This window comes from Cervus elaphus, chromosome 3 (genome assembly GCF_910594005.1).
Source record: "Cervus elaphus chromosome 3, mCerEla1.1, whole genome shotgun sequence".
Lineage (NCBI taxonomy): Eukaryota > Metazoa > Chordata > Mammalia > Artiodactyla > Cervidae > Cervus > Cervus elaphus.
In genome coordinates, this window is record NC_057817.1 from 36,430,780 (window position 1) to 36,502,868 (window position 72,089).

At 37.9% G+C, this 72,089-nt stretch overlaps 1 long non-coding RNA gene across 1 annotated transcript; it reads left to right on the plus strand.

Annotated features, from left to right (window-relative positions):
• The first annotated feature begins 1,774 nt into the window (after positions 1-1,774).
• Positions 1,775-31,201, plus strand: LOC122678139. Its single transcript, XR_006336006.1, has 3 exons — positions 1,775-1,816; positions 5,509-5,511; positions 31,062-31,201. It is a non-coding gene; the product is annotated as an uncharacterized LOC122678139 (long non-coding RNA).
• The last annotated feature ends 40,888 nt before the right edge of the window (positions 31,202-72,089 follow it).

Genomic DNA, 72,089 nt, shown 5'->3' on the forward strand with positions numbered 1-72,089 from the left:
ATTACTTCTGACACATCAATGGGAAATGAGGATTCAGGACAAAAGAGGCAGTAGTGATGTGAGAGCAAGATCCATTTATTCATTCAGGCTTACAACAATGGGCAGTTCAAAACAGTGACTGAATGAAAGTGAAGTGACTCAACATTTATTGAGAAAGCTTACTGAACATTCATCAAACACACAGGATCAAGAAAAGAGTTCTCAAAGAGATATAAACAGAATCCTCATGACAGATTCTGTGATCACCATTCTCAAACTTTTGGTCTCAGATCCCTTTTACACTCTTAAAAATTATTAAGAACCCTAAACAGCTTATGTGGTTATATCACTCTATAGCCAAAAATAAAACATTTTTTAATTTATCAGTAGTAAATATTTTCTTATGCAGAATAACTACATTGCCCCCAAAATTACAGCTGACCCCTAACAATGAGGATTTGAACTGCACAGGTCTGTTTGTGTACCAATATTTTTCAACAGTAAATACTATAGTACTACACAGTCTATGGTTGGTTGGTTGAATGCATGAATGCAGATGAATTATAGATACGGAGTGACTATAAATTATATGAAGGATTAACCTCCACGTTTTTCAAAGGCCAGCTGTAGTTATGAGAGTACAATTGTTTGACATGTTTTAACATGTTCTAAAGTTCTGGCTTAATAAACTGGAATTATCTTATCCGAGTCTTTATTAAATCTATTGTGATCTGTGATTTTCACTGCAGAATATGCAGGAAATCTAGTATCAGACAGATGGAAAAGGGAGCAGTATTTTAGTGGCTTTTTTAGATCATTGTGAATATCCTTCTTTTATACTACCTCAAACTTCAAAAAGTGCTGGTTTCTTAAAGATTAACTGTCATAGAGAATCTGAAACCATGTTCATGAGCTTTTTTGTAATCTGTTACGGTAGTCTGTCTATACCTTGAATGTATTTTTTATGCATCTGTTTTGTTATATCATAATTTATTGCTTGGAATATATTGGTTAATTCTTTTATGTAGATCTTCCAAATGTATGGTGGAAAGCCCCAGTGTATACTCGAGAAAATGAGCTTCTAAAGGGGGATAATTTACCAGCATTTTTGCAAAAATTAGGTGATTTCATAGACTCTGAAAATGCCTCAGAGAGCACCACAGGCTTACACTCTTGGAGAATAGCTGCTCGATAGCCTTTTTTTTTTTTTTTTCCCCTCTACAGAGTTTAAACTCATTTGTTGCCCTTTTTGCTCTTTCACATACCTCACTATAATCACTTTGACCTTTTGATTCACCATGTATGCTTTTTCTCATTTCAGAATATTTGCTAACTTCTACTCAGCCTTTGCTAAAGTTTAGTTCAGATGATACTTTGCCTAAGAATATTATTCTCACTTTTCTTAATCAGAGGTGGGTGCTCTGTCCTATAGGTATTAATCAAAACAATGATTTGTTAAGTTTATGAACATTTTAAATAGAATAAAATCCCTTTGGGGCAAGAATCATGACCGTCTGGATTAGTATGTGCCTCAGTGTGTGTCCCTGATAGTTCAGTTGGTAAAGAAGCCGCCTGCAATGCAGGAGACTCTGGTTTGATTCCTGGGTCAGGAAGATCTGCTGGAGAAGGGATAGGCTACCCACTCCAGTATTCTTGGGCTTCCCTTGTGGCTCAACTGGTAAAGAATCTGCCCGCAATGCGGGAGACCTGGGTTCGATCCTGGGTTGGGAAGATCCCCTGGAGAAGGGAAAGGTTACCCACTGCAGTATTCTGGCCTGGAGAATTCCATGGGTTGCAAAGAGTCAGACACGACTGAGCAACTTTCACTTTCACTTTAGTATGTGTTAGTCAGTTGTGTCTGACTCTTTGTAACCCCATGGACTGTAGCCCACCAGGCTCCTCTGTCCATGGGATTCTCCAGGGAAGAATACTGGAGTGGGTAGTCATTCCCTTCTCCAGGGGATCTTCATGACCCGGGGATCAAACCCAGGTCTCCTGAACTGCAGGCGGATTCTTTACCATCTGAGCCACCAAGGAAGCTCAGTATGTGACTTATGTTTTTACTACATCTATTTTTTTTCATTTCAAATAATAAACAAGTAATAATACTTTGGGAGTAGAGATAAACAGATGGTTTTCTGCTGCATTGAATTCTACTTCCTTTGGTCTAGTACTAGACAAGTATGTTATGTGGGATTTTCTCTTTGTAGGCAAAAGTAATCCCTCTGTTAAATCTTTCCATTCTTCAAGGCACAGGTCAGGTTACATATCCTCTAATAAAACCAAGAAAAGTGTTCCTAATCAGTTCCATCTAACAATGATTGCTCATTCCTTTGAACATATGTAACCCTGAATACTCACTGGAAGGACTGATGCTGAAGCTCCAATACTTTGGCTACCTGATGCGAAGAGCCAACTCATTGGAAAAGACTCTGATGATGGGAAAGATTGAGGGTAGAAGGAGAACAGAGTGACAGAGGATGAGATAGTTGGACTGCATCACCAATGCAATGGACATGAACTGGTGAGGGACAGGAAGGTCTGGCATGCTGCTGTCCATGGGGTTACAGTCAGCCACGACTTGGTGACTGAGCAACAAAACAATCCTTAAAGTATTTTCATACTGTTCATTTGGCAACTTACCATGTATTCCTTACCTTAGAGCAATGGTTAATTTGGGTCCATATTTTCCCCACAACTAGTGAGCTTCTTGAAAGTAGTAAGTAACATGTTCTCTGTATCTTGGGAGCATCTCTGTACACATTTGGAACTTCCTAGTACACTTCACATTTTTTGACACACAGCAGATGATTAGTAATTGATTTTGACTGATTGACTAATTTGTCATTGGGAACCTTAGACTTTGTCTGTAAAGCACCATTCCAGAGTAATATATCATTAATTTTGAATGTGTAGTATAGTCTTATTTTACATTTTATCTGAAGAACCTGCACACTTCAAGGCAATAGTTGTCCACATAAGAAGATAAACATATCCTAGTTTAAACTTTTCTTGAGTATACATTCATTAAATTGGATAGGTCTTTGTCCTAATTAATTTGTGGGTTTTTTTTTTTTTGAGACATCTGATTGTGTAATTGACAGTTGCAATTGACAGAAATTCAAAAAGTCTTAAGTAAAAGGGAAATCTTTTGGTTCATACAAATATTAAGTCCATGGGTGGAGATGTTTGCATTTAAGCCTGATTAAATCCAGAAGCTCAAATAATAATAGAAGCTTATCTATCTCTTGGATCTATCTAAACATCTACTTGTTTTTCATCTCTTTTCATTCTGATCTCATTCTCTCATACCTTAGTCAAGATCTCAAGGAAGTTCAGGTCTCTTTGCTTGCAGCCTACAATCCACAAGAAATAAACACACACTCTCTTTAGCTTCTCCAGTTGCAGTCTCAGTGGAAGCACTCTGATTGGTTCAGCTTAGATCATGTGACCATCCCTTTTAGATCAATCAGTATAGATGAAATTTTGGAGGGCCAAGGTTGGATAACCCCCAGTCTTATGCACTTCACTACCTTCATTCTCAGTCTAGCCATAACCAGATGAGATGGGGATGATACAGAAGCCTAACAGAAATTAAAATGCTAGACAAAAAAAGATTATAAATATAAACTATATCAGCGTTCAAGATTTCTTTGAAATAAAATAAATTTGTATTTAGTCAAAGCAAGATGTATTTAAAGTTGGATATAAAGAAAACATTTTATGTTTGGGTTATTAGATAGGGAAAATATTGTATACTTGGACAGAAAATAACTTCCTCTTTAAAAAATAATGAGATTATAATTTGGAAGAGAAGATACACTTATTTTATCAACACATTAGCTGAGGCTTGAAGGCATATCATTTACCATTTCAGAATTTCAGTTCCAATAAAGTTAAGAAATTTAATACTACTCTTTTATGGTTCTAGGGAGAAAATTAGATAATGTGTCAAAGTACCTAAAATGAACGTGACACGTAGCAGTTACTAAATACATGTTAGATTATTATTAGATCCATTATTCTCTACAATATTATTATTTTATTCTCCTTTTTTCCTTTCTCTCTACTGCAGAATGTGAGGCATAAACTGGCCAGTTTGGGGATATTAAAGGTCCAAATATACTTGTCCCCACCTGTCCTCTTCACTCCCACTCTAAATCATTGCTTTTTAACCTAGGTTGCACCTTAAAATTCCTGATGCCCAGGTGCACCATAGATAGATTAAAGTCACAATCCAGGATGGGTCTCAAGAGCAGTACTTTTGTAATTTCCTGGAGATTCCAAAATATTGCCAAGGCTGAGAATCATTTTCTCTCAATTCTTCAATTCTTTTGGTATATTACACACTTATTAATGGTACACTATGCTGTTAACATTTACCAAGTTTTGAGTTATTTCTGCATTAAGCATGTCTTTAATTTTCTATATGCTGATGCTCTGACATTCTGATGCTTTGACATGTGGGGCCTTGCTGAGCCTGGAGCGAGTGCCTCTCCCAGGTTTAGCCAACTCCTACTGATGGTAAAGAACTCACTCACAAGAGTACTTTTCACACACAAACCAACCGATCTAGGGTTCACAGCCCAATCACTTCCTTCACACTTGGGTCACCACTCACCTGCTCTAATTAATCCTGGGCCAAGTGCCAGACAACTAGTGATGGCTCCTGTGTCTTAATTATTCTAAGATGGTTCAAACTAGCTAATTTAAGCCTACCTGTTCCTTCCTGTAGGAACCACAATGAAGTCTTTCACCCAGTTTCCTCTCTCCCCACCTCCTCACTGATTCTTCCTGTGTGGCCCCCCATGACCTTGCCTGCCTCCTCTGAAACAAACTATCTTTTCAGTGGCAATCATCTCCTAATGATTGGTCTTACTAGCCTCAAATTTCTGCTAATAGATCATTGTTCCCTGGACAACACTGGGATTAAGCACAGATCCTAAAATCGATATATAACTTTACTCTTCGTATCTGAGGTTCCACATTTACAGTTTCAACCGACCACAGATTTTGTAGTATTGTAGCATTTACTATTGAAAAAAATTGCCTATAGTGGATCATCACAGTTCAGATTCATGTTGTTCAAGGGTCAACTGTACTATCTCTAAAAACAGTTTTTCTCAACCACATTGTGAGCACTTTAAGGGAAGAGATTACCTTTCACATTTTCCTAGTATCCTCATAGTACTTCATTTAGTGTGGTCAGTGTTAGCTTTTCAATAAATACTCACTACTTGATTCCATTTAGGACCTTTGTGTTAAATTGAAAATAATTTTCTGGAAAAAACCAAATATTTACTTAAATAATGTGAATTGCAATCTACTGTAGTTCTTCAGGAAAACTGGTGTAAGACCACATAAAAGATTAAGATTAGAGGCATTCTAATTAGCTCTGTATATTTCTTTCCTTTATATCTCTCATTCATGTCTTTAAAAAGCCAAATGAGGTTCATGATTTGATGTTTTAATAACCTTTTAAAAACAGGGTCTCACCTGCTTTGAAAACCATATACATGAAGTCAAGAGCAGGTTAAAACCTGGTCACCTCATTAATACCTTTGTGGGGGTCAAAGGCAGGTTAGGATTCGGTCATCTCATTACTACTTATTTAGGCATCTCCAATGTAGTAGCCAGGCAAGGTATTAATGAGGTGACTGAGTTCTAACCCACTTCGGATGCAAGTAATGGCACAGTATTTCAGGTAGATGACAACATATTGTGAAAAATTCCCATTAGATATAAGTAATGCAACCCAACCAGAGAAATAGTGTAGTTGCAAGATTGTTAAGAATAATATTAATACCTTCTTACCATGCTTACCACATTTCATACTTAAATGTGTTTTGCTGTATTATGGGCTTCCCAAGTGGCGCAGATGGTAAAGAATCCACCTGCCAATGCAGGAGACACAGGAGACCCGGATTCGATCCCTGAGTTGGGAAGAGCCCCTGAAATAGGAAATGACAACCCACTCCAGTACTCTTGCCTGGAAAATTTCATGGACAGAGGAGTCTGGCGAGGACTACAGTCCATGGGGTCGCAGAGTCAGACATGACTGAGCATGCAGTGGCTTGCTGCATTATGTCATTTCATGACACAATAGCTCTGTATGAAAGGCCCTATTATTATCATTTGACAGGTGAGGACACTGAAACTCAGAGAGGTTAAGTAACTTATCCAAGGTCACACAGCAAATAATTAGCAGAAATGGTCTGCCTTCCTTTAGTGTCATCACTCTCCATTTGCCCTTCCCTAGCCCTGATGTACTATTTTTGAAGACTCTCTGGGTGATTTTTCTGAACAGCTGGTTGTGAGAAGTACTGAACTTTGGCAGTGCTTTATAAACTGAGGGTCATGACATGTGTGTAACAAAGTCAACTTGGTGGTCTGCAGCAACTGTGCCAAAATTAAACAGAATAAAATAGAGATTATCAGAGCCTATTATATGCAGTAAGGATAAATATTTTTCATGAAGCTTTTGCTTTAGTTTTACATATGTATATACAGGATCTGGATGAACATGAATTTCTTGCTTTGATTATGGGTTCAAAACCATTTAAGAAAACACTAGTCTGGGGCTTTGAATTGGCAGTAGAAGCTGAAGAAGAGCAAAATGCACTGGTCTTGAAGGAGAGGTCTGTATTGTTAGAAGTATCTCCCCAACCATTGTCTCCTTGGGAATCTTTGATGAGGGTTGAGGAGTCAGTTAAGAGCTGCAGGAATGGGACAGGCTTCTGTAGCAGAAAAGGCCTTTAAGAAAAGAATACCTCACTCATTTGTCCTTTAAATGTAGAAGGCCTCATGGTTTTTGTGGTTACATTTCTCAGCTTGTTAGGCTGGAAGTTTTTCAGCTAACATGGCTCATGTAGAGACATGTGACTTTGATTCTTACATGATAAACCTGTGGGAGTCTGCATAGAGCAGACTTGCTATGAGTTACACTCTAATCCTCTCGTGGCAACAGACAAGATGCTTCCTTATTTTTGCAGCTGCCACAGACTCTGGTTTGGACCAAACCACTATCAGCTGCAGAAATGACACAACTAAGATTTTTAATACTAATAAAACGAATATGGTTCAAGAAGTTGGGCAAAGTAAGTTATACCAAATGTTACAGTTTGTTTTCTCTGAATAATATTTCTTGGTACGTTGGGAAGTTGGCCTCACTTTGAGCTTTCCTTTGAGAAGTTTCTTTGAATTATTCACATTTGAAAGGAACAAAACTGAACTTGTAGAACCTGATATACAAGCCCATACTGTCAAACTTGATGTCGAACAAGGTCACTGTAACTTTAAAACAAAACAATTGTCAAATGCCTTTTATTTACTGCTTCTTAGAAGAAAGGAGAAAATTAAAAGAACTTAAAATGGTTTGTATAAAATGGATAAGCAACAAGGATTTACTGTTTAGTGCAGTATCAATATCCTTGAATAAACTATAATGGGAAATAATCTGAAAAATATATATGTATAATTGAATCACTTTGCTATACACTTAAAATTAACACAGTGTTGTAAATCAACTATACTTCAATTGAAAAAGGAAAATAAAACTCCACCAACAAGCTTTAAAAGAAGAATTAAATGTGACATTGGGTGTATATGCTCAGTCTCTTCAATCATGTCCAACTCTTTTGCAATCCCACAAACTGTAGCCCACCAGGCTCCTTTGTTTATGGGACTGACTTTCCAGGCATGAATACTGGAGTGGGTTACTAAGCCCTCCTCAGTGTAGGGCACATATTGCTATTGGTGTTTTCCTGGAGACTCTACTGAAATTCCTATAAGCATGTTGCCCAATACTTTCTCATCTTGCTAAATAGTATCTTCTCTTCTAGGTTGGTACATGAGCTCAAGACTGCCTACACATGTCCATTCTGATTTACTAATTCTATTAGTACTAGTGACCAGAACACCTTTTGTCTCCCCAGCAATGCTCCTCCAGTGCTACCCATTAAATTGAGGTTTTCAAGTGGAGCCATGGCAGCAAAATATAACATCTTATTCTCATATTTTAAAAATTGTTATTAAAATCTGGACATTTGGTGACGGATTGCAGTGCTCAAAATTAGCCTAATAACTTCCCAGAATGATTCCTTATCTTATCCTAGATTACATTATACAATCACTGACGGTTTTCTTTCTCAAAGAGAAAAATTGGCAATGACATCAAGGTACAGACTGGGACAGGAAATCACTTGGGTGTTACTGAAGGCAGTATCCCTTTGAAGGGGAGTTCTCATAGTTCTGGGTATGAGGAATGCCCCAGTGGAATGCATGTGGTTGCCAGAAAGAAAAGCAATATGAGGACTGTACTCCCCATCAGTGGTTCAGTTCAGTTCAGTTGCTCAGTCGTGTCTGACTCTTTGCAACCCCATAGACTGCAGCATGCCAGGCTTCCCTGTCCATCACCAACTCTGGGAGCTTACTCAAATTCATGTCCATTGAGTTAGTGATGCCATCAAACCATCTCACCCTCTGTCATCCCCTTCTCCTCCTGCTCTCAATCTTTCCAAACATCAGAATCTTTTCCGATGAGTCAGTTCTTTGGCCAAAATAGTGGAGTTTCAGCTTCTAAATATTCAGAACTGATTTCCTTTAGGATTGACTGGTTTGATTTTCTTGCAGTCCAAGGAGCTCTCAAGAGTCTTCTCCAATACCACAGTTCAAAAACTACCATAAGTGATAGCTGCTAGAAATTTGAGCCAAAAGAAATGAGTGCTTAAAGCTGCATCTTGGAAGCTCATTGTGGAGCACTTTTTACCAATTTACAAGAAAATGGAATCATCCCTCACAGCAATGGACAAGTACTATCTGTCAGGATGCCTAAGAGAATTAAACAGCATATGGCAGTCAGGAGCAATGAAATGGTGGTTTTATCAGTATAGTGTTCTCTTGTGAGTAAAATCAAGTGAGCCTTTTGTAGTAGTTTCTAGAGTTTCTAAACAGTTAAAAAGTGGGTACAATGCTGGACTTTCTGCTAATGTGGCATTTAAGGACCAAAGAAACTAAAAAATAAAAGGATTGTGATTGTACTTGTAATTAATTTTATGAAGCTATTTATATTGGATATGTGTGTGTATTTAACCTTAGTTACCATTCAGAAACATACAAATAAACTTTATTTATATGACTCATAATTACACTTGGAGAAATAAAGAATGATAGTCTCAAAAGTGTCTTTCTATATCACATTTGTGAGAAAGGTGAAAAAGTCTTATGGATAAATGTGGATTTTTAAAAATATTGGAGTCTTACTGTCCATGAGAATTGCTGAATCATCACTCATCTACTTAAGAAAAGTTTTGTCAGAGCAGAGAACATGCAGGGGAGCCTGCAGTTTGCTGGAAATCTCATTTCCATGAGACGGAAGGAAGATGAAGAGCTCACAGTAGTCAATATGTTTGACATTTCTAGAAACTTCATCATCAGAGAAGAAGCAGTTAATGTATGAAAATTATTCATAAAAAGAAAAGCACTTAGATTTTTCTCAGGGTAAAAAACATTGCCAGATGCAACAGTAAATGGTCTGTAGATGAAAGACCTGAGCAGGGAGGGAGGTGAAGGAGAGAATTGGGAACAGGGGATCAAAGAAGAGTTTTAAGACCACAACTCAGGAAACTGGGAGCCTGGAGGAGGGGTCTGAGACATCACCACTGATGCTCACAGCATTCTCTCCTAGGAAGGGAACTCGGTGGTAATGTCAACTGAACAAAACATTATCATAATCGCTAACTGCTGCCTTCAAAAACCCAAAGCAAACAGATGTTCATATCTGAAAGTGAAGCAACCGTCTTGTGTCTTATTCCCATTTTCACTCTCCTATTAATTCTGTCCCAGTAGAGTACCCTAGGTTGCATCTTTTTCCCTTTCAGCACTTTGAATATATCATGCCACTCCCTTCTGGCCTACAAAGTTTGTGCAGAAAAATCAGCTATTATCCTTGCAGTCGTTTCCTTGGATAAGACTCTTTGTTCTACTCTTGCTGCCTTTAGAATTTCCTCTGAACTTTATCATTTTGGTGAGGGTATGTTTTGTTTCACCTTATTTGGGACCCTCTGTCCTTCCTATACTTAGAAATATGTTTCCTTCTTCAGGTTTGGGAAGTTTTCGGCCATAATTTTATCAAATACAGTTTCAACCCTCTTTTCTCTCTATTCTTCTCCTGAAACTCCTGTAATGTGAATGTTGATAGGCTTAATTTCCCACAGATCCCCGAAACTGTTCTCATTTTATAAATTTCTTTTCTTTTTTCCAGATCCAATTGGGCAACTTTCATATTTTATCTTCCAGATCACTTATAAATTCTGTATCACCTCAGTTCACTTCAGTTCAGACGCTCAGTCATATCCAGCTCTTTGCAACCCCACAGACTGCAGCATGCCAGGCCTCCCTGTCCATCACCAACTCCCAGAGTTTGCCAAAACTTATGTCCATTGAGTCAGTGATGCCATCCAACCACCTCATCCTCTGTTGTCCCCTTCTCCCACCTTCAATCTTTCCCAGCATCAGGGTCTTTTCCAATGAGTCAGTTCTTCCCATCCGGTGGCCAAAGTATTGGAGTTTCAGCTTCAACATCATTCCTTCCAACGACCACTCAGGACTGATCTCCTTTAGGATGGAATGGTTGGATCTCTTTGCAATCCAAGGGACTCAAAAGTCTTCTCCAACACCACAGTTCAAAAGCATCAATTCTTCGGCACTCAGCTTTCTTTATAGTCCAACTCTCACATCCACACATGACTACTGGAAAAACCATAGCTTTGACTAAATGGACCTTTGTTTGCAAAGTAATGTCTCTGCTTTTTAATTTCTGTCTAGGTTGGTCATAACTTTCCTTCCAAGGAGTAAGTGTCTTTTAATTTCATTGCTGCAATCACCATCTGAAGTGATTTTGGAGCCCCCCAAAATAAAGTCTGTCACTGTTTCCACTGTTTCTCCATCTATTTGCCATGTAGTGATGGGACCAGATGCCATGATCTTAGTTTTCAGAATGTTGAGTTTTAAGCCAACTTTTTCACTCTCCTCTTTCACTTTCATCAAGAGGCTCTTTAGTTCTCCTTCTCTCTCTGCCATAAGACTGGTGTCCTCTGCATATCTCAGGTTATTGATATTTCTCCCAGCAATCTTGATTCCAGCTTGTGCTTTAACCAGCCCAGCATTTCTCATGATGTTCTCTGCATATAAGTTAAATAAGCAGGGTGACAATATACAGCCTTGACATACTCCTTTTCCTATTTGGAACCAGTCTGTTGTTCCATGTCTAGTTCTAATTGTTGCTTCCTGACCTCCACACAGATTTCTCAAGAGGCAGGTCAGATGGCCTGATATCCACATCTCTTGAAGGATTTTCCACAGTTTTTGTTGATCCACACAGTCAAAGGCTTTGGCATAGTCAATAAAGCAGAAATAGATGTTTTTCTGGAACTCTCTTGCTTTTTTGATGATCCAGCAGATGTTGGCAATTTGATCTCTGGCTCGTCTGCCTTTCTAAAACCAGCTTGAACATGTGGTAGTTCATGGTTCATGAATTGTTGAAGTTTGACTTGGAGAATTTTGAGCATTACTTTATTAGCATGTGAGATGAGTGCAATTGTGCGGTAGTTCAAGCATTCTTTGGCATTGCCTTTCTTAGGGATTGGAATGAAAACTGACCTTTTCCAATCCTGTGGCCACTGCTGAGTTTTCCAAATTTGCTGGCATATTGAGTGCAGTACTTTCACATCATCATCTTTTAGGATTTGAAATAGCTCAACCGGTATTTCATCACCTCCACTAGCTTTGTTCGTAGTGATGCTTCCTAAGGCCCACTTGACTTCACATTCCAGGATGTCTGGCTCTTGGTGAGTGATCACACCACTGTGATTATCTGGGTCGTGAAGATCTTTTCTGTACAGTTCTTCTGTGTAGTCTTGCCACCTCTTCTTAATGTCTTCTGCTTATGTTAGGTTCATTTCATTTCTGTCCTTTATTGAGTACCACCTAGTCTGCTATTAAGTCTTTTATAGTGTTTTTCATTTCAGTTTTTGTATTCTTCAGTTCTGACCTTATCTTTTATATATATATGTATATATTTTCTAGTTCCTTGTTAAAATTCTCCCTGTATTTATTTATTGTTTCCTTTAATTCACTTAGCATTTTTATTACATTTTGAATTCTTCCTCTGGTAGTTTACTTTTGTTTTGTTAGTTGTTTTTTCCAGAGGTTTTCTTGTTCTTTCAGTTGAGACAAATTCTTGTCTTCTCATTTTGCTTAACTTTCTGTTCTTTTTGAAATTAGATGATACAATTTCCTATGGTAGTGTTGAAGATTTGTCCTTATGTGGGAGCATCCTTACACTGGGCACATCTCCACCTCCATGGAGATGTGCCCAGTGGCTTTAGTGGCAGAGCTGGATTTGACATGAACACGAGCCATATTTTTCCTCAGACTCTTCTGCCATCTATCACCTTGGTAGGAGGTTGGCCTGGAGAAGCATGGGTTAGGGCTGAAGTGAGGTTTTAGCTTGAACTTGTCCTCTCCTCAGTGGCCATCACTACCCTACCGGGGCAGGATGGACCTCAAGTGATCGAACCAGCAGCCATGCGGTTCAGGTATGAGCTGGGTCTATTCCCTTTAAGAGTGTGTCCCCTCACCCCTTTCCCTCTTGCCACCCATAGGTTTGTTCTGTACATTTGAATCTCTGTTTCTGCTTTGCAAATGAGTTCATCTCCACCAGTTTTCTAGACTCTGTATATAAGCAATTCTGCATATAACAAAAGCAATACAATATTTGTCTTTCTCTTTCTGACTTACTTCATTCTGTATGACAGTTTCTAGGCCTATTCATGTCTCTGCAAATTACATTGTAGAAATTAGGATTGTACTGTTTTGAACAAAAATCATTTTCCTTCTGCTTTTCCAATCCATCTAGGACTTCTAGTACAGTATTGGATGAAAAGGATAAGAGTCAACTTCCTTTATCTGTTCCTTATTATAGAAAGAAACCATTAAGTACAATGCTGTGGATTTATGTTAGATGGCTTTTATCAATTTTAGGAAGTTCCTTGTATTTCTCTTTCCTAAGATTTTGTATCATGAATGAGTGCTGAATTTTGTCAAAAGGTTTTTATGTGTTTACTTAGAAGATAATATTTTTTCTTCTTTAGTTTGTTAAAATATTAAATTGCATTGATTGTTCTTCTGCTTATAAAACTATCCCTAGGATGAACCCTACTTAGTAGTATTAAAACTAGTTTCTGGATTCTATTTGCCACATTTCCTTAAGAATTCTGCAGTTAAGTTCACGGAGTGTATTGGCTTGTAGCTTTCTTGGCTGTAGTATCTTTGAATGGCATTGGTATCTGTAGTTTGGCCTTGTAGACGGAGAAGGGAAGTGTTCCTTTCCCTTATAGTTTCTCTCAGGATAATTTGAAGAAAATAAATTCTTCTAGTACTATAGATTTAGAAATCAACAACATAAGGTGAGATTGGAATTCTGTGTTTTATAATGTTTTACAATATACATACTGTAATGTTTTATATGTACTACTATATAGAAAAGAAATAACTAATAAGAACCTACTGTATAGCACAGGGAACTCTTCTCACTGCTCTGTGGGGACCTAGATGGGAAGGAAATCTAAAAAGGAGGGAATATATGAAAGCATATAACTGATTCACCTTGCTATACAACGGAGACTAGCACAACATTGTAAAGCAACTATACGCCAATAAAAGTTTTAAAAACCGCATATGTTCCATAATGTAAAATTACAAATGAACATTCAAACCAATAAAAGATGTTATCGAGATATGTTTGTTATTGTGAATTCTACAGAGGAGAATTATAAGTCAGACAGCCTAAAAGAGAAGCTATCTTGTGTAAACAATTTAATATTTTGAAAGCAAAGCTTATGCTAGAACTACAAATAATAGTAATGGGGAAGGTGTAGACAGGAAAGTGGAGATATGTTGGGTTTCTCATCTTACATAGGGTAGAATTAACCTTTTCATTTCTGGCTCTCAAACATTAAAAATAGGAGTAAAATGTTTGTAAAGTACTTAAATTTTATTAATGGTAGAATGTTTGTATAGTACTTAAATTTTATTAATGGTAGAACTAAAAGCAGCTTATATAACTACCAAGTTTCTGCTGAATTTGAGAAGAAATATAAATGGTCCATATCTTGTATGGTCCCTATGTTGTGTGTGTGCACACTTTTTATGTATGAGTGTGCATGCATCCACACATATTTACCAATGAGAAAAATAAATAAATAAAATTCAAGATGAGAACTACAATTAGAATTTTAGACAAAATAAATTTTGTGAAAGTGATAGTCACTCAGTCATATCTAACGCTTTTTGGCCCTACAGCTGGAGCCCACCAGTCTCTTCTGTCCATGGAATTCTCCAGGCAAGAATACTGGAGTGGGTTGCCTTTTCCTTCACCAGGGGCTCTTTCCAACCCAGGGATTGAACCCAGGTCTCCCGCATTGCAGGCGGAGTCTTTACCATATGAGCCACCAGGCATGTTCATTTTTACAAAAAACAGCTATATGCTTCCTAAAAAGATAAAGTCAAAATGTCAGAGGATGTTAAGCAATAATCAGAACAACAATGGATGCTCAAGAATTATCAAGCAAGGACAAACAAACAAAAAAGATGTCAAAGTTAAAATGGAAGGTAAAAATCTTAAGCAGGACTAGAGAGGCATCAATAAAATGTATACACACAAATGAAGAAAGAACAGTAACATATATTAATATTAATAGAACAAATAAACTAATTTCCAGATAAAGCCAAAAAAGCCTTAGAAAAAAATTAACCAAACACACTGATTTGAGTGACATTATACACCCACTTCTGCTTTCAACAAGTTAAACCGGCTTAAAAATTAATAAGTATAGAGATCTTAAGTTATATAGTTAGTGAAGTTAAACAAGGTGCTTATAAATAAATATGTATATAAAACACATAATATCACAAATCATAGACTAAAACTTACTTAAATATATTAAATTTTTCATTTAAGAATACTGTCATAAACCTCCATGTACCCAACATTCATCTTCAATTACAATTAACTCCTATTCTTTATCATTCCATCTCACTCTGGTTTATTTTAAAGGAAATTCAAGGCATCACACCATTCAGTGGCTACCTTTCACTTTTTATTTCTGATACATAATTTCAATAATGTTATTATGTTAAAAATGAACAATTGTTACTAAATATAATCAATATACTTTTAGTGATCAAATTTTTCCAACTGTCTCATAAACCAAAAAATTATTTGTTAAAAGTAGGATGATTGCAAATCAAAAACAAAGTAACAGCTATAATCAGAATATCAACTGTACACTCAAGTACACAAGAAAAATTCTAGAATGAAATACATCAAAATACTAACAATATTTTTCTGTGTGGTAGAATTGAAACTTTTAAAATTATCTCTTTACACCATCTAATAATTATCTAAATTTCTTAGCAAATATTAAAAAGACCATTGCAGCTATCCATTATCGTGATTAAATTAATGATGTGTTTGTTAAACAAGACCAGTTTAACCTGGTTAAGAATGGTTATCAAATTATTAGCTGTTGGCTGTCTTTTTTTAGTACAATTAACTGATAAAGAATTTGTCTATGTGTGAAATTAAAAAAGATAGTGGTATCATTAATAAAAAAAAAATTCTTTTTCAAAATTATTTTGTTCCTACGTGGAATTTTAAAGGATGGTCCCCATTAGCCATCATGCTCATTAAACTTCAAAAAAGTAATTCTCCTTAACCAAGTGCATTGCATTTTCAGATTTATTGCCAAGTTGAGTCCAGAAACAGTAAAGTGGTGGTAGTAAAAAGTATGCATATTTGTATTACTATGCTATTTATATCCAAGAAACTCATTTCAGGAAAGAGTCTAGGTATTCAGTGGTGTGTTTGAACCATAGGTCTGTTTCATGTTTTGTCCCTGCTAAACTGATGTTCCTGCATGAAGCTAACTGCACTTAAACTCATGTTTATTATTCTGTCTCTGGCCTCTGGCTGAGGCTTCTTAAGACAGTGTTACAAGATCTTCTGTATGGACTTTCTAGAGATTGCTCTTGTTTCTCTGGTATTAAGAGGCAAAGTCATTCGCTAGATAGCAAAATGCAAATATGTGCAGGCTGTCCCTTTCACCCTCTTCCTCCTTGTGCACACATACCACACACACACAGGCAGGCACACACACACATGGACATATACCACGCACACCCTTTCTTTGTTCTCTAAGGATCTATGATAACTCCAAGGATCTATTGACCTCAAAACTTAGGCTGAGGAGAAATACTCCAGCGATGAAAACAGAGACAAACCTTGCATATTCCAACCCTCTTTACCATTACCTAATTTTCCTGCAGTTCTACTCTGTTGTTGGTAATCTAATGTGCTATCTTCCCAGGTGTTTACAAATTTAAATTTTGGATTTGAATTCTCATTGCAAAAAAGACATATTTAACAAAACTTCAGTTCTAGAATTCAAGGTTTAGTTACAAACAAGTCAGGGAAGAAGGGTGGGTTGGCATCAGTATGTTTAGAGCCAGTGGGAGGGGAAATTTCCATAGTTCCCCCTAAATCATGCAAAATTAGTAGTAAGTAGGAGATTCTTCTAGGCCTGGGTAGGACAACATATTAGATGGCTAATACTCTGGAGCATTGCTCTCTGCCTCCAACACATGCACTTACCCAAAGGCACATACCAAGTATACAATAGAGGTTTTGAACAAAGGCGACTTTCCATAGCTGGTCTAAAGCAGTTGCTTGAAGTGAAGTGAAGTTGCTCAGTTGTGTCCGACTCTTTGCGACCCCATGGACTGTAGCCTACCAGGCTCCTCTGTCCATGGGATTTTCCAGACAATAGTACTGGAGTGAGTTGCTATTTAATCCCAGTCACCCTCTGGCACAATAACACCATTAATGTAACTTCTTTGAGTTGTAACAGTTCAGCCCTAATGGGGGAAATAGCAGTCACCTTTCAGATCCAGTTAAAATATTTGTATTTAGTTTAAAAGATTAGTTGGCAGTTGTCTAGAATGAAGGGAGCACAGAACATATATTTCGGAAGAGAAGGAGGGAGCTTGGGAAATTGCATGTTACCGGAAGGGGTATTGCAAGGAAAAGCCCTGCCCAACCTGGACAGCATGAAGGTGGTGGCTTTCTTGAGAGACTGTTGTCTAATTATTTCAGTGTTTTTCTTAACTCCTGGCAAATTCAATTCAGTGTTGTGTTTCTCTTCAAAAATGTTTAAATTTTAGTCCAGCTGTTCTAGTCCTATTCTGCTGCCTTACTTTTGGTTTTTCAATTATGTTCCCCTAACATAGTTTATGTTATGAAGATTTTTAAGCCTCAGAAAATAGTTTGAACATGGAAAAGTATAAATGTCTTGGGTTGTACAACTGTAAATATTTCCATGTAATAAATGAGATGCTTTTGTGTTTTGAGTTCAAGTTAGAGGTAAGTTGTATAATAAGATACAGTAAAATGAATGTATTAATACAACACCCTCATTTATACAACTGAGCTCTAATGTCTGATGTATATAGAAATACAATTAGATCTTAGCTGAGAAAAACCTTTATGCTGGCTTGTTTCTGAAATATGATTTTCTACACTCTGTGTACCTTGAATCTGACACTCAAATAAATTCCCAAAATAGAAGTGTGGTGAGAGAAGAAAGTTAACTCCCCTGGAACCATTACCTCAACTTTTCTTTGACTTCTGCTTCATATATGCTCACCAAAGACAAAAACCTGCAACAGACCTTTGAAACAACAATAAGGATTTCTAGTTTAATATCACAAGTCAGAAATGCTGGTTCAAGTCTCCAATTTCCAGTGCTAACTCTTTCCCTTGACTTCTAGTTGAAACGTCCATGAATGTACAGTTTAAAGACCAAAACTGGTGTCACCCCTAAGAAGTAAAGAGGAAAGAACATGTCAAAAATCCAGGGTAAAAAGACAGTAATTGCATTGGTTTTGAAGCCCATGAATATTCCCGTCTTCATGATCCTAAATAGGAAAGACAGCCTCAAAGCAGCATGACTCTTTGAGATATCAGCTGTCTATATCTGGCTCTGAAAATATGGGCAGAGCCCAGCTCACACAGACTTTAGTCCAAGTCATTTAAAAAATTTGGTCTTTATCTAAAGCACAGCGAGAATCTATTGGAGAGTTTTAAACAGGAGAGAGGTTTATACTTTTAAATAGTCAAAAGGGCTACAGTTCAGAGAATCATTTGTGAAACAGCAGGAATGTATTCAAGATTGGGAAAGATGGTAGCGCTGGAGACAGGGACAAATAGAGGGTTTTAGGAGGTAATCCAGGAGGAGGTATTGACAAAATGGGGAAGCCTTGAAGACTGATTTGACTGTAAGTGCGTGGCAGAACCAGAGACGTAGAAGATGAAAATAAAAAACACATGCTTAGCTGTAAGAAATTTATTTAATTTAATCCAGCATCTCTTGCTACTTAAAAACAACAAAAATAGGGGCAAAAAAGTCTATGAAACAAGGAATAGAAGGAAGCTTCCTGCTAGAGATAGACAGGATCAGTCAAAAATGATAGACAAATTCATATAATGCAGTTTCATAAAACATAGTTTTATACAATATAGTTTCAATTCTAAAGTGTTTACTATTTCAGGATTTAATGTTTCTGAAATCAAGTGTGCCCTACAATTACAACTTTAACCAGTTAGTAGCCATCAACCAGACGACTATGTCACATGCCAGCTATACTGTATAGAATTGCCCAGTCTCTCACTTCTCTCTTTTTTTTTTTTTCCATTTATTTTTATTAGTTGGAGGGTAATTACTTTACAATATTGTAGTGGTTTTTGTCATACATTGATATGAATCAGCCATGGATTTACATGTATTCCCCATCCCGATCCCCCCTCCCACCTCCCTCTCTACCCGATCCCTCTGGGTCTTCCCAGTGCACAAGGCCCGAGCACTTGTCTAAAAATCTCACTTCTCTCTTATGTTCTTTTCTATTAATATCTTAGAGAGATAAAATCCTCCTTCTAAATTCAAATGTTCCTCTGTTACTCTTCCAAAACCATCTTATTTCCATGTATTTTTATTCTTCTGTTTAATAATCAGACAGACATATATTCAAATTCCACATTTCCTCCTTATTAGTTATGTCACTTTGATGAGATAATTTAACCTATCAGAATTTTAGTTTTATCATCTTAAAATGAGGATGAGTGAACACTTATATTCCAGCATTATTTTGGTTTAAGAGGGATGCATTTGTGAAACATCTTACTTATAACTGATGAATTATAAATAGTCAATAAGTTATTATATTATTTCATTGAAGTGTTCCTCTTTCAAGATATGCTACAAGGAAGGGAACAACATTAAATAATACTAAAATCAGCTTAATATGCACCAAGCTCTACTCATCACATCTTCACCTCCACATTTTTTTCATGACACCTTTATTTCCTCATTATATCCCAATTCATGTGGCAGATGTTCCATCATTCTTTGATTTCACTCATCTAGCTAGGATTCTAACATATTCTCCATTGCTCAGTCTTACTGTCTCTATTTCCAAAATTTGGTTATATTTGTCTCTGTCTTTCCATTTTCGTTTATTTCCATTCACATTGCCATCAACTCTTAACCATCTGCAACCTTAAATTACTATAGTAGCCACCTAGAATGTGTCACCCACTTCTGTCCTCTCATTATCCCCTACCAGCATCTGTCCTTCTGCCTGTGGACATGTTGCTGTGTACTGTCTCAAAAAAAATTTGGAAGTTTCCCAATAAATATTCAAACTCACCATTTAAGCTCTTCCACATCCTGTTTACATTCAAATCTTACAATCTGATGTCCCATTATTCCTCTACAAGATCTTCATAGCTCAACAACCTTAGACCACCTGCTGCTTTACAAACACTCTGAATTTTCTTTTGTTTGAAAATTCACATTTTCCTTCTGCCTGTACATCTAATTAAAATCAATGATTGAAACCCTCTTTTTTACTTAAGGTTTAGCTAAAATGCTTATTTTTTCCAGTATACTTTTCCCTTAATTCAGCCCATTTGGCCAACTCTAAAGAAGTCTGACTTCTCTGAAATGCCAAAGTGCTTTAGACCACACATGTACTCCTTATCATATAAGGATTTGCAGGAGTTATTATGAAACCTGTAAGAATCCTGGGAAGCGAATCATTTTGTGCTTTTTCAAAAAAGATACATTCTAGGCATGTTTTTACAATATTTGGAGAAGAGCATGAATGTTGTGTGGTGAAGGAACAGAAGTTCACCATCTTCATTTAAACTGTTCTCTCTAAAAATTCAACCTTGGTACCCAAATCTTATTTCAAAGCAAAAGCAAAATCCAATACACTTGTTTTAAAATTAACTTTAATAGTAATCTATTATTTAAATAAGTTCCTTAAGAATATTCCTTACCCTACATTCAAACTGTCTTATCTAGGGTTTCTTCTACCACTTGTAAGGATTTCTGGCATACACATTGTCTTTATTTTATTTTATGTATTATGCCCCAATGAAGTTTTAGTACTCTACGTAGACTTATATCCCAGGCAAATTAGCTACCTATCTTATTTATGCTTATTTTGATCTCTGGGGAACTTTGGGTATTGAAACAATCATTGTAAAAAAGATCTCAACTCTTTGAAGCAAAATAAATTATGTCATAAATAACTGCATGGTTTTAGTTCATACTAACTCAGTCAACACCTATTTTTTTGGAAGAAAGGTAAGTTCAATGGGCATTTGCAGAAAATATTTGATGACAGCAAGTGATGGAGGGGAAAGCAAATTTAACTCTGAGTACCAATTTATTGCCTCCCTAAACAATTTTAGTCCAATCGGACACATCTTCCTCCCCTTACTGATGGTTGCCATTTCAAATTTTATTACTTTATTTTGACATTTACATTCCTGGACATAAACTGTTAGTAATGCCAACATTACACGTACTGATAAACTACTCTGAAGGATTTTTAACATGCACACATGCATTATGTTTATTTTACTTGGTATACTGCCGTATTTGTAGTGCAATACAAAGATGAAAACAGTTCAGATTAATGACTCTTTCATCTCCCATTTTGACAGACACTTTTTCAAAGCACTAGTATTACCCACTTAGAAAGTGGATTGATGCCAATGCTCAGAGCATTACTTCTTCCTTCAGCACACCAGATGGGACTAAAAATTCAAAATATTTTCCACAACAGCTGTATCTTTGACAACAAAATTAATACCACCCAAAATATCACTGCTATGTGAAGATAATAATGATCAGACTCTTCAGTCTAATATAACTAGCCTCATCCTAGGGTTATAGTAAGAAACAAATATTAACGAAAACAAAAATAAATCTGATCAACTCTTGCTAGCTGTCAGTCACGTGTTATGTCTGGTATCAAAAACCAGAAGTGTAACCCTTAGTACATTTATCATGGGACAGCTGCTCCTCTCAGAATGTGAATTACACCTTCCCCTGGAGCAAGCATTAATCCACTGATACATTTTCACCACTAAACTTTCTCAGAGAACATCATATTTTTATTTTAACCTCTGTCTTTATTTGTTTGAGGAAATAAATCTCTTAATGAGGATTTGCCTAGAAGTTAATTTTGAAATTCTCTAAGTTGAAATAATATTTTCTTTTTTATTATAAGATTTAAAAGATTTTGTGAAGAATATGAGGACTTGAAGCCTGGTTTACAATAGGGTTTGAAATATGTAACTTAAATCCAAAAGTCTGATGAACTTATACATCTGATTTGTGCATCCCCACAAAAATATTAAACAGGTTATGAGTGAGAAAGTCAGAGAATCTGAAGACAGAGATGATAATGAATTTTAGATAATTGAAGTGTTAATAAACACCTGTAAGAAGATGGAATAATAGTAGCAAGGATTTATTTTTTTCATTTAAGTGGGTAAAATAGCACACTTACATCATATAAATTATATAAATTTATATACTTTACACAATTATATAAACTATATAAAGTATTTTATATGATTGTTAGAAAATAAAGAATGTAAAATCCTAAGCTTTCAAAGTAATGTTAGGTGGATGCTTTTATTAGGTTGGTGCAAAAGTAATTGTGGTTTTGCACTGTTGAACTTTGCTTTTTGATAATGGAATGCATTCTTAAATAAATGTGGTTATGTTATACATCATTTTAATGTGCATTTCTTGCTTTATATATTTTTTTCTCATGACATTACTTGCTGTTTGTGTGTGTGTCAGTCGTTCAGTTGTGTCAGACTCTGTGACCACATGGACTGTAACCCACCAGGCTCCTCAGGGATTCTCCAGGCAAGAGTACTGGAGTGGGTTGCCATTTCCTTCTCCAGGAGCTCTTCCTGATCCAGGGATTGAACCCACATTTCCTGTATTGCAGGCAGATTCTTTACTGTCTGAGCCACCAAGGAAGTCCCCTCAGTTTTCAGATATTATAAAAATTCAGTTGTTGGGGAGGAAACTGAGGCACACTGACTCCCCACCCCAGGCCTCTATTTGCCAGTCTAAAGTCTAGTGTACACCCTCCTGCTCTCCACCCCCAGCAGAATGAGCTACATTCAGGCAGCCTTTTGCCAGGGGGTGGGTCTCAGGAGCCCATCTGGTGGCCTATGTCGGGGGAGGCTGGTCAGGGTCCAGCTTATTTTGTATTTATTTCAGACTAGGGAAATGATGTTATATAAAAAGCAAATTCAAGGAATTTTCTTATTCGAGTTCAAAATGGATCGTAAAGCAGTGGAGACACTTCACAACACCAACAACACCTTTGGCCCAGGAACTGCTAACAGTGTACAGTGCAATGGAGGTTCAAGAAGTTTTGAAAAGGAAACAAGAGCCTTGAAGATGAGGAACACAGTGGTCAGCTATCAGTTCAGTTCAGTTCAGTCACTCAGTCGTGTCCGACTCTTCGTGACCCTACGGACCACAGCACATCAGGCCTCCCTGTCCATCACCAACTCTCGGAGTCTACTCAAACTCATCTCCATTCAGTCGGTGATGCCATCCAACCATCTCATCCTCTGTTGTCCCCTTCTCTTCCCATCTTCAATCTTTCTCAGCATCAGGGTCTTTTCAAATGAGTCAGCTCTTCGCATTAGGTATCCAAAGTATTGGAGTCTCAGCTTCAACATCAGTCCTTCCAATGAACACTCAGGACTGATCTCCTTTAGGATGGACTGGTTGGATCTCCTTGCAGTCCAAGGGACTCTCAAGAGTCTTCTCCAACACCACAGTTCAAAAGCATGAGTTCTTCAGTGGTCAGCCATCAGAAATTGACAATGACCAATTGAGAGGATCATCAAAGCTGATTCTCTTACAACCACAGGAGAAATTGAAGAACTCAGCATCAACCATTCTACAGTCATTTAGGGTCTGAAGCAAATTGGAAGGGTGAAAAACTCAATACTTTGGTGCCTCATGAGCTGACCTAAAACAAAACAAAAAAAAATCATCATTTTTAAGTGCTGTTCTCTTATTCTATGCAACAACAATGAACCATTTCTCAATCAGATTGTGAAGTGTGATTAAAAGTAGATTTTATACAACTGGCAATGACCAGCTCAGTGGTTGAACTGAGTAGAAGCTCCAAAGCACTTCCCAAAGCCAAATCTGCACCCAAAAAAAAAGGACATGGTCACTATTTGCTGGTCTGCGGTCGGTCTGATCCACTACAGCTTTTCTGAATCCTGGAGAAGCCATTACACGCGAGAAGGATGCTCAGGATATCCATGAGATGCACCATAAACTGCAGTGCCTGCAGACAACATTGGCCAACAAAAAGGGCTCAATTCTTCTCCATGACAACACCCCACCACAAGTTATACAACTAATGCTTCAAAAGTTGAAGGAATTGGGCAATGAGGTTTTGTCTCATCCATCATATTCACCTGACCTCTCGCCAACCAACTACCACTTCTTTAAGCATCTCGACAACTTTTTGCAGACAAAATGCTTCCACAACCAGCAGGATATTCAGAGTTCTTTGAATCCCAAAGCATGCATTTTTACACTACAGGTACAAACAAAGTTATTTCTCATTGGCAAAACTGTCTTGACTGTAATGGTTCCTATTTTGATTAATAAAGAGGTGTTTGAGCCTAGTTATAATGATTTAAAATCCACAGTCCAAGATAGGAATTATGTTTGCACCAACCTAATAACTTTTTAAGAGAAATTTTGCTTCAACAGAAGACTAATTGTTAGGCTATTTAGTGATCTGCCCTTATGAGTTTAAGATATATGTATCTGTCTTGAAGTCAAAGCACATTGTTATAGAGGAATAGATTATTTGAAAACCCATCCTATCCAATAGAATCTAAAGAGAGGAAGTTCCTGAAGGACTACATAAAGTGTAGAATTATATAAAATTCTAAAATTTCATTTGTGTTTTTGTCATTAAGAATCAGAGAAATCAGACTCCCTCAGACACACTTTATATAATAATTAAAAAGCAATTAGTAAAATATTCTTGATAAGGGGAGTGAAGACAGCCATTCACAATTTTAAAATCAAGGTTTCTCAACCTCAGAAGAGTAGACTTTGTGGCTTGGTAATTCTATATTGTTGGGGGTAGAAGAGCTGTCCTTTGCATTTTAGAATGTTAAGCTGCATCCCTGGTTTCTCTCCACTAGATGTTATTAGCACCCTCCAATTGTGACAACCAAGAATATCTCCAGGCTTTATTCAATGCCTCTTGGGACTCAAAAGCTTTCCCATTTAAAAACCACAATTTTAGGCTAACAGTTTGCAATATTTAGGTATGAATTTTATTTATGTGGATTGAAATAATAACAAGGAATTACATCAGATATAATCTCCTTGAGATTGTAAAATGTCTTTTTATCATGACTTCTTAAAATTAAGCTGAAGGAGACTTTTAAAGCTTGCTAATTTACATCAGTAAATATCTGGGGCATATTTGTGAAAATGGCTTAAAAGGATGCTAGAGAAATGAGGAATACACATTAAACTTAGGGTGAATTAATAGATGTGGGAACTTATCAGAGATTCCATGCACTATTTTAAACAGGTAAAAGTAGTTCTAATTTACTTAGTCTGTCGACTAAAACCTTGATTCAAGACGGATACTAGCTGAAGATGAAGTATGATGCACCAGAAATCTGTCTCTCTACATGGAAAAAAAATTGCACTGGCAGAATCTGTCAGATATAACTATTTCAGAACTGTAGTTTGTTGAAGGTTTGCAGCTTCCAGGAAAAGACTTAGATGGTAAATTGTGATTAATTTCAGTCAATTTTAGTTCTTAGCACAGTAGCAGCTACCCTTCACCACAACCACCCCCGCCAGGTCACATGGCAATCAGCTGTGCATATGTTTCTGGAATAACTTGCACACAGCTTATGGGATCCAATTAGGGCAAAAGGACCCTGTCCTCCAAATATTGCGAATTTGTGCTCTGATTGGTGCTTCTGATCATAGAGGTGCTGACAAAAAGGAAGGCAGTCATACACAAAAGGAAATGTGAATAGAATTTCTTCCTATCAGTAGTTGCTTTAAATGTAAATGAATTAAACTCTGTAATCAAAAGACAGAGAATGGTAGAATAGGTAAAAATGCATGACCCAAAAGATTATATAAGTACCCATGGCTTACAGTGCTATCCCTTCAAGCATTTCTGGCAGGCTCTTAAAAATAATAGTTGGCATGCTAAATTTGACCTATAGGCTGTAGTTTGCCAACTCCTAGTCTTTATGAAATATGTAAAGATATCCCTTTTAAAGTTAAGAAGTTGCTCTTGTGCCCTATGCTGTTAAAAGATATGGCAATCCATGAGCTTCTTTGCATTTTGGAGGCAAGTTGTATTACATCGAGGTAAAATATAATATTTTTACTTTTAGCCTTAAAGGCCAGTTTTGCCTGGGTCCATAGAAAGAAAGAGTGCTCCAGTTCAATCAGACAACAATGAATGCAATTCTGCTACTCTCCTGACACAGTGATTTCAGTGGTTCTCAGAGTGTTTCTAGCATAATTCACAGTGGAGCATCCTGGGATTTCAGAGCACAGCCTTACATTCTTTGGCAAGTATCTACTTCGGAAAAACTTTAACCTGGCATACATGGAATATTAACTAAATCATGTAATCCAAAACACTTCGGATTACATCTAGAGCACATCTAGAGTACTCAATGCTCTATAATTTAGATGCTCATCACAATTAGAGGCTCTATAATCTACATAGACACAAAGTTAAACATTCCAAACAGTACTTCATCAACAAGTAGAAGTAAAATAAAATGGGATTGGCTTTGAACTGATTCTGTAGAACCAAATACATGCATGAACCAGTTGCTTAAACTTCTTGTCTTTTCATATCTGCTTTGCCAGTATGTGTTGAACACATTTTATGGTCTCAAGGGGCATTCTCCATGATGAGATCACTCAATTCAGTTCAGTTCAGTCACTCAGTCGTGTCCGACTCTTTGTGACCCCATGGAGTGCAGCACGCCAGGCTTTGTAGTCCATCACAAACTCCCAGAGCTTACTCAAACTCATGTCCATCGAGTCAGTGATGCCATCCAACCATCTTCATCCTCTGTTGTCCCCTTCTCCTCCCACCTTCAATCTTTCCCAGCATCAGGGTCTTTTCCAGTGAGTTGGTTCTTTGCATAAGGTGGCCAAAGTATTGGAGCTTCAGCTTCAACATCAGTCCTTCCAATGAATATTCAAGACTGATTTTCTTTAGGATGGACTGGTTGGATCTCCTTGCAGTTCAAAGGACTCTCAAGAATCTTCTTCAACATCACAGTTCAAATGCATCAATTCTTTAGCGCTCAGTTTTCTTTATAGTCCAACTCTCACTTCCATACATGACTACTGGAAAAATCATAGCTTTGACTAGACAGACTTTTGTTGGCAAAGTAATGTCTCTGCTTTTTAACACGCTGCCTAGGTTGGTCATAGCTTTTCTTCCAATGAGCAAGCATCTTTTAATATCATGGATATTAAATCTCATCTGCAGATGAGATCACTAAGAAGCAATAATTCATTTTGACTTATTTTGCAAATATATTTTTGTGATATTCTGGCACCAATCTGGAAATGGTCTGTGGATATATTAGAGCCCAATTAAATTATGATCATAGCAAATAATGGAGAAGTGATATTTCACCAGAATAAAAATCAACTGAAGTATCTAATTTTTATTTTATGGTGGAAGGAGACACGATGGTGTATAAATTGAGGATACATAAAAAAAAAATCTTACGCCTGTGACTCATGAATTTTTCAGAAGACATATGGAGATAAAACCCTTAGAATCATCTTAGAATATGTCCTATGCAAATGCCCACCAGAAAGCTCACACTTGTTGACAAATTCAGTTGAAGTTGTTGAGTCTCACTTCTCAGTCATCGCTGGTGGGTTTATGGTAGCAGAAGTTCACTCATTGCAGTCTGGACTATATAGAACTCCTCTTGCCCTGGACCCAATCAAAAATTATTACTTTCTGCTCAAAAGTAAAGTATTATATTTTATGTACTATACGTTGTCCTTAAATGCAAATAAATCCATTATTACACCTTTTAGAAGCAGAGAAACTTGATGAAAAGAGTCATATTCTCAAGGATAAATGACTGGCATGGGTTAAAGAGAAAGAACTTGCTTTCACTAATGTTGACTCAGCTACTGCCATCAATGACTTCTCATTTTGCAAGTGGCAGTAACCTGCCATGAATTTCCATTATGTCAAGTTACCTGGTGGCTGGTTGACAGTAATGGAATGCTTTCTTCATGGATGGAAGTACCTATTCCAATTTGTTCCCATTAAAAGGTATTTATTCTAAATGAATTTCTCTTCCTGTCTACCATAGTTCTTGCAGAACCATGATCAGTGGACTTATTAATGCTTTGTATGCCATCATCATGTCCCAGACCAAATACGTTCTCCTTGCTTTACAATGAAAGATTCCAGACCCTGAGCTATTGCCCGTAAATTCACTGTCCTTATGAAGACTCCATTTCCCATAAGCAGCTGGCCTTACAGAATGCTTGAGTGCTTTGAAAAGACTCATTTATCTCACCATCTGGGTATAATGCTCTACGAGATTGAGATGCTGTCCTTGCAGGAAAGGGTATATGTTCTAAACCAATGGTTCTGTTTCTTCTTTAACAGTAACACAGCAGTCAGAATTAAAATGTTTATGTGGGGACTTCTCATATCATATCAAACAATCTACTCACAAAATGTTTGTTTTTGCTTTCTATTCCCAAGATTCTTGGGTCTTTTGTTTAATTTTTCCACCAAGTGACATAACCTAATGGCTCTATTGAATTGGAAAATAAAACTGCCACTTTATTATTTGGAAATTTTCACACCATTTCGCATCACTGAATAGACAAAAGCAGATTTAATTTATCCTTACTATTGGGGAGAGATGAAATTGCTGCTATTCATTGAGTGCTAAAAGGACTATGGATGAAACACAGGTAACTTCTGGGGCCACTTCTTTTTGCTGCTGTGTCTGGTAGTAAAAGTTAAAGACTGCTATAAGATGGTTAGATCCCTAACCAACTGAAATATATATAAAGGATAAAGGAACCTAAGATATAAAGTAGAAAAGGGAAGTCAAGTATTCAGCTGATACCCATGACAAACTATCGAAATGATAATTGTAGTCACCTTTTATGTGTATAAATATATATATGCATAAACACACACATACATATACACACACCTGTACATATGTTTACAAACATACATATACACGCAGGTGTATGTATATATCCATGTGAGTGTGTACATAGGTTTATATGTACATTTAATTGTTAAATACATTATGGGATAGTTATTAGTTAGTTGATATGATTGGATCAGCATCTTTATGGGAATAGATATACTCTCAAATTCTGAATGTGGATTTGAGTGCATCCCCTAATGACAAACTGAAGTACTCCATTTGTTGACAGAGTGAGAGTGATTTGTATGAGCAGTAGTCACATTTTGTTAGAAAGGCATAATTTTTAAAATTTGAAGTATGAAAAAAGGATGATCTTAATATTGTACTAGTATGGACTGAGGTGGATATTTGCTGGCTTTTAATGAGGAGAGAGAAGTTAATTGTCTCCTACTCTAGAATCTAAAATTGCTACATATGCACTTTCCCAGACTCCTGTGCAGAGAGAGTGGCAAATAAATTCCTTTGGATGCACAGATGTTAGAGCTATGCTGTGCTTAGTCGTGTCCTACTCTTTGCAACCCCATGGACTGCAGCCCGCCAGGCTCCTCTGTCTATGGGGATTCTCCAGACAAGAATACTAAAGTGGGTTGCCATGCCCTCTTCAGGGCATCCTCCCAAACCAGCGACTGAACCCAGGTCTCCCACATTGCATGCGGATTCTCTACCTGCTGAGCCACCAGGGAAGCCCAAGAATACTGGAGGGCGTAGCCTATTCCTTCTCCAGGGGATCTTCCAGGCCCAGGAATTGAACCGGGGTCTCCTGCATTGCAGGCGGATTCTTTGCCAAGCTGAGCTACTAGGGAAGCCCACAGATGCTAGTAGTAGCCTTCAATTTCTAGAGATGAAGTGATAAGAATGTCCTGAGTTACAAGGATGATATCCATGTGTGGCATCAGCTATACAAGTTAGACAAGCTGGACATCCAACTCTCAGTGGTACAGCTCTGTTACCCCACTGGCTGGTGGTATAGAGGGATTTGCCTGGGGTTTTAGCGACCCAGCAGTCTGATTTTGGGGCCCAGTTCTCTAGCCTTCCATATGATTATCAGCATGTCTCAAAATTATTTAAATAAATTGTTTTTATTGCTTTAACAGGTCTGAATCAATTCCTGATAGTTGCCTTAGGACCTTGGTGGGCATACCAACTTTTTCTACAAAAGGATTTTTCTCAAAAGTTATATCATAAAAATGAAATCACAACAAAATGTATTTGGTTTATTCTCTAGTTTTCTAGGTAGACTTTTTAAATTTTCTGCCCAGCTCTACTGATGTACTCAATGTTAACATTTCTCTTCAAGTTCCATTTTGCTTCACAGTAAACAATTCTTCAAAGAGGAAGGGATTTATATACTTCAGCTTAGCCTTCCTGTGTCACAAACAAGAAATATAAATTTTGAAGTTGAATAATTTAGTGTATCTGATAAAACATAAATCCATTTGAATGAACAGTAATTATCAAGTTATATTTGGAAATTATTGTGTCATTAGCCATTTCTTCTGGTTTCTGAAAATCTTGGATTCCTCATTAAAAGAGGAATAAAAATGAGCAAGACTACATTAATTCTACAATTAGCAATAAAAAAAACCTGCATTGTTTCAGTAGGTGGTCTGAGATTAAGCAAAACAAGTTATTCATTTCTGAAAATTTCCTGGCAGAGCTTTTCTTTGAATATTGCTTAGAAATACACAGTAGTTCTTCCTGTCATATGCTTTAATGCCCTTGTTTTCAGGGTTATTTTGTTGTTTTCATTGAGGCCTTAACTAGTTTGTTGTCATTGCAGGGGAGGAAGTTGTCAACATAAACCTATCTTTGATATTAATGACTACTAAATTTGTGAGGACCTCAAAGCCTATAGCATATCATTTTGAGATCCAGGCCGTGGTCATCATTCCAGATTTAATTGCTTGGCTTCAATTACTTTTCATGAACGTGTAGGACCCCCACTCTTAAATTTTATGGGTTTGCACCAATGACACAAGAACAGATAAAATACTTTCCCACTGAAGGATAAAGTGCCCGTGAAAATAACACGTGCACACCTGCTCTCCCTCCATTCAGACCATGTGTCATCCATCCAGACAATAAAAAGAGCCTTTTTACAGACTCTTTGGTGATTCAAGACAGAGTGCCAAAGGTCAATATGAAGACATTATTGTTTCTTTCTCATGGTGAATAATATTTGATAGTGGAGGTTAGGAGAAAAATTAAACATACATATAGACAGACAGACAAGCACATACCCTCTTAAGACAGTTCAACAGTGAATGTATGTTTCTATTAATCATTTTTAACTTTACTCATTTAAGAGGTTATGCCTTTCATAACAAGGGCTTTATAGGTGGCGCTAATGGTCAAGAACCAGCCTGCTATGCAGGAGATATGAGAGACACGAATTCGATACCTGGGTAGGGAAGATCCCCTGGAGGAGGGCACGGCAACCCACTCCAGTATTCTTGCCTGGAGAATCCCATGGACAGAGAAGCCAGACAGTCTACAGTCCATAGAGATGCAGAGTCGGACATGACTGAAGCAACTTAGCATGCATGCACGCCTTTCATAACAAGGCAAAAAATGAAGTTTTTTTTGTCCCTAAGTGATCAGATGATGAGGATGACACCACTGGAAATTATTTGCTTTGCTTCAAAAAACAGAGTAAAGGGGAAGACACTTTGCACCACCAGCTTGCTAGTTAAGTATTTTTACTTTACCCTATTCTTTCCTGTTTTTTGATCAGGTTGCAAAAACCAGTTATCTTAACTACTTTAATACCTGAGATAGGTAAGGAATTACAAGTGCTGCAGGTGATCTCATGCATTGCAGGTGATTCTTTACTGACTGAGCCACCAAAGAAGCCCCATAAAGTTGTATATTTTAACTTGATAGGTAAGTCTTTAGCAGAGTTTGGTATCTGAATTAAATGTAATGAATTTTTGCAAAAATAGTGTGATAATCTGGCAAAACTGTTTCATTAACATTTTTATTGAATGAATGCAAACAGAAGTGCTTGTCTTTATAAACTTTGAAGCTTTATCAATATTGTGTGCTTCAATAGTAGAAGTTAGATATGGCCTCTGCAAGAGTGCTATAGAAGCCAGAGGGAATTTTTAAGGTTATTTAGCTGACACAGTTCTGTAAAATATTTAGATATCTAAACAGGCAAGATTTTCCTTGATCATTTGTTGCTGTTCCTCTTGTTGTTGCTGCTATTCAAGCAAGTTCATATTGCTATGGCTCATAGTAGGTATTCTACCCATGATTACTGGGCTGAGTTGTGTTTCATACTACTTGATACAGCCCAAGACAAGGGCAGTGTTTAAATAATCTCCAACAAAGCAGGTGCATAAGTCACCATATTTGCAAAAGGACCCAGAATGTTGACAATTTCTATAAAATAAACAAAGTTTATATGATATCACCCCTCTTCTTCATATAAAATCTAACACCTCTGACATGCCCTGAAGTCTCTGCATAATTTGGCTGCTGCCTACCTCCCTAATGGGCTTCCCTGGTAGCTCAATTGGTAAAGAATCCACATGCAATGCAGGAAACCCTAGTTCAGTTCCTGGGTTGGGAAGATCTGCTGGAGAAGAGATAGACTACCCACTCCAGTATTCTTGGGCTTCCCTGGTGGCTCAGCTGGTAAAGAATCAGCCTGCAATGTGTGAGACCTGGGTTTGATCCCTGGGTTGAGAAGATCCCCTGGAGAAGGAAATGGCTACCCACTCCAGTATTCTGGCCTGGGGAATTCCATGGACTGTATAGCCCATGGGGTTTCAAAGAGTTGGATTTCAGGGCATGGCAGAGATGTTAGACTTTATGTGAAGAAGAGGGATGATATTACAAAGATTTGAGCAAGGGAGTTAGTTTTTTTTTTTTTTTTACTTAATTAATTTATTTTAATTGGAGGCTAATTACAATACTGTGGTGTTTTCTGCCATACATTCACATGAATCAACCATGGGTATACATGTGTTCCCCATCCTGATCCCCTCTCCCACCTCCCTCCCCATCACATCCCTCTGGGTCATCCCAGTGCACCAGCCCTGAGCACCCTGTCTCATGCATCGAACCTGGACTGGTGATCTGTTTCACATATGGTAATATACATGTTTCAATGCTATTCTCTCAAATCATCCGACCCTCGCCTTCTCCCACAGAGTCCACAAGTCTGTTCTTTACATCTGTGTTTCTTTTACTGTCTCACATATAGGGTCATCGTTACCATCTTTCTAAATTCCATATATATGCATTAGTATACTGTATTTGTGTTTTTCTTTCTGATTTACTTCACTCTGTATAATAGGCTCCAGTTTCATCCACCTCATTAGAACTGATTCAAATTCAATCTTTTTAATAGCTGAGTAATATTCCATTGTGTATACGTAACACAGCTTTCTTATTCATTCATCTGCCCATGGGCATCTAGGTTGCTTCCATGTCCTGGCTATTGTAAACAGTGCTGCGATGAACATTGGGGTGCACGTGTCTCTTTCAGACCTGTTTCCTCCGTGTGCATGACCAGGAGTGGGATTGCTGGGTCACATGGCAGTCATGCAAAGAGTTGACTCATTGGAAAAGACCCTGATGCTGGGAGGGATTGGGGGCAGGAGGAGAAGGGGACAACAGAGGATAAGATGGCTGGATGGCATCATTGACTCGATGGACATGAGTTTGGGTAAACTCCAAGAGCTGATGATGGACAGGGAGGCCTGGCATGCTGCAATTCATGGGGTCGCAAAGAGTTGGACACGACTGAGTGACTGAACTGACTGAATTGATGGCAGTTTTATTTCCAGTTTTTAAAGGAATCTCCACACTGTTTTCCATAGTGGCTGTACTAGTTTGCATTCCCACCGTTAGTGTAAGAGGGTTCTCTTTTCTCCACACCCTCTCCAGCATTTATTGTTTGTAGACTTTTTGATAGCAGCCATTCTGACCAGCATGAGACAGTACCTAATTGTGGTTTTGATTTGCATTTCTCCTATAATGAGCGATGTTGAGCATCTTTTCATGTGCCTGTTAGCCATCTGTGTGTCTTCTTTGGAGAAATGTCTGTTTAGTTCTTTGGCCCATTTTTTGATTGGGTCGTTTATTTTTCTGGAATTGAGCTGCAGGAGCTGCTTGTATATTTTTGAGATTAATTCTTTGTCAGTTTTTCATTTGCTATAATTTTCTCCCATTCTGAAGGCTGTCTTTTCACCTTGCTTATAGTTTCCTTTCATCATGCAAAAGCAGAAGTTATTAATTCTTATTAAACCTATCATTTTTTTTTCAATTTTATGGTATGATTTATGTGACCTAAGAAATCTTTACTTATCCCAAGTAACAAAGATAATATCCTGTATTTTCTTCTTGAAACTTTATATTAATATATTTTATATCTAGAAATATAGCCAATTTTCAATTAATTTTTGTGTATACTGAAAGATAACATTAGACATTCATTGTTTTCCCATATAAATTTCCAGATCTTCCAGCACCACTGTAGAAAATATTCCATCAGAAGACATTTAGGAGAGGTATATGAACATGGATTGACCTTTAAAATTTATGACTAACTCAGGAAAGAAAGAATCAAAATAATACCTTAAGATTTTAGCAAATGACAGAATAAGCTCTCTGAGTAAATGTCCCAGTGGGAAAATCTTCTAGGTAAAAAAATTCTTAAAAATGTTTTACTTTAAATATTTGGTCAAATTAGAATGCAGAGTAATCTTCAGAAGCCAAAAATAAAGTAAAACCTCCATAAGATAATTAAATACCAAAAATGCTTTTGCCCTAAGGGTTTCAACTGAGCTCAAGAAATCTTAAACTTCTATACTAATAGTTGGAAAGGAAGAGAAGAAATGATAAGGATTAAGGCCCTTCCAGTGTTAAGATTCTAACTAGAGACCTCCACACAAATCTAGGGCCTAGAAGGACAGCAGAGCATCAGAAATAAACCAATTGTGCAAAAGAGATACTGAGGAAAATGACATTTTTAGGCCTAAATGCTATAAAGAGGATAATAAAAAGCCTCCTTGAGAATTCATAGTCAGAAGGCAGCCTTCAAAGGAGTTTATAACTTGAATCAATACTACCTGCATGGTGTGTGAAAGCTTAGGATTACAATTCACTTTAAAGTCATGTTGATTTGGCTTAAAGCCACTTGCAGAAGCAAATTAGAGGAAAACTGTTTCTAAAGTTTAAAAAGTTCTAAAGAAAATAAATGGTTCACACTTAAAAATCACAAAACAAAGGAAAATAAGTCACTGAATTAAAGGCATTGGAAAAAAGCAAAACATATCTGACTTTCAAATATTAAAAATGGAAACTGAGAGAAAATATTTTTAATATGAAAGAAATTCAAGGGAAGTGTGAAAATATCAATACAACTTCCAATTCTCTATCTCTTTAGTAAGCATTTTTACCATTACAATTTCTAAAATTTCTAGAATATTTTACTTCCTTTCCAGGTTTTCTCCATGTTTTTGTTTGAGTCTTTCTGTCTTGCCTTGAATAGTGTCTAGCACATAGTAGACAATACATAATACAAAGTAGTAGTCATATAATACATATACATATAATATATATACATATAATACATAATACATATAATACATAATACAAAGTAGTAGTCATATACGGATATGACAATTGGACTATAATAAAGACTATAATAAAGACTGAGCACCGAAAAATCAATGTTTTCAAATTGTGGTGCTAGAGAAAACTCTTGAGAGCCCCTTGGACAGCAAGGAGACCCAGCCAATTAATCCTAAAGGAAATCAACCCTGAATATTCATTGGAAGGGCCGATGCTGAATTTGAAGCTCCAATACTTTGGCCACCTGATGCAAAGAGCCAACTAACTGGAAAAGACCTCGATACTGGGAAAGATTGAGGGCAGAAGGAGAAGGGGTTGACAGAGGATGAGATGGTTAGATAGTATCATCAATGCCATGGACATGAGTCTGAGCTAATTCCAGGAGATAGTGAAGGACAGGGAAGGACTGGTGAAGGACTGGTGTGCTACAGTCCATGGGTTCTCAAAGAGTCAGACTCAACTGAGCAACAACAACAAGCAGACAATCAATACAAACTTTTTTGAGTGAATGAAAAAATGACAACTTTTTTTTCAATATGAAGAGGAGTAGGGATAGTATGAGAATAATGTAGGACCAGGACGGATTTTTTAAAAAAATAAATACGAGAAACACTAATTCTAATTTAAATGTTCATGGGAAAGAATCTCTAGAGAGAGAAAGAGGTTAAAGACACATGAGTAGAGATCTGAAATGAAATGAGGACCTTGAGAAGTTAAAGACAGTGGGACCTCCCTCACGTGGAAATGAAACGGCCTTTGAATAGAGAGAAACTCCCTTTGATTTAAAGGGGAAAAAATGTACAGATACATGTTGGCGTGCATATTTGACTGGTGTGAGGGAGAAAAGAAGGGAGGGGAAGAAACAAGTTGCTGGTTGTGTCCAGAAAATGTGGAACTTACAAGGTGAAGCCTAGATTTGATGCCTAGTGGTGGCTCTTGAGTAAATTCTATAAACTGCTGCAGAAAAAACAAAAAGCAAAATCCCCTCATCCCCAAAACATTTACTTTTTTTCCTAAGAAGTTTTCTGATGGGAGGAAAGAACAGTGCATGAACTAATACTCTACTTGGCACTGAAAATTTGTTCCTTGGGGAGCTCAAATCTAGTTACATTGGTTCCAACCTAGAATTGGTCTGGAATTCATTCTTTCCCTGGTAGTGATGATGTGTCACACACAAAGCAGCAAGAGCATCCTTATAAACTGTACATCTCAAATAGCTCAAGAAACATTGAATTTCTTCAGTTACTACTCACTAAGACAAAACTCATAATGAATGTTAGAAAATATTTTTCATCTTTAATGGTGTGTTTGAATAAGTTCTGAAATTTGAAGACTTTATCATCAAAATGCTAATCATTTCCATTTTTTTAGGTGGAATTTAGATTTTAGCTGCCTAAATTCCAAGTAATGCTTGTGTGAGGAATTTTGAACGTTTTTGTTGTTGTTCAGTTACTAAGTCATGTCCGACTCTGGAACCCCATGAACTGCAGCATGCCAGGCTCCCCTTCCCAGAGTTTGCTCAAATCATGTCCATTGAGTCAGTGATGCTATCTAAGCATCTCATCCTCTGCCACCCCCTTCTCCTTATGCCTTCAATCTTTCTCAGCATCAGGGTCTTTTCCAGTGAGCCAGCTCTTTGCCTCAGATGGCCAAAGTACTGGAACTTCAGCACCAATCCTTCCAATGAATATTCAGGACTGATTCCTTTAGGATTGACTGGTTTGATCTCCTTGCTGTCCAAGAGTCTTCTCCAGTACCACAATTATAAAGCATCAAACTTTAGCACTCACTCTTCTTTATGGTTTAACTTGCACATGCATATTCTTGACTACTGGAAAAAGTGATAGCTTTGACTATACAGACCTTTGTCAGCAAAGTGATGTCTCTGCCTTTTAATATGCTGTCTATGTTTTTCATAGCTTTCCTTCTAAGGAACAAGCATCTTTCAGTTTCATGGCTGCAGTCACCATCCACAGTGATTGTGGAGCCCAAGAAAATAAAATCTGCCACTTCTTCTACTTTTTTCCCCTTCTACTTGCCATGAAGTCATGGAACTGGATGTTATGGTCATTATTTTTTGAATGGTGAGTTTCAAGCCAGCATTTTCACTCTCTTCCTTGACCTTCATCAAGAGGTGATTTAGCTCCTCTTTGCTTTCTGCCATTAGAGTGGTATCATTTACATATCTGAGGTTGTTGATATTTCTCCTGGAAATATTGATTTCAGTCTGTGATTCATCCAGCCTGACATTTTTCATGTTGTTTTCTGTACATAAGTTAAATAAGCAGGGTGACAATATACAGTCTTATTGTACTCCTTTCCCAAGTTTGAACCAGTCAGTTGTTCCATGTCCAATTCTAACTGTTCTTCCTGACCCTCACATATGTTTCTCAGGAGACAATAATCAGTTTTTTTAAAAAAATGAAAAATGTGATCCAGTTTGTAGAAACTCCCAGGTTTCTGTTAGAAAAGAGGTTACCGGAGGAAACCATTTATGGTACAGATAGTTCCTCATGAATATGACTCCACAACGGAGCAATTATAAAGCCCACCCCACTTAAGGAGAAAAAGGATAGGGGGAAAGCTAGAAGAGAAATGTCTCAAAAGTCTATCTTCAGGGAAAGAACTATTTCAAAGTACAAATTTATCCAAAAGAAATGTCCAAACTTGTTCTGTGTTAAAACAGAACCCAGCAATAATTTGAAAACCTGTATGCTGCTGGGTTTGAAGGATAAATATGGAACAAAGTTGGATTTTTTAAAATATGCACAAAATATTTGGAAATTATCACTCTTTGTAGGAAAAAACTTATACACTATTAAACTTAATTTAAATTTGAGGCAAGATGCAGTAATTATATGCTGTTCTTAGATCTTTATGTACTCGATTACATGAACCCCTTCTTGGATCACAGCCTTCTCCTGGCAAAGGGTCTGGTATAACTCAGTGAAACTATGAGCCATGCTGTGTAGGGCCACCCAAGATGGACTGGTTGTAGTGAAGAGTTCTGGCAAAATATGGTCCACTTGAGAAGAGAATGACAACCCACTCCAGTATTCTTATCTGAAGAACCCATGAACAGTACGGAAAGGTAAAAAGATATGGTGTCAGAGTTGAGACCCTGAAGTCCAAAAGTGTCTAATATGCTACTGGGGAAGAGTGGAGGATAATTACTAATAGCTTCCCTGGTGACTCAGTTGCTAAAGAATCTGCCTGCAATGTGGGAGACCTGGGTTTGATCCCTGGGTTGGGAAGATACCCTAAAGAAGGGAACAGCCACCCACTCCAGTATTCTGGCCTGGAGAATTCTATGGACTGTATAGCCCATGGGGTTGCAAAGACTCAGACAAGACTGAGTGATTTTCATGTCCAGAAAGAATGAAGCAGCTGGACCAAAGCAAAAACAATGTTCAGTTATGGATCTGTCTGGTATGAAAGTAAAGTCTGATGATGTAAAAAACAATATTGCACAGGATCCTGGAATGTTAGGTCCATGAATCAAGGTAAATTGGACATGGTCAAATAGGAGATAGCAAGAGTGAACATCAACATCTTAGAAATCAATAAACTAAAATGAATGGGGCTGGGTGAATTTAATTCAGATGACTATTATATCTACAACTATGAGCAAGAATCCCTTAGAAGAAATGGAATATCCCTCATGCCAACAAAAGAGTCAGAGATGCAGTAGTTGGGTGCAATCTCAAAAATGATAGAATGATCTCAGTTTGTTTTTAAGGCAAACCACTCAACATCTCAGTAATCCAAGACAATGCTGCAGCCACTGAAGTTGAAGAAGCTGAAGTTGACCAGTTCTACGAAGACATACAACATCTTTTAGAACTAATACCAACAAAAATGTCCTTTTCAACATGTTGTTGCTCAGTCCCTAAGTTGTGTCTAACTCTTTGCAACTCCACAGACCATATAGCACACCAACCTTATCTGTCCTCCAACATTTCCTGAAGTTGCTCAGATTCATGTCTATTGAGTCAGTGGTGCTAGCTAACCATCTCACCCTCTACCACCCCCTTTACATCATAAGAGAATGAAATGCAAAAAGAGGAAGTCAAGAGATACCTGGAAAAACAGGCAAGTTTGCCCTTGAAGTACAACATGAATCAGGGCAAAGGCTAACAAAATTTTTTCAAGAGAACTTGTGAGTCATAGTAAACACCCTTTTCCAACAACCCAAGAAATGACTGTATACTTGGATACCACCAGATGGTCAATACAGAAATCTGATCATGTTCCTTGAAGCCAAAGTGGAGAAACTCTATACAGTCAGTGAAAATCAAGACATGGAGTTGGCTATGGCTCAGATCATGAGCTTCTTATTACAAAATCCAAGATTATATTGAAGAAAGTGTGGAAAACCACTAGGCCATGCAGTTATGAGCTCAATCAAATCCCTTATGATTACACAACAGAGGTATTCAAGGGGCTAGATCCAGTAGTTCAATTCAGTTCAGTCCACAGTCAAGTCCGATTATTTATGATCAAATGGACTGCAACACGCCAGGTTTCTCTGTCCGTCACCAACTTCCAGAGCTTGCTCAAACTCATGTCCATTGAGTCAGTGATGCCATCCAACCATCTCATCCTCTGTCATCCACTTCCCCTCCTGCCTTCAACCTTTCCTAGCATTAGGGTGTTCTCTAAGGAGTCCGGTCTTTACATCAGGTGGCCAAAGTATTGGAGCTACGGCTTCAGCATCATTCCTTCCTATGAATATTCAGGACGGATATCCTTTACAATTGACTGGTTGGATCTTCTTGCAGTCCAAGGGACTCTCAAGAGTCTTCTCCAACACCACAGTTCAAAGCATCAATTCTTCGGCACTCAGCTTTCCTTATGGTCCAACTCTCACATCCATACATGACCACTGGAAAAAACCATAGTTTTGACTAAAGGAACCTTTGTCAGCAAAGTAATGTCTCTGCTTTAATATGTTGTCTAGGTTTGTCATAGCTAGCTTTTCTTCCAAGGAACAGGCATCTTTTAATTTCATGGCTGCAGTCACCATCTGCAGTGATTTTGGAGCCCAGGAAAATGAAGTCTGTCACTGTTTCCATTGTTTCCCTGTGAATTACAACAAACTGTGGAAAATTCTTAAAGAGATAGGATTACCAGAGTACCTTACCTGCCTCCTGAAAAGTCTATATGCAGGTCAAGAAGCAACAGTTAAAACCAGACATGGAACTCATAGCTTAGGGTGAATGATGTTGGATTCATGATCTCTGAAGAACAAGAGTTAGCTTTGGGACCAGGGACCAGGCTTGATAACTCAAGAGTTTGGTGTACCAGAGTTTTATTAAAGTGAAAAAGGGACAGAGAAAACTTCTGAAATAGACATCAGAAGTGGGGCAAAGAATGCCCCCACTCACTACACTTATCAAGACCTTATATGCTTTTACCAGACCACTCCCACAACATACATCTTAAATTAGCAAGATTAGAACTAAATAAAAGGTCTTACCAGACTGGCTCTCACAACATATGTCCATGTCCTCTTAAAATGACAAGATTAGCCAGAAGGCTCCTGTTAAGGAGAAACATGTCCTCAAGCAAGATACATTGTTATATTGACTAAGACAAAGCAATGTAGGAAAAAAGCTTGACCTTTTCTCCTCTTTGAGAGCCCCTTTCTCCTTCTCAAGGGCCAATATCAACCTACCTAAGCTGATGGAGGTGATGGAATTCCAGCTGAGATATTTCAAATCCTAAAAGATGATGCTGTGAAAGTGCTACACTCAATATGCCAGCAAATTTGGAAAACTCAGCAGTAGCCACAGGGCTGGAAAAGGTCAGTTTTCATTCCAGTCCCTAAGAAAGGCAATGCCAAAAAATGCTCAAACTACTGTACAATTGCATTCATCTCACATGCTAGTAAAGTAATGCTCAAAATTCTCCAAGCCAGGCTTCAACAGTACATGAACCATGAACTTCCAGATGTTCAAGCTGGATTTAGAAAAAGCAGAAGGACCAGAGATCAAATTGCCAATATCCGTTGGATCTTTAAAAAAGCAAGAGAGTTCCAGTAAAACATCTGCTTCTGCTTTATTGACTCTGCCAAAGCCTTTGTCTGTGTGGATCACAAAAAACTGTGGAAAATTCTTCAAGATATGGGAATACCAGACCACCTAACCTGCATCTTGAGAAATCTGTGTGCAGGTCAAGAAGCAACAGTTAGAACTGGACATGGAACAACAGACTGGTTCCAAATTGGGAAAGGTGTACATCAAGGCTGTATATTGTCACCCTGCTTATTTAACTTATTGGCAGAGTACATCATGAGAAATGCCAGGCTGGATGAAGCACAAGCTGGAATCAAGATTGCCGGGAGAAATATCAATAACCTCAGATATGCAGATGACATCACTCTAATGGCAGAAAGCAAAGAAGAACGAAAGTACCTCTTGATGAAAGTGAAAGAGGAGAGTGAAAAAGTTGGCTTAAAACTCAACATTCAGAAAACTAAGATCATGGCATGTGGTCCCATCACTTTATTGCAAATAGATGGGGAAACAGTGGAAACAATGACAGACTTTATTTTGGGGGGCTCCAAAATCACTGCAGATGGTGATTGCAGCCATGAAATTATAAGATGCTTGCTTCTTGGAGGAAAAGTTATGACCAGCCTAGACAGCATATTCAAAAGCAGAGGCATTAGTTTGCCAAAAAAGGCCTGTCTAGTCAAAACGATGGTTTTTCCAGTAGTTATGTTTGTGCGTGAGAGTTGGATTATAAAGAAAGCTCATCACTGAAGAACTGATGCTTTTGAACTGTGGTGTTGGAGAAGACTCTTGAGAGTCCCTTGGACTGCAAGGAGATCCAGCCAGTCCATCCTAAAGGAAATCAGTCTTGAATATTCATTGGAAGGACTGATGCTGAAGTTGAAACTCCAATACTTTGGCCACCTGTTGCAAAGAACTGACTCATTAGAAAAAACCCTGATGCTGGGAAAGATTGAAGATGGGAGGAGAAGGGGACGACAGAGGATGAGATGGTTGGATGGCATCACCAACTCAATGGACATGTTGCTGCTGCTGCTGCTGCTAAGTCGCTTCAGTCGTGTCCAACTCTGTGTGGACGGCAGCCCACCAGGCTCCGCCGTCCCTGGGATTCTCCAGGCAAGAACACTGGAGTGGGTTGCCATTTCCTTCTCCAATGCATGAAAATGAAAAGTGAAAGTGAAGTCGCTCAGTCATGTCTGACTCTTTGCGACCCCATGAACTGCAGCCTACCAGGCTCCTCCGTGCATGGGATTTTCCAGGCAAGAGTCCTGGAGTGGGGTGCCATTGCCTTCTCTGCAATGGACATGAGTTTGAGTAAGTTCCGGGAGATGGTGATGGGCTAGGAAGCCTGGCGTGCTGCAGTCCATGGGGTCGCAATGATATGACTGGGCAGTCAATTGAACTGAATTGAACTGAAGGATTAGCTCTCTCAGAACAATGGACTGGTTCCAAATTGAGAAAGGAGTACGTCGAGGCTGTATACTGTCACCCTGCTTATTTAACTTATATGCAGAGTATGTCATGAGAAACGCTGGGCTGGAGGAAGGACAAGTTGGAATCAAGATTACCTGAAGAAATATCAATAACCTCAGATACGTAAATGATACCATACTTATGGCAGAAAGCAGAGAGGCCTGCTTCATACAGGCCTCTTGATGAAAGTGAAAGAGGAGAGTAAAAAAGCTGGCTTACTATTAAACATTCAAAAAACTAAGATCATGGCATCCATTCCCATCACTTCATGGAAAATAGATGGGGAAACAATGAAAAAATATCTGGTAGACAGAATGCCTGAATATCTCTGGTTGGAGGTTGGTAAATTTGTCCATGAGGCAGTGACCAAAACCATCCCAAAGAAAAAGAAACACAAGAAGGCAAAATGGTTGTCTCAGAAGACTTTACAAATAGTTGAGGAAAGAAGAGAAGCAAAAGGCAAGGGGGAAAGGCAAAGATATGCCCAATTCAATGCAGAGTTCCAGAGAATAGCAAGTAGAGAGAAGAAGGCCTTCTTAAAAACACAATGCAATGAAATAGAGGAAAATAGTATAATGGGAAGATGAGAAATCTCCCCAAGAAAATTGTAGATATGAAAAAAAATATTTCATACAAGGATGGGCACAATAAAGGACAGAAATATTAAAGACCTAACAGAAACAGAAGAGGTTAAGTACAGGTAGTAAGAATACACAGAACTGTACAAAAAAGATCTTCACTACCCAGATAATCATGATGGTGTGTTCATTCGCTTAGAGCCAGATAACCTGGAGTGTGAAGTCAGTGGGCCTTAGGAAGCATTATTATAAACAAAGCTAGTGGAGGTGATGGAATTCCAGCTAAACCTATTTAAAGTTCTAAAAGATGATGCTGTTAAAGTGTGGCACTCAATACGTCAGCAAATTTGGGAAACTTAGCAGCAGCCACAGGACTGGAAAAGGTCAGTTTTCATTCCAATCCCAAAGGAGGACAATGCAGAGAATGTTCAAACTACTGAACAATTGCCCTCATTTCACATGCTAGCAAGGTTATGGTACAAATTCTTCAAGCTAAGCTTTAGCAATATGTGAACCAATATCTTCCAGATGTATGAGTTGGGTTTTGAAGAGGCAGAGGAACCAGAGATCAAAGTGCCAACATCTTTTGGATCATGGATAAAGCAAGGAGTTCCAGAAAAACATCTACTTCTGCTTCATTGACTATAATGAAGCCTTTGATTGTGTAGATCACAACAAACTGTGAAAAATTTTTAAAGAGATGGGATTATCTGTCTCCTGAGAAACTTGTACATGACTATTGGAAAAACCATAGCTTTGACTAGAAGGACCTTTGTCAGCAAAGTGGTGTCTCTGTTTTTTTAATACGCTGTCTAGGTTTGACATAGCTTTTCTTCCAAGAAGCAAGCGTCTTTTAGCTTCATGGCTGCAGTCACCGTTCACAGTGATTTTGGAGACCAAGAAAATAAAATCTATCAGTTTCAATTGTTTCCCCATCTATTTGCCATGAAGTGATGGGTGCAGTGCCATTATCTTAATTTTCTGAATGTTGAGTTTTAAGCCAGCTTTTTCCCTTTCTGCTTTCACCTTCATCAAGAGGCTCTTTAGTTCCTCTTCACTTTCTCTCATTAGGATGGTATCATCTGCGTATCTGAGGTTATTGATACTTGTCCCAGTATACTGATTCCAGCTTGAGCTTCATCTACCCAGAGATTTCACATGATGTACTCTGCATATAAGCTAAATAAGCAGGGTGACAATATACAGCCTTGAGGTACTCCTTTCCCAATTTTGAATCAGTTCATTGTTCCACGTCCATTTCTAAGTGTTGCTTCTTGAACTGCAGGTAAGGTGGTTTAGTATTCCCATCTCTAAGTATTTTCCACAGTTTTTGTAATCCACACAGTAAATGACTTTAGCATAGTTAATGAAGCAGAAGTAGATTTTTTTCTCAAAGACCCTTGCTTTTTCTATGATCCAATGAATGTTGGCAATTTGGTCTCTGGTTCCTCTGCCTCTTCTAAATCCAACTTGTATATCTGGGAGCTCTCAATTCATGTACTGTTGAAGCCTATCTTGAAGAATTTTGAGCATTGCCTTGGTAGCATGTGGCCACTTCAGAGTTTTCTAAATTTGCTGGTATATTGGGTGCAGCACTTTCAGTTCAGTTCAGTTGGTCAGTCGTGCCTGACTCTTTACGACCCTATGAACTGCAGCACACCAGACCTCCCTGTCCATCACCAACTCCCGGAGCCTACCCAAACTCATGTCCATTGAGTTGGTGATGCCATCCAGCCATCTCATCCTCTGTTGTCTCCTTCTCTTCCCATCTTCAATCTTTCCCAGCATCAGGGTCTTTTCCAATGAGTCAGTTCTTCACACCAGGTGGCCAAAGTATTGGAGTTTCAGCTTCAACATCAGTCCTTCCAATGAAAACCCAGGACTGATTTCCTCTAGGATGGACTGGTTGGATCTCCTTGCAGTCCAAGGGACTCTCAAGAGTCTTCTCCAACACCACAGTTCAAAAGCATCAATTCTTCGGTGCTCAGCTTTCTTTATAGTCCAACTCTCACATCCATACATGACTACTAGAAAAACAATAGCCTTGACTAGACAAACCTTTGTTGGCAAAGTAATGTTTCTGCTCTTTAATATGCTGTCTAGGTTGGTCATAACTTTCCTTCCAAGGAGTAAGCGTCTTTTAATTTCATGGCGGCAATCACCATCTGCAGTGATTTTGGAGCCCCCCAAAATAAAGTCTGTCACTGTTTCCACTGTTTCCCCATCTATTTCCCATGAAGTGATGGGACCAGATGCCACGATCTTAGTTTTCTGAATGTTGAGTTTTAAGCCAACTTTTTCACTCTCCTCTTATACTTTCATCAAGAGGCTCTTTAGTTCTTCTTCAATTTCTGCCACAAGTGTGGTGTCATCTGTATATCTGACGTTATTGATATTTCTCCTGGAAATCTTGATTCCAGCTTGTGATTCATCCAGCCTGGCATTTTGCATGATGTACTCTGCCAATAAGTTAAATAAGCAGGGTGACAATATACAGCCTTGATGTACTCCTTTTCCTGTTTGGAACCAGTCTGTTGTTCCATGTCCAGTTCTAACTGGTGCTTCCTGACCTGCATACAGGTTTCTCAAGACTTTAGCAGCAGCATCTTTTAGGATTTTAAATAGCTCATTTGGTATTCCATCACCTCCACTAGCTTTGTTCATAGTAATGCTTCTTTAAGGCCCATTTGACTTCATACTCCAGGATGTTTGGCTCTAGGTGAGTGATCATCCATTGTGGTTTTCTGTGTCATGAAGATCTTTTCTGTATCATTCTTCTGTATATTCTTGCCACCTCTTTTTAATATATGCATGCATGCTCAATCATTTCAGTCATGTCCGACTCTTTGCGACCTATGGACTATAGTCCACCAGGCTCCTCTGTCCATGGGATTTTTTCAGGCAAGAATACAAGAGTGGGTTGCCATTTCCTTCTCCAGGGGATCTTCCTGACCCTGGGATTGAATTCCTATCTCCTGAGTCTCATGCATTGCAGGCTCATTCTTTACCCACTGTGCCACCTGGGAAGCTCCATCTTAATATATATTAATATATCATATATGCAGATGATACCACCCTAATGGCTGAAAGAGAAGAGGAACTAAAAAGCCTCTTGATGAGGGTGAAAGAGAAGAGTGAAAAAGCTGGCTTGAAACTCAACGTTCAAAAAATGAAGATCACAACCTCAGGTCCCTCGACTTCATGGCAAGTAGAAAGGGAAGAAGTAGAAGCAGTGGTGACACATTGTGTTTTCTTGGCTCCTAAATCACTGTGGATGGTGACTACAGCCATGGAACTAAAGCATGTTTGTTTGCGCCTTAGAAGGAAAGCTATGAGAAACGTAGGCAATGTATTAAAAAGCAGAGACATCACATTGACGACAAAGGTCCATATAGTCAAAAGTCCCGTAGTCATGTATGGATGTGAGAGTTGGAACATAAAGAAGGCTGGGTGCTGAAGAATTGATGCCTTAATTGTGGTGCTGGATACAACTCCTGAGTCCCTTGGACTGCGAAGAGATCAAACCAATCAATCCTAAAATAAATCGACCCTGAATATTCATTGAAATGAATATTCATTGATACCGAAGTTGCACCAATACTTCGACTACGTGATGCAAAGAGCTGACTCATTGGAAAAGACCCTGATGGGAAAACTGAAGGCAAAAGAAGGGGGCTGCAGAGGATGAGATTATTATATAGCATCACCGACTCAATGGACAGGAATTTGATCAAGCTCTGGGAGACAGTGAAGTACCTGGGAGCCTGATGTGCTGCAGCCCATGGGGTTGCAGAGAATCTGACAGGAGAGCAACTGAACAACAACAGTGTAATAAAAAATTTCCTTTCAATTTTCATTAATAAACCAATTTGTCAGTTACAGAATAGGTAGAAGAAAAACGTAGAGTATTTTTTTGTAAACATTTTTGCTTTTTTTGGGTGCAAAGTTCCATATGTTAAAGTATTCACTCTGACTTTTCAATATAGAACTAGTAGGACTCAGTGGATTTCCTTGCTTCCTGATGTTTTGAATTTGTGAGCTGCTTAACATTAAAAAAACTTGCATGTTCAAGCAAAAGTCAGTTGTATCATGTTCATTTATTTCAGTCCATTCATAGCTGATATCTGTTTTGCTTTATTTATAGTTTTGAGAAAGCATAGTTGTGAGAGGCTGAATATACAAATAATGTCCAAATATCATACCAAAATAGAACTCTGATTTTCCTAGCAAACAAGCAATTCTCCTTTGAATATGTTAAAATTGTTTGAACCAAATTAATATCGATCTCCCCTACTATATTTTCAAGTTCCCAAGTGTAAGAAGTACATATTTTTCTCACCATTGTATACCATGAACTTAGCCTCTACATACTAGATGCTCAATAGATATCTGCTGACTTAATTGAAACAGTGATTCTTACAGTACTACTGAGTGAAAGAAATACGTTACTTAATAATAGGGTCTAAAAATGGTTAACTCAGGATGCTCCAATATTTCTGAACCACATACCTTTTATGTAAGACCTGAGTTTAACCCCTCATATATTTTCCTATTGGAAAATTACCCTGCTACCTCCCTTTAATCTCCATGAGTACCTTCATCTTTTCTTAGGTATTGGACAAACTCCTCCTTTAAGACTCTAATAAAAATGGCACTTGAGATTGATTGTGTTCCTCTAAGGCCACCTTACATTATTCATACTTCTGTATATTTTACCATAATTATTTATTTACATCTTTTCTCCTTCAGAATCTGAACTTCTCAAAATAGAATCCTATATTCTATTCATCTTTCACAAAAAGGAAGTGGTATAAGCAATTAGGTTTACTGTGTGCTAACCAGGTACCATGAGAACATACTGTTGTTTCACTTATCCGTATAGTAACCCTCAAAATAAAATAACATTATCTGCCTTTTTAAGGTGGGAAAGACAAGTCTGAGGTAGGTGAAAGGTCTTGTTGAAGGTCACACATCAAGGGAATAGCAAAGATGAGCTTTGAATTCAGACATAATTTACTCCAAATTCTGTTATCTGAATTTGTTTCATAGACTATTAAATTCAGTTACCTAATGTCCTAATCTTGTCTAATTTTCTCTTTGCCATATAATATAATTCCTACTTATCCCTGAAATTCTGCTTTCATTGTCTGTAGACACCATAAATTTAGAGAGCACACATAAATTTACCAGCTGAAATATTCAATCCTATGTCAACCTCCACATTTATGTTAAAGTGTTACTTAAAATACAATTATTTAAAAAGTGGCATTCTTTTTCATAGCATAAAATGTCCTTCCTTAACCTTCTAATTCCTAAAGAAATATATTCATTTTTAAAATGTATATACTAAACTTCATTTTAATCCTTTTATATTATTCTGCATTTTGTAATTTAGAAAGGAAAGGTTGCTAGTCAAAAGTCATTCTCAGGTTTATTTGCCTAACTTCTACATGCAAATGGGATTTCTAGATGGTTCGACTATAAGCTAAGGCCTTAGAGGTAATTAACATTTTAGTACATCAAAGATTATTGTTGACATTAATGTGATGAAATAAAAAAGCAGCAATGTTTGAACTGTTCTCAGAGTGCTATTTGCCACATGTAAAATACTCATTAAATATAACCTGGAGTTTATAAATTGATTTATATCAACAATGAACCCAACACTACCATTTATTTCTACATGCTTTTTATTAAACACATCATGAGATCAAAATGACAGAAGTACATTCTTTCATTAAGTAGAAATTTGAAGCTGTATTTAAGCTCTATTTAAGAAGGTAATAACATGCACTTTGCATTTCTTTTCTAAGCACAGTACATCAACTAGAGCCCAACTCCTATTTCCTACTAAAAATAGACCTCAGTATGAAAGGGGAAGAGGCAAGGAAAAAACAACAGTGCTTTCCTCTTATAGAAAATTACATTTCTTGGGATCCCTTGTCCTAAGTGAAATGAGAATCATGTAGATTTTGCATTCTTCCCCTTATATCTTGGAACTACTAAAGCACATTTTAACTCTTTCTCCCATTTGCTTTCTTAGCATAGAGGAATTTATTTGTATATATTTTCATGTATGTAGCTTTAACCATATGGTAAGGGGGCTTCCCTGGCAGCTCAGCTGGCAAAGGATCCACCTGCAATGCAGAAGACCCCAATTCAATTCCTGGGTTGGGAAGATCAACTGGAGAAGGGATAGGCTACCCACTCCAGTATTCTTGGGTTTCCTTGGTAATTCAGTTGGTAAAGAATCCACCTGCAATGTTTGAGATCTGGGTTCAATCACTGGGTGGGAAGATACCCTGGAGAAGGGAATGGCTACCTGCGCTAGTATTCTGGCCTGAAGAATTCAATGGACTGTATAGTCCATGGGGTCAAAAAGAGTTAGAACTGAGTGACTTTCACTTTCAAACATATGATAAAAGTTATAAAGAAGTAGTTTATACAATAATCAAAGAAAAATAGACTGAGGGTAAACTAGAAATGTATTCATCAGTTGAAGACATGAATGCCAGACAAAAACACCTTGGTAATACTTTCCTTCCTTTTTTAATTTATTCTTAATATTTTCCTCCATGATTTGAGAACTAAAGTCAAAGACCAAGCGTCTGCTTATGTGCAATTATACAGCATTTGGCACACACTCTACACTGTCTAGAATTAAAGAATAAGGAGATGCTGTTTTGTTTTCTGCTTAATACCATCCTTAAGTAAACCATCACGATAATGACTTGGCTACTGGGCCCAGTGTTCATTTGTACATTTTCACTGTAAGGAGGAATAAAATAGAAAACCACTGGAGGATGAAGTAAGACAATAGGAAACAGATAACTCAAGACAACATAGGGTTTTTCTTCACCTAAACAGTGTTTTGTGACTTTCTAGTAGAAACTTCTGCATTCTTAATTTCATTGAATCTAAGATACCAATCATTTATAAGACACATCCTAATTTAAGAGTTGTTGAAGTATGAAAAAATATTTTAGAAGCAGTGAAATACGGTAAATATCTGGACTTCTGGCTTCTTTCAAAAAGTTGAATTATTTGACAAGCTAGAGCTGTGACCCCTCTTGGCAACAATAGCTCTGTCAAGTAGTGGCTGTTCCATTTCGCTTGCTTTCCTTTCCTTGCTTCCTCCTTTCCTCCCATTTTCTTCATTATTTTGTCATTAATTTCATACATATTCTGCTAGTGTCTCCCAAGAGACACTGGGAAGTCATTGGTTAATGAAATAAGCAACATTCTTGCCTTCAAAGAGCTTACCTCACAGTTAGGAAAGACAGACTGTAAATAAGTAAATCAATAACATGATAATTTCAAAAGTAGGGAGTGCTATGAAGAAAATAAAACCAGAATATGGAATAGAAAGTGATTGAGGAAGTGCGTATATTATTTTGATGATGTGAGAAGACCTCCTTGAAGAGGGCACTTCTGACTTAAGTCTTTGTTGATGGGAAGGAGCCAGTTCTGTGGAGGTCATCTAATTTTCTGACTTATCTTTTTGGGTGTTTATTATTGTTTCCTTTGGAAACCCCTTTCTTTGTACTGGCTTCTTAATATCCTCCAAAGTTTTCCTTTGATACTCCTCAATTTCACTGTTTCTTGATGACTTTATCAAATATTTAACCATGATTTAAACTTTGAAGATTCTGGTATTTTTACCTTAAATCCAATCTAAAATCATTTTTATAATTCCTTAGTAACAGCCATTCCACCTGGAAAGTTGACAAGCACCACATACTCCAGGAAGGCTCAGATTGACATTATTTCATCCTTATTAGGTTCCTCCTTCTTCTGAATTATGATAATGATTATATTGTGTGCACTATGTGATTTTAACAAGCACTTTTGTTGTTCTTACTATGAACTTGAAACTATTTCAAATGCTTTGCAAATACTGTATGAGATTACATATTCATTGAAATAAGGGACTATGCTTTTTTTTTCTTCTTTTTATTTCCTGCTCTTTGAATAAAAAGGACAACTCAATAAAATCTTGGTGAGGGGGAAAAAAAAGAAATAATAAATAAGTAAATGAACACAATGAATGCAGCTATAGAGAGTTAGTTGTTATTGAGAGGAATGAAAAAGATTGCTGATCAGACATAAATTACACGATTGCCAGGCGGCAATGAGGAGTTTTGTGTTTGTGCTCTGAATTTGCAGGAGTTCAAATTTGCATAGTTATTGCTGTCTTCTATGTCTGCATAACAAAAAAAGTATAGCATTGAGTTAAAGTCATATTTTGTGATGTGCACATGGTGAAAAGATAACAGCACATGGGAATGGAGAGCTGGAGAAGGTGGAAGTCAGATCATTCCCAAGTTTAAGCTGAGTGAAAAGGAAGCATCAAGATTACTGATAAGGAAGAATAGAGAAATAAAGAGAATTAAGGGAAATTAAAAAACTAAGACTATGAGCTCAGAACACGCTTAGGAGACAAAAGTGAAATGTGTATAGCACACACAAACATTCTTTTATTTACTTAATTAAAAAAAATTGTTACTACTTCTTAAAATTGAAATGTAGTTAATTTATAATGCTGTGTTCAAGTGTAAAATAATTGTACTGCAAAATAATTGTACTGTACTGAAAAATAATTGTATTGCAAAATAATTCAGATAATAATAATTCAGACTCTTTTCCATTATAAATTATTACAAGATATTGAGTATAGTCTCCTGTGCTATATGGTAGGTCCTTATTGTTACCTATTTTATATATCCAATTAAATATATATAGTGTGTATATGTTAATCTCAATCTCCTAATTTACGCCCCCCCCACTACTGCCCCATCACTTTTAGTAATCATAGGTTTGTTTTCTTTATCTGTGAGTCTATTTCTGTTTTGTAAATAAGTTCATTTGTATCTTTTTTATTAAATCCCACATATAAGTGATATCATATGTTTGTCTTTCTCTGTCTGACTTACTTCACTTATGATAAGTTCTAAATCCATCTGTGTTGCTACAAGTGGCATTATTTCATTATTTTTATGGCTAAGTAATAGACCCTTGTGTATGTATACCACATCTTCTTTATTCATCTGTTGGTGGACATTTAGATTGCTTCCAGCTCACATGTACTTTTAATCATATAGTAGTTCTCTAGAATAGTCAGTTCAGTTCAGTCACTCAGTTATGTCCAACTCTTTGCGACCCCATGGACTACAGCACACCAGACTTCGCTGTCCATCACCAACTCCCAGAGCTTGCTTGACCTCATGTCCATCAAGTCAGTGATGACATCCAGCCATCTCATCCTCTGCCATCCCCTTCTCCTGCCTTCAGTCTTTCCCAGCATCAGGGTCTCTTCCATTGCATCATTTCTTCGCATCAGGTGGCCAAAGTATTGGAGCTTCAGCTTCAACATCAGCTGTTAACCTATAAAAACCCATTTAACCCATAAAAACATTGATGTACATTTTTACCCATAAAAATGTTAACATATCTAATTTTAAATTTTCAAGTAGCTACTTTTGAAAAAATTGGCAGAAACAGGTTAAATTTAATAATATATTTTAACTAGCCCAATATATTAACATTTTATTGTTTCAACATATAATCAATGTACAGGCTTCCCTGGTGTCTCAGACAGTAAAATAATCTGCCTGCAATGCAGGAAATCCAGATTCAATCCCTAGGTCAGGAAGATCCCTTGGAGAATGGAGTGGTAACCCACTCCAGTATTCCTGCCTGGAGAATTCCATGGACAGAGAAGCCTGGCAGGCTATAGTCCATGGGTCACAAAGAATAACAATATATAATATATAGCAATAATGAAGCATTTTGCATTCACTTTTTCATACTAAGTCTTTCTCAGTCAGGAGTGTATTTTACACTTTGCAATTCTCAATTAGAGCTAGCCACATTTTTAATGATCAGTAGCCATATTAGTGGCTACTACATTGGACAGAGCAGCTCTCCATCTAAGGAGCCCAGAAAATGGTGAAGTTTGGGGATGATATGTAATTTTTATATGGTTGCTATATCTCCTTGGATCTTGATGTAACTGAAGTATCACACAGAAGACTATGACTTAGATGCAAAAGATTTTGATCTGAAGAAAGTGAGGAGAATAGAACAATCAGGTATATCTTATAGTCTTTTAGAAGGATATTTTAAAAAGATGCTTCTACTGATATAATTTGTCTTCAGGCTATTTATATCAGTAGAGGAGTATAAATATATATAGGGATTTTTTTTTTTTACACATATTTCAAGGTATTCTTTGGGGAACTAAAGATTACAACTGTCTTTTTATCTAGTTCTAACCACTACAAGATTATAAGTTTACCTTTTTCCATAGGAAAAATACTGTAGAAAAGGCTTCTGCTTTTAATTTTAAAAAAATGTTCTCTAAGCATTTCCACATATCTGGAGGGTTGTGAACTGCTGTCAACACAAAAACCTCACAGAAAGGTGTGACTGTGAGAACACCTATGTCTAGTGAACAAGACAGTCAAATAGCTTCATCTTCTCTACCTGTCTACCATCAATGTGTTGTCATTTTTTCAGGAGAAAAATAAATGTTATATGGCCAAATGTATTTAAAACTATTTTTTTAATATATAATTACATCTGCTCATTACCTTCCATAATAAAAACAATAATCTAAGTTCTTTCAGTACACAGTTTCAAAAGACTCTGGAAGATGAAAATGAGTTTCTGCTTCCTTGAAACTTCAATCATGAGGCAATATTTTTAAAATGTTTTGAGACTTCCCTGGTGGTCTAGTGTTTAAGACTCCACACTTCCAGTGCTAGGGGCACAGTTTCAATCCCTACTCAGGGAACTAAGATCCAACATGCTGCATGGTGCAGCCAAAAAATATTAAAAAATAAAAATATCTTGGCCATGCTGTCAGCTGCAGGTCATCACCAAAAATGACTTCAGGATATTTTACTGGATGCCACATATGAAGGTCTTCATGTCCATGTTATTCATCATTGTGTCTGTGATGCCAATAACCAGTTCTTGGCTATGTGATAATAAAGGGAATTAAATTTTCCAAAAGCATGTTTTAGATGACAGCATCCATAAATTAACCCTATTCAAAAAGTGTGCTTATGCCAAAAACAAAGACAGGCACACTAAATTCTGCCATCTTTTTCTATTCAAAATCCAATCATTGCTGAACTACTTCATTGTCTACTGATGCCAAAAAGAAGACAAAGCAAAAGTGAAACAAAAACAATAAACACTAAGACAGATTTTTGGGGACATTAAGCAGTTACTGGCTTCTGGTTCTGTGCTAGTACATTATGATAAATACCAACTATTACTTCTTACTGCTGGTATTTTGCCTTATGGTGCTGTATCTGTGTTTAGCCAAAAAAAAAGCCAGATGGCATTGAGAAACCAATGCAAGAATGATGACACATACATTACACATAAACTGACATAGCTTCAGCAGTTATCAAGGGAGCCAGAAATTCCCATAACCACTTTTGGCAGGTTCTTCCAATTAATGAAATATGGACTCCTCAGACTATTCTTTGAGGATTCCTTTTAAAGGATAATCATAGACCTTTACTTAGGTAACCATATATGCAACATGAACTTTCCTGTCACCTACCTCCAAGCTTAGAAGATTAATTTCTAAAACCTTTTCCTTAGATCACCAGTTATGGCATTCTGATTATGTTGTCCTTCTACCATACCTTTTCGTACTATTAACTACAAATTGGCACTTACCAAGAGCATCGCCAAGGACTGAACAACAAAGGCATTTGCCATCTGCCTCTACGGAGATCGAACCCCATGCTCCTATTGCTGGTGACCTTCAGCAAGCCCAGAGGGAGGTCAGAGTGGAGTGAGGCGCTCTGTGCTCCAGGGAGTCTGGTGGGACAGGCCTTTAGACAGTTGGGTGTTTTTAGGCACAGATTTTATGATCTCCATCCTTGCATCTCCTCATATCTAGAGAAGCACTAAATCCATTCATGGTGACATCAGATCCTCATGACTAACAAAAACCCTTTTGTAAAATGAGTGCTTCCTGGTATTGAGCTCCCCTTCACCAAAACCTTATATATTGACTCTCCCCCACCGCTGCTTTGAAGCAATCTCACAGAGCTATCTGAGATGCTGCCTCCCAGGTTGCAGTCCTCATTTTGCCCCAAATAAAACTTCACTCACAACTCTCAAGTTGTACACCATTTTTTAGTCGACAGTACCCTGTTACGATGATGAAATGTCAGAAGAACAACTATTCAAGGAATTCATGCATGTAATAATTTTTTTCCACTGATTTTCTCACTCATAACTGACTTTTTCTTGAGAAATCTTTTTTCTGTCTTTCTGAGAGGTGATTTTTGTGTTATCTTGGATATATTCAAACAATATATTTAGAAACTCTTAACATTAAAAACTTGATTAAGAATTAGGTCTGGTAACATAGAGAACATCATGATATTAAAAGTACGTAAAGTTTCATAGTATATGCCACATGATGACCCAATAAAAAGGTAAAGGTCAACAACTTCAACTTTTCCTAAATTGTTACAAAGAAAAAAATTTATTATTTTTATAGGTATCTCCTTCTGTCATCCATTGTAAACCTGACACTAACCACCAGTGGTTCCTGACAGTTATTTATAACACTTGGATTACTGAACAACCTCATTTTGGGCAACAGCATTTCATATACTAAAATAGAGTTTAAATAATTTATTTTCAAAGATTTCTGGTCATGGTAGTACTATGAATTTAGGCTTTAAAAATCTATACATCCAAACCTAACCATATAACAATGATAAATAAATTATTAGACCCAAAACAAAAAGTTATAGGTGTATCTTTAAGCTAAAATCTCTTTAAGCCAGAAACAACATATAAGCTGCATGAAGGATGATGTCATGGGCTTTGGACCTAGGTCTAAAAGAGCCTTGGAGGTGGATTCTTAGAGGGTAACAAGGAGAGAAAACACCATATACTGGGAAAATGGATCAAAGTTCATGACAGGAAACCTGGGGATATGGTAGGACTTTCCTATCCTTGAAAAGAAACCAGAATTCTGTGACTATTGCCTGGGGCTGGGGCTTCTGAAGGCTGTTGAAGAAAGAAGCAGCTAAGCAAGTAGCACCTGGGCCAAACCACCTGCTGATTCACTGACTAAATTTGCAACTTCTTCAGTGTTGCCTTGGGACAGAAGCCACTAATGGGCGTAAGAGGGAATGGGGAGGAAGGGAATGGTAAGTAGTTTCCACCAATTATGAGATCAAAAGTGAATTTTTCAATCACATACAGAAAAGGTATCATTAAGGAAGAGGAGGAACAAAATTAACAAAAAGGAGTCATTCACTTTTGACAAAAATGCAAGCAATATAGAATCTTAAAATGGCTTAAACATATGTTAATCATCAAACAGGTAATGAAAAGAACCATAAAAATGAATTATAAAATACTGTAGATAGCTATAAATTAAGGTAAAAAGTAACCAGCTAGAAATTCTTGAAATAAAAAATACAGGTTTTGGATTGAAGAGCTCAATAAATTGGAATTTTAGACTGGACCTACTTGCAGAAAAAAAAAATATGATAGTATTTAAAATTCAGCCAACATGAAGCACAGGGAGATAACAAGAAAAACAAGGAAATGAGAGAAATGATGGTTAGATGGAAAGGCTCCAGTATACTTCTAATAAAAGTCCCAGAACTAAAAATGATGGAAATTGTGAAGAAACTGTTAAAAAGATAATGGCTGAGAATTTCCAGAACTGGAAAAAAAAAATTATTAGGCAGAAATAATACATTAAGAGCAGGGTAGAATGAATAAAATCTAAACAAATATACATCCAAAGGAAATTTCAGAACATCAAGCATGAGGAGACTGTCTTCAGAGCTATCAAAGAGAAAAGGCAGGTGACCTTTAGGTCAACAACTAAACTAGACTGACAGCAAATTTCTTATTAATCAAATTATACTTCAAAAGTACTTTGAAGTCATTTTATTTTTTATTATTAGTAGTGACTTTATTTTTTTTAACAACAGTTTAGGTTTGCAACAAAATTGAGAAAAGTGAAAGTGGCTCAGTTGTGTCCAACTCTTTGCAGCCCCATGGACTGTACAGCCCATGGAATTCTCTAGGCCAGAATACTGGAGTGGGTAGCCTTTCCCTTCTCCAGGGGCTCTTCGCAACCCAGGGATTGAACCCAGGTCTCCTGCACTGCAGGTGGAGTCTTTACCAGCTGAGCCACAAGGAAAGTCCAAGAATACTAGATTGCGTAGCCTGTCTCTTCTCCAGCGGATCTTCCCAAGCCAGGAATCAATCTGGGGTCTCCTACAGGCAGATTCTTTACTAACTGGGCTACAGGGAAGCCCTAACAAAATTGAGAAGGAAGTACAAAGATTCCCCTGCCCCCATACTTAATAGACTCCACCGTTATCAACATCATTCATTAGAAAGGTACATTTTTTTTTTTTTTAACCAAGGAGGAACCTACCTTGACACTTTATAATCATCCTATGCTGATAATTTTTCTCAAGGTTGGCATTTTTCTCCTGTTGGCATCTTTTACTTAGTAATATTCATTTAAGTCTCTTCCACGTCTTTTCATGGACTGATAGTTCATTTCTTTTTAGTTCTGAATAATAGTTCATTGTCTGGATATACCACAGTTCATTTATCTATTCTCCTACTGAAGGACATTTTGGTTGTTTTGAAGTTTGGGCAGTTATAAATGAAACTGCTATAAGCATCCATATGCAGGGTTTTGTGTGGACTTAAGTCTTTTCTTCCTTTGGGCAAATATCAAGGAACACGATTGCTGGATCATTTGTTAAGAGTATGTTTAAATAAGAAATGTTCACTTGTCTTTCAAAGTTGGCTCTACCAACTGCATTCCCATTTTTTTATGAGAGTTCCAGTTGTTCCACATCCACACCAGCATTCAGTTCAGTTCAGTTCAGTCGCTCAGTCATGTCTGACTCTTTGCGACCCCACAGACTGCAGCATGCCAGGCCTCCCTGTCCATCACCAACTCCCAGAGCCTACGCAAACTCATGTCCATTGTGTCGGTGATGCCATCCAACCATCTTCATCCTCTGTTGTCCCCTTCTTCTCCCACCTTCAATCTTTCCCAAAATCAGGATCTTTCTCAATGAGTCAGTTCTTCACATCAGGTGGTCAACGTTTTGGAGTTTCATCTTCAGCATCAATCCTTCCAATGAATATTCCAGACTGATTTCCTTTAGGATGGACTGGTTTGATCTCCTTGCAGTCCAAGGGACTCTCAAGAGTCTTCTCCAACACCACAGTTGAAAAGCATCAGTTCTTCAGCACTCAGCTTTCTTTATAGTCCAATTCTCACATACAAACACGACTACTGGAAAAACCATAGCTTTGACTAGATGGGCCTTTGTTGGCAAAGTAATGTCTCTGCTTTTTAACATGCTATCTAGGTAGGTCATAGCTTTTCTTCCAGGAGCAAGCGTCTTTTAATTTCATGGCTGCAATCACCATCTACAGTGATTTTGGAGCCCTCCAAAATAAAGTCTCTCACCATTTCCATTGTTTCCCCATCTATTTGCCATGAAGTGATGGGACTGGATGCCATGATCTTAGTTTTCAGAATGTTGAGTTTTAAGCCAACTTTTTCACTCTCCTCTTTCACTTCAAGAGGCTCTTTCGCTCTTCTTTGCTTTCTGCCACAAGTGTGGTGTCATCTGTATATCTGACGTTATTGATATTTCTCCTGGCAATCTTGATTCCAGCTTGTGCTTCATCCAGCCTGGCATTTTGCATGATGTACTCTGCCAATAAGTTAACTAAGCAGGGTGACAATATACAGCCTTGATGTACTCATTTCCCTATTTGGAACCAGTCTGTTGTTCCATGTCCAGTTCTAACTGTTGCTTCTTGACCTGTGTACAGATTTCTCAGGATGCAGATCAGCTGGTCTGGTATTCCCATCTCTTGAAGAATTTTCCACAGTTTGTGGTGATCCACACAGTCAAAGACTTTTGCGTAGTCAATAAAGCAAAAGTTTTTCGGGAACTCTTTTGCTCTTTCTATGATCCAGCGGATTTTGGCAATATGATCTCTGCTTCATCAGTTTCAATTTCAGTTTAGTCACTCAGTCGTGTCTGACTCTTTGCGACCCCATGGACTGCAGCATGCCAGGCCTCCCTGTCCATCATCAACTCTGGAGTTTACTCAAACTCATGTCCATTGAGTTGGTGATGCCCTCCAACTACCTCATCTCATCCTATCAATGTTTAGGATTTAGTTTATCTAATAGGAGCACAGTGGTATCTCATTGTTTTGACTTGCGTTTCCTTGATTACATATAATGTGGAACCTCTTTTCATATGATTATTTATCAGTTGTGTATATTCTTTGGGGAAGTGTCAGTTAAGGGCTTTGGGCCTTTTATTAAATTGAGTTGTTTTTTTCTTTAGCGAGTTTTAAATTTTTTGTATATTTTGAATAATATTTTATCAGATGTCTTTTGTAATATTTTCTCCCAGTCTATGGCTTATCTGTTCATTCTGCTAACATTGCCTTTCACAGGAGGTGGGGAAGCATTCTATAGTCTTAGGGTTAGGTCTCAGTCTTTTTAGTATGCTCCTGGAATGTAAACTTCACAAGTTATTTCTTGTTTTTTTTTTCTTTCTCCCTCTAGGTGGGAGAGGATAGCTAGAGTGGGCTGAAGTTGGCTGTTTCCCCTCCCCAGGTCACTCAGGTTCTGATAATACTCCAGCAAGTTAAGCTCTGGTTAACTGGTTTCCCCTGAGGGCAGGCTTTGTTAAAAACAACAGAATGCTCTGGCCTGTTTCAAAAGGGTCTCTTCCCCTTTCTCTGCCAGAAGCTGGAGGCAACTCCTCTTTGATATTAAGGGAATCAGGTCAAGCACCTAGAAGTAAATCTCACAGTTGTGTGGCAGCCTCTCTCCGACTGGGTTCCTCTGTAGTTTTTAACTCTCTGCCTTGTCCACACTGAGCTTCCAGCAGGTCATCGGCGGTGGTTCAAGCTTTCATAGTCCAGAAGGTTTTTGCTCCCGAGTCTCTGCTCTGATAAGCCGACTCTGTAGTTGCCTTCTGATGCTCCAGATTTGGGGGCAGTGATTTGATTTGTGCTCTTTTCTCTCTTATGGACCCAAGAAGAATTGATTTTTAGGTCTGTTCATATTTTTACTTGTTGGGACAGAGCAGCAATTTCCAAGATCCTTATATATGGAACTGGAAACCAAAAGCCCACATCAAGTTTTTGTTTCAGACGGGCTGGGCAAAAGTTGTGGCATCTTGGGATAAAGCCAAATAAGCCAGGCACAGAGGGTGGCAGCCTGAAGGAGGAAAGGTTTGAGGAATTACAGGAATTCTGGGGTCATTTCTGAACCGAAGAGCAGGTAGTCAAGGCAGATTTAATTCAGTTCCTGCTGCTATGAGCATTGGTGTTTTATAAGTGACTATAGGTGAACTTGGGGCTTCCCTGGTGGCTCAGAGGTTAAAGCATCTGCCTGCAATGTGGGAGACCTGGGTTTGATCCCTGGGTTGGGAAGATCCCCTGGAGAAGGAAATGGCAACCCACTCCAGTATTCTTGCCTGGAGAATTCCATGGACGGAAGAGCCTAGTGGGCTATAGTCCACGGGGTCGCAAAGAGTCGGACACGACCGAACGACTTAACTATAGGTGAACTCTAGAAGCTCAGTTCAGAAAAGCGTTTCCCAAGCCTATTCCATGGAATATGATGAAGGAATAAAAATCTCTGCTAAATGCTCATAAAAGTTCCACTGCCAAATATGATTGGAAACCGCTGGGTGAAACAAAATCAAATTTCTTCACGACAGAATTTACCAGAACCTTTGCTATAGCAGCATGCCCTATAAGTCTCTAAGACATGTATTTAGATCTGCAGTGTTCAGATCTGCAAACTTTTTTGAACTTAGATTGCTATTGCTTCAGAAAGGCTAATGAGATAATCCACTGCTTATGCTTTGGAAGAAAAGCTTCTTTACATTTATCTAGTCTTAACATTTTCACGATATTTTCTGACAGGTGTCTGGAGACATAAAGTAAGCAAAAAATCATTCTCCAGTCGCCATAAAACTCCCCACAAACTGCCCACCCCTGATGATTAAAGACCATTCAGTTAAGGTGGAGTCTTACATATACCAGATTGCCCCATGATTCAATCATACTTTTGTCCATTTTTCCTTCCAATCCTCTCTGCTTTCACTGATTCAGGGTGGAGTAGCTTTTGTAGCTACAAAAGTCACTTGTTAAAGGTCTGGTCCTTCTTTACCTGTTTTATTGCTTCAGGAACCTGCTAAGAGTGTGACTTAAAGCAATCCTAGAATAATGTGTTAAGCTACACATAATTGGTTTGTTTTATTACACTTCGTACCACAAATGCATAGAGTCCACAAATGATGGATACTTCATCTGGTCCTCTTGTTTGGGGCCTAAGAGGTGCATCCTTTGAATGAGCAACTAAATGCCTCATGGAAAGGAGTAACGCTTCTGATTTGTTATCATCTTAGTGGCAAATGGTATTTTATACAATGGCAATATATTTATCACCCAGAGAAAAATATGTTTGGTTAGAGTAACATTCTAGTAGATGCACCACTCCTGTGATCTAACCATTCTGGCCCCTCCAATGACAACTTCAGAAGTCAAATGGATAAACCAGTCCAAACATCCTCATATAGTAAAATTTTGAAGTTTCTTTTAAGACAATATAGAAAAAAAGAATAATACGATAACTGTTAAAATCACAATGAAGAATAAAAAGTAAGTCCAGTTACCCAGCACTTATCCAGTGTTCACCATGGCCTAGATGTCTCAGTACTTTTGACACCTGAATCCATTTACTCTCTCTAAAAACTCAATGAGACAGAGAAGGTGGTCTTAATATCTGGAAACATAACAGACATTATGAATGACTTACAGATATTACATTACAGTAGGCGATGTGTTTAATGCGCCATGCAAAGTTACATTGAGTGTGGCACATTAATTCATTTCCATCAATCATTGCTCATATATCTGTGATGTGTTGCCTCAGACGATCTCTGCTTTTTCACCAAATAAACCTGTAAAGTGAATCAGAGGGATTCAAAATACAATAAAAAATATAATGACTTAATAGTGTCTATGCTACTACCTCTTATAACGACTGTGTATTATTTTCTCCATTTTAAAGATAAGGAGACTTAGAGAAGTTAGTCATTTGCCCAAGGTCACAGAACTAGAAGTGGTGGAGAAATGATTTAAATAAAGGCCATCTGACTCAAGAGAGTTCATGCCTTTACTGGGTCATAAATAAATACAACGACTTATCAACAGTCTATAGCAGGGTTTTGAAATGAATTTGCATTCGCTATGCTTGTTGTTGGGCTTCCCAGGTGGCGCTAGTGGTAAAGAACCCATCTGCCAATGCAGGAGACATAAGACACGTGGATTTCATCTCTGGGTCAGGAAGATCCCCTGGAGGAGGACAGGGCAACCCACACCAGTATTCTTGCATGGAGAATCCCATAGACAGAGGAGCCTGGCAGGCTAAGTCCATGGGGTCACAAAGAGTCGGACATGACTGAAGCAGCTTAGCATGCACACACAGGCTTCTTGTTTAGTTGCCAAGTCATGTCCGACTCTTTTGCAACTCCAAGGATTGCAGCCCGCCAGGCTCCTCTGTCCATGGAATTCTCCAGGCAAGAATACTGGAGTGGGTTGCCCTGTCCTCCTCCAGGGGATCTTCCTGACCCAGAAATGGAACCCGTGTCTCCTGCCTTGGCAGGCGGATTCTTTACCGCAAGCCACCTGGGAAGCCCATTCTCTGGGCAAGTTCTGTGCAAATTTCTTGTCTTTTATTTTCCAAATTATTAATACATATCTATTTATTTGTGTCCTACTCTGTTCTATAGCAAAGAAGTCATTTCTCTGTATCAAGACTTTTGTTTCTTATAATTGTAATTTATTTCCAGACTTTCCCAGTGACCAGTCCTAAGGATGTTTGTAGTGCAAAATGACTGCTACAAGTTACTCATGAGCAACAGGACTGACCTCTCCTGGCACTTTGCAGGTTGCTATGGTAATATTGCATTCATTTTGTAGAGAAAGAATAACTTCCAAGGGGGTCTACATTGAATTAGAACTGAGTCTGTGTGGATTTAATTATACTTCCTGTTAGACTCAATTAAGTGGTCAAGTTTCTGATATCTTGGGTCTTAGGTTGACTGTCAGTTTCATGACTACTGTCATGAAGGTCAGTCTCTATGTCATTATATTCATGGATATATACACATATATCTACAGAAAGAATTGCAAATAGAATAGTTTTCTGGTTTCCTTTCACATGTTAACATGACTTTCCAACTCCATTTTGTTTTTCTGAAATGGTAGATCCCAGAATGATCTCTCTCTTAAGAATGATGCCTCAGACCAAAAATGAATGTTAATGGCCCATAGCCTTTAGGGTGAAAAGTCAATTTATTAGGAATTTGCTGTTTAGTGTAAGAATTCTTTTAAACCCACATATAATCAGGTGACTATTACAAACTTGTTATTAAATTATTAATGATGGGTGGTTTCTAAGAAAGTGTCATAAAGTATGTAAAGTGTAAATGGAATATGAGTTGATACAAGGGAGGAAGGAAGGAGGGAGAAAAGGACTGGAGGGTTGTACTATAAGGATTCAAAGATGGAAAATCTTTGAATTTAAATCAGAAATTAAAATCTTCGAATTAAAACTGAAAAATTTAAACCAGAAATCATAGCAATAGTGTAGTAACTGCTCCTCTGGCTTTGGTCATGTTGTTACAATAATTTTAATTTGCATCTGTGTCCCATACGCTTTATGATGTTACAAATACCTTGCAATTTTTTATATAGTTTGCATTTTTTGATGTATAGGCATCCCAAGTTGGACTGTGACTTGTTTGACTGTGACTTGTTTGATCAGACTTGTCATTAAAATACTTGAGAAGATATTTTCTCTTAGTTTATTTAAAATGATTTGGTTTTCCTTGTGTGATGTTATAGAAGACAATAAGTTTTCTTACTGACTGATTTGCTTTCTTTGATGTATTCTGAAAATCAGAACAGAGCACCAATTGATCCTTCAAAATCCTTAGCATGACACTGATGATATCCAATCAATATCAGGTCATCTGTATTTTCTAAGAATACTAGAGATACTACACCAGTAGCAAAAAAATTTCTTTGATTCTCCCAAACTCTGCATCCCACAATAAGTAATTGTTTGTAGTAAATTGTCCTCACTCTTTTCTTTAACCCTACAACAAATGGGGCAAATCCATTAAGAGACAAAACTGTTATTGTGTACTCTCTGCAGTATCACAGTTTACATTTTAGGAATGGAGATTTTGGAGAAGTGTCTGCCTTTTTCAGGCTGTGGTTTGACCAGGACTGCATGCTTGTGGATTCTTAATACATGCTACTTGATGACTGATTTATACACTCCATTTACAAGGTGTTAATGTAAAAAATGGCCACATTCAGTCTCATCTCACCAAATTAAGATAGTTTTTACATTTTTCCCAGTAATTTCTTTTGTAAACAACACTAAATATCACTTCAAATTCGTCAACAGCTCTTTATGATTAGTGGAGGTACTGTGACAACAGAATGTACATGAAATGTCCAAATAAATACATTTTATACTAGACAAACAACACACAGATGGTTTTAAGTTTTTACTATGGATTTATGGCCCGTGTATTTTGTAGTACACAGCAACTTATTGCAGCTAGTCTGGAGAGTTATTCTGAGTTATAGAATATGATAAATAAAATTTAATAGAACTTTGCAAAGTAAAAGGAGAATTAAAACACTATGCTTCATCAATGAGGCACACCTGTTACTTTTGTCTAATATATAATATCAAGTTTTCATTGCATGCACTAGAAATTGCCGTATCTGGGGGTAACAAAAAAGGAGCAGGCCCAGGACAATCACTTGCAGTATTAACAATTATTTGAAAGTGAACTTTTTATAAAACAAATTCAAGTGGTTTTCCAGAGTTGGAAACATGGGGGACAAAATAACAAGAGCTTTTGAATCTATCACACTTACAAACCTGTCTCCTTTGCTGAGATTCAGAGATGTCATCTGTAAAATGGAGGAAATAACACCTACTTCAAAGGGTTAAAAGATAATGAGATGAGTTAAATTATTGCCCATGAATAGCCAGATTTTAATAGATTACATGAGATACCAGCACATCCTCAGTAATGACAGTTCTTATTATCATTTTTATTATGTCAGATTTCCTCCTTCTAGGTGTGTGAACCAGCAAGAAAAAGGCATGGGAATCAGAAAGTGAAAGAAGTTAAATACCAGGGTAAGAAACTAGGAATTTTATTCAATAATCAATGATACCATTAAAAATATTTTAAGAAGAAAAAATAACCTCATTTGGACACTGTTTTTTTCCGTCTCTAAGTTGTGTCCGACTCTTTGTGATCCCATGGACTGCAGCATGCCCGGCTTCCCGGTCCTTCACCATCTTCCGGAGTTTGCTCAAACTCATGTCCACTGAGTTGGTGATACCATTCAACTATCTCACCCTCTGTCAATTCCTTCTCCTCCTTAATCTTTAATTTCAGTAATAGTTCTCAATAATAGTAGTTCTTAAATCTTAGGGTGCATGAGAACCCTAGTGATGATTGTTAAACCTGCAGATTTGAGGATTTCACTCTGAGAAGTTATGCCTAGTTAGATCTGATATGGGATCCAATTGGTTCTGTTACAGAAAGTCCTGGAGTCACATTTCATGAAAAATGCCACTTTAGAGAAATTGATCCAAAGGCAAGACAAAGGGTGTTTGGAAGGGGAGAAAATGAACACAAGGAGGTCATTTAGATGCTTATTACTAAAAGTGGGGTTGCTAGCTCACAGCACTGAGATGATCTAGGCACTCAGAAAATGGAGAACCTTGGTCCAGAGAAAAAACCAATAAATCAGAATCCACATTTTAAAAAGCTTTTGTTGTAGTTGTGGTTCAGTCACTAAGACGAGTCTGACTCTTTGAGAATCCATGGACTGCAGCACACCAGGCTTCTCTGTCCTTCACTAACTCCCAGGGTTTGCTCAAACTCATGTCCATGGAGTTGGTGATGCCATCCAACCATCTCATCCTCTCTTGCCCCCTTCTCCTCCTGCCTTCAATCTTTCCCAGCATCAAGGTCTTTTCCAATGAGTCACCACTTCGCATTAGATGGCCAAATTATTGGAGCTTCCACTTTAGCATCAGTCCTTCTAATGAATACTTAGGGTTGATTTCCTTTAAGATTGACTGGTTTGATCTCATTGTCCAAAGGACTCTCAAGAGTCTTCTCCAGCACCACCATTCAAAAGCATCAATTCTTGGACACTCAGACTTCTTCATGGTCCAACTCCCACATCCCTATATGACTACTGGGAAAACCATAGCTTTGACTATACAACAGACCTTTTCAGCAAAATGATGTCTCTGCTTTTTAATACATTGTCTGGCTTTGTCACAGCTTTTCTTTCAAGGAGTAAGTGCATTTTAATTTCATGGCTGTAGTCACCAACTGCAGTGATATTGGAGCCCAAGAAAATAAAGTTTGTCACTGTTGCTAGTTTTCCCCCATCTGTTTGCCAAGAAGCAACAGGACTGAATGTCATGATCTTAGTTTTTTGAATGCTGTTTTAAATCAACTTTACACTGTCCTCTATCACTCTCATCAAGATGCTCTCTCGTTCCTCTTCACTTTCTGCCGTTAGGGTGGTGTTATCTGCATATCTGAGGTTATTGATATTTTTCGCAGCAATGTTGATTCCAGCTTGTGAGTCATCCAGGCATTTCACATGTTGTACTCTGCATATAAGTTAAATAAACAGGGCAATAATATATAGCCTTGATGTAATCCTTTCTCAATTTGGAACCAGTCTGTTGTTCCATGTCTGGTGTAATTCTTGTTTCTTGGCCTACATACAGGTTTCTCAGGAGAGAAGTAAGATAACCTGGTATTTCATCTCTTTAAGAATTTTCCACAGTTTGTTGTGATCCACACTGTCAAATGCTTTAGCACAACAATGAAGCAAAAGTAGATGTTTTCCTGGAATTCCTTTGCTTTCTCTATGATCAACAGATGTTGGCAATTTGATCTCTGGTTCCTCTGCCTTTCCTAAATTCAGAATGTACATCTAGAAGTTCCCAGCTCATGTACTGCTGAAGTCTAGCTTGAAGGATTTTGAACATTACCTTTCTACCATGTGAAATGAGTGCAATTGTATGATAATCTGAACATTCTTTGGCATTGCCTTTCTTTGGGATTGGAATGAAAACTGACATTTTCCAGTCATTTGGCCACAGGTGAGTTTTCCAAATTTGCTGACATATGGAGTGCAGCACTTTAACAGCATCATTTTTTAGGATTTTAAATAGTTCAGCTGGAATTCCATCACCTCCATAAGCTTTGTTTGTGTAATGCTTCCTAAGGCCCAGTTGACTTCACACTCCAAGATGCCTGGCTCTAGGTGAATAACCAAACCTTCATGGTCATCAGATCATTAGAACTTTTTTGTATAGTTCTTCTGTGTATTCTTTCCACCTCTTCTTAATCTCTTCTGCTTCTGTTAGATCCTTGTTGTTTCTTTTATTGTGCCCATCTTCTCATAAAATAGTACCTTCAGTTCAGTTCAGTCACTCAGTCATGTTGAACTCTGTTCAGTTCAATTCAATTACTCATCAGTTCAGTTCAATTCAGTTGCTCAGTTGTGTCTGACTGTTCGAGAACCCATGGACTGCAGCACACCAGGTTTCCCTGTCCTTCACTATCTCCTGGAGTTTGCTCAAACTCATGTCCATTGAGTTGATGATGCCATTCAGCCATCTTGTTCTCTGTCACCCCCTTCTCCTCTTGTCTTCAATCTTTCCCAACATCATGGTCTGTTCCAATGAGTTTTCTCTTCACATCAGGTGGCCAAATTACTGGAGTTTCAGCTTTAGCATCAGTCCTCCCAAAGAATATTCAGGGTTTATTTCCCTTAGGGTTGACTGGTTTGATCTTGCTGTCCAAGGGACTTGTTTAAAGTCTTCTCCAGCACTACAATTTGAAAGCATTAATTCTTTGGGACTTAGCCTTATTTATTTTCCCTTGGTATAGCCAGTTTTCTTGAAGAGATCTCTAGTCTTTCCCATTCTGTTGTTTTCCTCTGTTTCTTCGGATTGTTCACTTTAGAAGGCATTCTCATTTCTCCTTGCTATTCTCTGGAACTCTCTATTCAATTATGTATCTTTCACTGTCTTCTTTGCCTTTCTCTTCTCTTCTTTTTTCAGCTCCTTTTCTCAAACCTTTTCTAAGACCTCATCAGACAACCCTTTGTTTTTTGCATTTCTTTTTCTTTGGGGTGGTTTTGGTCACCACCTCCTGTGCAATATTAAGAACCTCCAGTCATAGTTCTTCGTGTACTCTGTCTACCAGCTGTAATCCCTTGAATCTATTTGTCATATCCACTGCATAATCATAGGGGATTTGATTTATGTCATACCTGAATTGCCTAGTGGTTTTCCCTACTTTCTTCAACTTAAGCCTGAAATTTACAATAAGGAACTGATGATCTGAGGCACAGTCAGCTCCAATCCTGTTTTTCCTGACTGTATGGAGCTCATCTGCTTCGGCTGCAAATAATATAATAACCCTGATTTCGGTATTGACCATCTGGTGATATCCATAGAAGAGTCCTTTAAAGCTTTATTGAGATACAACTGGAAAATTAAAAAATGTATAAATTGACGGTATTGCGAACATCCACTGGATCATTGAAAAAGCAAGAGAGTTCCAGAAAAACATCTATTTCTGCTTTATTGACTAGGCCAAAGCCTTTGACTGTGCGGATCACAATAAACTGTGGAACATTCTGAAAGAGATGGGAATACCAGACCACCTGACCTTCTTGAGAAACCTATATGCAGGTCAGGAAACAACAGTTAGAACTGGACATGGAACAACACACTGGTTCCAAATAGGAAAAGGAGTAAATAAAGGTTGTATATTGTCACCCTGCTTATTTAACTTATATGAAGAGTACATCATGAGAAACACTGGCTGGAAGAAGCACAAGCTGGAATCAAGATTGCCAGGAGAAATATCAATAACCTTGGAAATGCAGATGACACCACTCTTATGGCAGAAAGTGAAGAGGAACTGAAAAGCCTCTTGATGAAAGTGAAAGAGGAGAGTGAAAAAGTTGGCTTAAAGCTCAACATTCCGAAAACTAAGATCATGGCATCTGGTCCCATCACTTCCTGGGAAATAGATGGGGAGACAGTGGAAACAGTGTCAGACTTTATATTTTTGGGCTCCAAAAGCACTGCAGATGGTGATTGCAGCCATGAAATTAAAAGACGCTTACTCCTTGGAAGGAAAATTATGGTCAACCTAGATAGCATACTAAAAAGCAGAGACATTACTTTGCCAACAAAGGTCCATCTAGTCAAGGCTATGGTTTTTCCAGTGGTCATGTATGGATGTGAGAGTTGGACTATGCAGAAAGCTGAGCACCGAAAAATTGATGCTTTTCAACTGTGGTGTTGGAGAAGACTCTTGAGAGTCCCTTGGACTGCAAGAAGATCCAACCAGTCCATCCTAAAGATCAGTCCTGGGTGTTGATTGGAAGGACTGATGTTGAAGCTGAAACTCCAATACTTTGGCCACCTCATGTGAAGAGTTGACTCATTGGAAAAGACCTTGATGCTGGGAGGGATTGGGGGCAGGAGGAGAAGGGGATGACAGAGGATGAGATGGTTGGATGGCATCACCGACTCGATGGGCATGAGTTTGAGTAAATTCTGGGAGTTGGTGATGGACACAGAGGCCTGGTGTGCTACGATTCATGGGGTCACAGAGAGTCGGACACGACTGAGTGACTGAACTGAACTGAAGGTGTGTCTATGACATAATGCTTATATATATATATATGTATATATATGCATATATATATATATCACTATATATAGTGGAATAGCACAATCCAGCTATTTACATTCATCACCTCATGTAGTTTCTGTTTTCTATTCTCTTTTTCCTTCTTCTCCTTCTCTTTTTGTTGGGAAAACAAGACAAGTCTCCCACTGGAGTTATGGAGAGGGAGGGGCCCTCTGGAATGAATTAAGATCTAGCCTGTTAGCTAATTTCAAGTATACATTATGGCATTGGTAAGTAGTCATGTTGCACATTGATAACATTTGTGGGTAATTCATTCACATACTAACACAGGAGATTACTGGCCTATAATGTGAATAGTACTGATAGAGGCCCTTTGAAGCCTGGGTTGGGCAGTGGCAGAGGGAGAAGAAAGGAAGCATTAAAAATCCATGGCAGAGGGCCCCTCCCTCTCCATAACTCCAGTGGGTCATTGGAATTATAGACCCACTGCTCCTGGTAGAGAGCTCATTAGAATTGTAAGAAAGAATAAGTGCTCACCTTGTTCTGCCCTCTGATGCCCCTGAAGAGAGCAGACATGGAGCTGGGTTCTCCTTTTCTCAGCCTTAGAAACAAATTTTGGAACAGCTGCAAAGCCAGCTGAGACATTTGCAAATAGCCATTTGGCCTCCCTTCCCACCCTGGTGTGGCATAAACATGGAGATGACGGTAGAGGGATGATTATCGGATTCAATTTGGGAACACGGGACTGGAGATTGGAGGATAAGTGAGAATTTGGTAAAATGTAGGCATGAGGTGTTGGAGCCTTTAAAAAATGTCTTCTTGACACAACAGCTTCACAGATGACAAAGGTATGAACAGCTCTTCTTCTGACCCTTGAGCAATTCTCATTTTCCAAATTGAAGAAAGTTGCCTAAATGCTGGAGGTACCAGGATGTGGTTTCTATGGCGATGAGATGGATTCCTGCCCACTGAGTTGAGCCCGGAAGTTTGTAGCTGCACAGCTGCCTCACTAATTACTCTGCTAACGTGACAGAGGGGAAAGCACATTGTAATTGTGATGTATACTTGTTTCATGAGCATAGCATTAGTGCAAACTTCAGGGGTGCCTGTATTAGCCAAAGTGAGGCTGAATTAAATACGAACTGACTCTGGAGCTAGCAGAGGTGTTCTATTAGCTGAATGGCAGAGCACACAATTTAGAAGCTATAGGCTCTGAATTTTCTCTCAGTAACACTGTCTAAACATAATTAATCAGTTGCTTCTCACAGTAAGTGACACTAATTACTTGCTCTCTAATTGCCATGTACAAAGTAATGTTACCCCGATCTAAGTGCTCTGTAGAGTAGCAACATGAGATTTTTAATACATTATCATGGATTTCATGTAATTACAATTCTTTTTTCTGGAACAGAAGGAAAATATAGTAGGCTATTCATCAGGAATCAATAAATAAATAACTACCATTACCACTATTAATATATAGTGATTGAACCCTTTCCTAATTATTAGCGTGTATGTGATGAGAAATGGGTATAGTTGGAAGTGCCAGTCCTTAGAACTGAAAATTTGCCCTCTGCTAGATGATTCTCTAGCAAGAATATTCTTGCTAGATGATTTTCTCTTCCAAAGAAAATTATTCCAATTTATCCTAAATTTTATGAATTTTCTAAAATCAGAGACAGTGAATTGATAAATAGATGAAAAGGAAATATTAACTTCTAATCTGATTTCATCTTTAGGTCCTGTATCTTTATCTGATTTTATTCTTCACCCTTTATGCCAGCTGTCCACAGTCTTTTTGGCATCAGGGACTGGCTTCATGGAGGACAAT